Source organism: Nicotiana tabacum, chromosome 5 (genome assembly GCF_000715075.1).
Source record: "Nicotiana tabacum cultivar K326 chromosome 5, ASM71507v2, whole genome shotgun sequence".
Taxonomy (NCBI): Eukaryota; Viridiplantae; Streptophyta; class Magnoliopsida; order Solanales; family Solanaceae; genus Nicotiana; species Nicotiana tabacum.
Window position 1 is genome coordinate 56,029,983 of NC_134084.1, and position 72,089 is coordinate 56,102,071.

Genomic DNA, 72,089 nt, shown 5'->3' on the forward strand with positions numbered 1-72,089 from the left:
GTAAAACCTTGAATTTGAAGAACCAAGATAGGAGCTGAGTTTTCCAATAAATAAGGTGAGTTTATTTATTTCTTTCATCCATTTTTCTACTGTAAATTCATGGTAAGTCGTTCTATACTTGTAAAAACTCACTGGATGGTGATCGAAAGCTGTGAGTTCGAGTTATTCACTTGTAGCGGACTGTTTTGTAGACTGTTTTGTGTTGCTGTTGGGCTGCATTTTTTACTACTGTTTTGTGGAGTTTTCGAGTCATTTGACACTACTGCGGTGGCCGTTTTGTGTATGAAGAGATTGGGGTGTGTTGGGCTATTTTGTAGTATTTGATGGTGTATATAAGGCTGGAAAATAATGTATATATGTTGTTATTGTTGTGTTATTGTTTTGTTGGTATTATCTTGAATTTTTAGAAAGTAAGGATTATAGGGGAGATGTTGCCCGTTTTAATACAAAATAAGCTTGTCGTTCGTTGTGCGATAGTTGTACCTTTCGTAACTTAATGATAGTATTATTATCATTGTTGTAGATTAAGGTGCGAAGAGGCGAGTTCAACTAGGTGACTGGAAAGATTGTGATAAGGTATGTTAAGGCTAAACCTTTCTTTCATTTGGCATGATCCAGTAACTACATGTGTTTGACAACAAGACATAAAGAGAAGTTCATACTCCCGAATTTATATACGATATCTTAGTCTCATAAGTTACAGTATTCTCCCTTATCGAAACTTCATATTCAGTTTAGTTTTGTCTTATGTCAGCCAAGAGAGCAGAGAGTCTATATATATATATATATATATTACAGTATTTTTACCACCATCGAGCTATAATCGGTAGACAAGCCCCAATTGGGTAGTACTACAGTATTTTCACCACCATCGAGCTATAATCGGTAGGCAGGCCCCTATTGGGCAACCTATGATCAGATGGTAAGTTATATACTGAGTCTACTATGGCCGAGCGCCTATGAGCGAGCCAGAATGGTCGAGATTCAAAGCCTAGTATGACCGAACGCCTATGAGCGAGCCTACGACGGCAGATCAGTTACACATACCGAGCCTTATAGGGTCGGACAACTATTTTACATACTATATGGAGAGAGTTGAGTCAGTATCAGCAGGTAAGCATATATTCAGATTATATTTGACTCCTAGTTATATTCAGTTTTTATATTATCACTTCAGTTTCAGCTTTCAGTTATTCTGTTGCCTTACATACTAGGTATATTATTTCGTACTGACGTCCCTTTTGCTGGGGACGCTACATTTCATGCCTGCAGGTCCTTATTGACAGTTGGACAGACCCTCCCAGCAAACCAAGTCAAACTTCAACTTAGTTGGTAAGCTCCATTTCCTCGGAGTTGCCAGGTCTAGACCTTGGAGTTCATTATATATATACATGTTTGATGGGTAGGTCGAGGCCCTGTACCGACCATGGTACAATTCAGTTATCTCTAGAGACTTGTAGACAATCTTGTATAGTTTGTATATCAGTAGATGTTCATGGTGGCCTCGTCAGCCTCCACAGTTATATATATATATATATATATATATATATATATATATATATATATATATATATATATATATATATATATATATATATATATATGAGCTTTTGGGTATGTTTACCCCATATATGAGAGAGATGTTATTTTCAGATGATTCAGAATATGGCCTCATCGACCTAAGATGAGGGTTAACCCTCCAAAATCCATAGTTACAGAGTGGTACACTCAGGCCGAGTACGGCACCGGGTGCTGGCCACACCTCCCCAGGTTCGGGACGTGACATCGTGAAGAGTGCCCGAGTTTTATTTGTCGAACACCCCTAAGCATACGTTTAAGATATAAACATGAAATAAGTGTAGGTCATGCATAACATCTGCCCCTAAACTGCTGAATCATGTGAATAACATACGTGAGGAGACATACTCAAAAGACATATATACATATACATGCGGAATACAGTAGTGTGTGTGTGTGTGTGTGTGTGTGTATACGGAATACAATATGGCGAGCCGACAATGACACATACTATCTAACTATATATGACTGTCTACATACCTCTAATAGAGTGTACAACTGTATAAGGATGGGAGAGAGCACCATCATACCTATATATGTATACAAAAGTATTGTACCAAAACCCAATAGCAGCTCCGGATCAAATGGAACACACCAACTCTCGTCGAGTAAAGATCCTAAGAAGGGGGGCTGCCAACCTGTCTACTTGCACCTGCAGGCATAAAACGCAGGCCCCCATGCAATACGGGCGTCAATACAAATAATGTACCGAGTATTTAAGGCATAAAAATTAGTATAGAAAAGACATAAAAGAAACATGGAGTAAAGGAATCAACCTGTAAGTCTGAATAGTTCTGTGAATCATGAAACATTTATAATATTATGCATATGCATATAAATGTCATATCATGCATAAGTATATGCGTAGATAACATCATCAAGTCTCTGAGGGCATCCCATCATATCATCTCAGCCTCTGTGGGTGCAATCACAAATGTATACCAGCTAATTAGGTGGTGGTGCGTATATAACACCATAACCTTTCCCCATACCCCATATACATATACTATACGCATATATAACGACATCTGGTCATGGGTCAATATACATGTATAAATGAATGCAATGCATAATGAAGTAAATCAATAAGATCTCTCGGAATGTCATGAGACCCATGAATAGACGATATGATAGCAGGACATATGGCGAATCTAGAACATAGGCAACCCTAGTACTAATAGAATCATTTGTGAAAGTTGTGTGCTTGCTCGTTTAGTTGTATCATATGGATCATGCCAAATTGAAAGAAGGGATAGTCTTAACATACCTCAAGTTGTCAATGCAGGTCAACAACAAGATTATGACAACTAGAGCGCTAACCCAATAACAAAGAAATACATGTACAACTTAGATGGCGCTAGTATATCATGTATCTCAAACGATAACTCGATTCTAAAATAAAACGAGACCTTTAATACAACAAAAACCCCAAATATACCATAACACGCCCAATCAACAAGTTATCAATTAGCCTGAAACTGCAACGACGAGCGACCAACCTACTACCTACCACATGTGGCATTTCTCCATGCCTTTTTGCCCTTCCAAACTTCATAAATCAGCAGCACAATAGGCCAACACGTGTGGACTAAAAAGCAATCCACTAAAAGTGGAATAAATCGAACTCACAGCTTCTGATCACCGTCCCGTGAGTTCTAACTATTAGGAAACCAAATTATCAACCTTCCTTGATATATAAATACTTAACTACAAAAATTATATGTTTTCTTAACTATGAATGACCTTCCAAAACCCAAACTACAAAGAAAAAGCAAGGCGGTATAATGATACTTACGTCGTAGGGATCGTTCTAATGTTATCGCTTCTCGATTTCGTACCCGGGATTTTAATCTTCTTTGAAACCCTATTAGAGAGCTCAAGGGTAGGTTTTATGGGTGTTATCTGGTCATATTCTATGTAAAAATGAAGAGAGAGACGACTTAAGACCTATATATCAACTTTTGAAAAGTCAAAGAGGTGCTAGCTTGGCACCCTAGCATTGGCCCATCTTCTGATGCTTATATCATTTTATCCGGATGTCGTATGAATGAATGGTTAAGAGCGTTGGTAACTAAATTTCCAAGACCTTCAATTTGGTATAGAATATTTCCCAAAAAGACCCCATAAAGCATACGAAATTTATTGCTCAAAAGGCTTAGTTACGAGGCAAATCCTCAGTCGGTTTCCGCAACTTAAATCCGATTTTTTCCAAACTTTACATTTTCTATCCAAACATCATATATAGTCATATTATGACTTTAAACTCATTTAAATCATGATTAAAACATCTCATATTCATTATACGTTACTTTGGGTCGCACAAGGTGTAACAATCTTCCCCCCTTAGAAATATTCTTCCTCGAATGTTAAACTCCCAAAGACTATAGAAATTTTGGCAGAATCTCCTATGTAACGGTACCACTACCAACCTATCAGACAACAAACCCAACAACCACATAGGGCCACAATCATCAATAACACAATGGCCTCACACGACCAATAACAATAACTAACATAAGAATCAAGTACCATATACGTACCTAAAGGCGGTGATATCTCGGTATGATCCTCCTCCGAAAGCGGAAACAAGTGAGGATACCTAGACTTCATGTCTTCTTCAGCTTCCTAAGTCATCTCCTCCACATCCTTGTTCCACCAAAGTACTTCAACCGAAGATACGTATTTAGTTCTCAATCTTTAAACATGTCTATCTAGTATAGCAATGGGAGCTTCCATATATGATATTTGCTATATGACCTGAACATCGTCAACTGGAATGACTCTAAAAGGATCTGCTATACACTTACGGAGCATAGACACGTGAAAAACTAGATGTATTGACTCCAAGTTGGAAGGCAAGTCTAACTCATATGCTACTTGACCTACTCTGCATATGATCTTATAAGTTCCAGTGCCCCAGTTCTACCTGTCGAACACTCCTAAGCATACGTCTAAGATATAAACATGAAATAAGTGTAGGTCATGCATAACATCTAGCAATAAACTACTGATTCATATGAATAACATACGTGGGAAAACACACACACACACATACACACACACACACACACACACACATATATATATATATATATATATATATATATATATGTATGTATGTATATATATATATATATATGTGTGTGTGTGTATGTGTGTGTGTGTGTGTGTATGAATACGGTAGGGCGAGCCGACAAGGCCACATACTATCTAACTATACATGATTGTCTACAGACCTCTAATAGAGTGTACAACTATATAAAGGATGGGACTGGGCCCCGTCATACCCATATGTATACAAAAGTATTGTACTGAAACCCAATAGCAGCTCCGAATCAAATGGAGAATACTAACTCTCGTTGAGCAAGGATCCTAAGAAGGGGGACCACCAGCCTGTCTACTTGCACCTGCGGGCATGAAATGTAGGCCCTAATGTAAGAGGGGAGTCAATACGGATAATGTACTGAGTACGTAAGGCATAAATATTAGTATAGAAAAGACATGAAAGAAATATGAAGTAAAGGACTGAACATGTAAGTCTGAATAGCTCTGTGAATCATGAAACATTTGTAATGTCATGCTTATGCACATAAATGTCATATCATGCATAGGTATATGCGTACATAACATCATCAAGACTCCGAGGGCATATCATCATATCATCTTAGCCTCTATGGGCGCAATCATAAATGTATACCAGCTGATCGGGTGGTGGTGCGTATATAACGCCAAAACCTTTTCCCATATCCCATATACATATAATATATGCGTGTATAACGCCATCTGGTCATGGGTCAAATATATACATGTATAAATGGATGCAATTCATAATGAAGTAAGTCAATAAGATCTCCCAAAATGTCATAAGACCCATTAATAGATTATATGATAGTAGGACATATGAAGAATCCAGAACATAGGCAACCCTAGTACTAATAGAATCATTTATGAAAGTTGTGTGCTTGCTCGTTTCGTTGTATCATATGGATCATGCCAAATTGAAAGAAAGAATAGCCTAACATACCTCAAGTCATCAATGGAACTCAACAACAAGCTTATGACAACTAGCACGCCAACCCTATAACAACGAAATACATGTACAACTTAGATGTCGCTACTATATCACGTATCTCAAACGATAACATGATTACAAAACAAAACGGGTAGCATTTCCCTCTGCTCCCTCAAGCCTACTATAGGTGAGATACAAAAACAATACAATCAGCAACTCAAACCAACCTAATTACAATTCGGGACCTTCAATACAATAAAAACCCCAATTATACCATAACACAACCAACAAGTTATCAATTAGCCGGAAACTGTAATAACGAGCGACCAGCCTACTACCCTACCACATATGGCATTTCTCCACGCCATTTTATCCTTCCAAACTCCATAAATAAGTAGCACAATGGGCCAAAACGAGTGGACTACAAAACAGTCCACTAAAACTGAAATAAATCGAACTCACGACTTTTGATCACCGTCCCATGAGTTCTAACTATTAAGAAACCAATTTATCAATCTTCCTTGATATTTAAACACTTAAATACAGAAATTAGACATTTCTTAACTATGAAGTACCTTCCAAAACTTAAACTACAAAGAAAAAGATAGGTGGTATAATGATACTTGCGTCATAGGGATCGTTCTAATGTTATCGCTTCTCAATTTCGTACCCGGGATATTAATCTTCTTTAAAATCCTATTAGAGAGCTCAAGGATAGGTTTTATGGGTGTTCTCTGGTCGTGTTCTATTTAAAACTGAAGAGAGAGACGACTTAAGACCTATATATAAACTTTTGAAAAGATAAAGAGGTGCTAGCTTGGCACCCTATCATTTGCCAATCCTTCGACTTTTATATCTTTTTTTCTGGATGTCGTATGAATGAACAGTTAAAAGCGTTGGGAACAACATTCCAAGACCTTCATTTTGGTATATAATATGTCCAAAAAAGACCCCATATAGCACAGGAAAGTTGTTGCTCGAAATGCTCCATTACGAGGCTGTCACGAACCTAAATCCAGACCCGATCGTGTTGGCACCTCTCGTGAAGAAAAGGCCAGCCGACACACTCCCAATTCATTTCAAGTAGTTAAAATAATACAAATTAAGTCTTTAACATAATAATAATTCTAAATTAAGGTGAAATAGTATAATTGCGGAATAGACATAGCCCGACATCGGGGTGTCACCCGTCATGAGCATCTACAAACCAATTTAAAACAGGAAGGGATACATGGTCTATTACAGAACTAAAACAAGAGAAAATAAGATAGAGGGAGAAGCACTGGGCTGCGAACGCCGAGCAGCTACCTAGTGAATCTCCGAATCTGCTGGAAGTTTTCAACCCTCGCAAGCAAGACCTGAAGCACCTGAATCTGCACGCGGGGTGCAGGGAGTAAAGTGAGTACTCCAACTCAGTGAGTAATAATAATAACAGAATATTGATCGATGAGAAATCGCGTAAAGGCACATCAACATGCTATAAAGAAGCAGTATAAAGCCAGTAAAAACAATGAAATAGTGAAAACATATAAAGTCACCTTAGTTCAATTTAAGCTTCTTTAACATACCTTTTTAACAGTTAAGCAGGCAAATGACAGGCAGCTAGAAAAGATAAACACATAAAGAACCGCCCCTCGGGCACAATACCAACAGAATCAGCCCCTCGGATAACACATGGAACAACACCAGTCCCTCGGGCTATATCTCATATCATAATGGATACCCGCGCTCAGTGGGGGTGTGTAGACTCCGGGAGGGGCCCCTTACGGCCCAAGCGCAATATCAAGCCATCTCATGGCATAATCAATAGGCTCTCGGCCTCATATCAAACCACCTCGTGGCGTACAACTCAGGCCCTCGGTCTCATAATCATAAATCAATATATCACTGTTGCGGACCCTCGGCCTTACTCAGTCAGAATCTCATAACCCACTCGGGCAACAGTAAAACATGATGCTCAACCCAAATTATCATTTAAAATATCATTTAATGTATTAAAACAGAGTATACATGGCTGAGTTATGAAAACAGTAGAATATAGCATGACTGAGTATAAGTATAAGGTCAAAACAGTGAGAAAATATCAGTAAAGATCCCCTAAGGGTCCAAATAATTGGCACGAGGCCCAAATATGGCATTCCGCCCAAAACATGATGATAACAAATAGTTTTCAATCAAATACGCGGTAAAATAGTCATTTGGGACGAACTAAGTCACAATCCCCAACGGTACAGGACCTCACACTCGTCATCTAGCGTGTGCGTCACCTCAATATAGCATAACGATGTGTAATCTGGGGTTTCATACCCTCAGGACAACATTTAAAATCATTACTCACCTCAATCCGGTCCAACCTCTAGCCCGCAACGCCTTTGCCCCTCGAATCGGCCTCAACTCGCGTCGAATCTATCCAAAATCATAATCACGACGTCAAAATATGCTAAGGAAACGAAGCCCATGCAAAATAATCAATTTACAACATAAATCCCGAAATTAACCAAAACCCGACCCCCAGGCCCACGTCTCGAAATTCGATAAAATTTACATCGATAGATTCCTTATTTCCCCACGAGTTCATACATATCAAAAGTCCCAAAATCCGACCACAAATGGCCCCTCAAATCCTCAAGTCAAGGTCTCCAATACCAAGCCATAGTTTCCCAATTTTTAACCCTTGATTTCCATAATTACAGCTCTGTTCTGTGAAATAATACCATAGAAATGAGTTTTAGGTTCAACAATCTTAACTCAACGAAGCTCCCTTGAATTCCCTCTTCAAAATCTCCCAAAAAGCTCCAAAACCGACTTAGAAATGATGGAATAACCCAAAAATTTGCAAAGGAAATAATTTATACCTTCTGGCCCAGGCATTCCGCACCTGCAGTCCAGATACCGTTTCTACGGTCCAAGACGCCGCATCTGCGGTCCTCACTTAAGTGGCCAAAATCCGCATCTGCGATGCGTAATCCGCACCTGCGTTATCGCAGGTGTGGTTCCTCAACCGCTTCTGTGGTTCCTGCCTTCCTAGGCTCTTTCCACTTCTGCGACTCCAAACTCGCTTCTGCGAGACCGCACCTGTGGTCCCCTAGTTGCGGGTGTGGTTATGACAGCAATGGCACATCTTCAGCTGCCAAAACCAACTTCCAAACTTTCCGCCAACCATCCGAAATCACCCCAAGGCCCCCGGGACCCCAACCAAAAACACAAACACACCATTTACCACCATCCAAACTTATACCATTCTTCAAAACCCTCAAACAACATCGAATCAGCCAAAAAACCTCTGATTCAAGCCTAAGTTTCCAAAATCTTCCGAATTACGCTTTTGATCAGAAAATATACCAAACCACGTTCGAATAACTTGAAATTTTGCACACACATCCCCAATGACACAACGGAACTATTACAACTCCCAGAATTCCATTTCGACCCCTACATAAAAATCTCACATATCAATCAGAAAACGCCAAAATTTCAATTTCGCCAATTCAAGCCCAAATCTGCTCTGGACCTCCAAAACACGTTCTGATCATGCTCTTAAGTCCCAAATCACCTCCCGAAGCTATCCGAACCATCCGAACTCACATCCGAGCCCTTTAACTTATAAGTTGACATCCGGTTGACTTTTCCAACTTAAGTTTCCTCAAAAGAGACTAAGTATCTCAAACCTTACCAAAACCTTTCCGAACCCGAGCCAACCAACCTAATCACACATAGAACCGATAAACAAAGCAATAAGAAGTAAAAATGGGGGAAATGGAATGGTAACTCATGAGACGACTGACCGGATCATCACATCTTCCCCTCTTAAACAAATGTTCGTCCTCGAACGAGTCAAGAAATATACCTGAAGCCTCAAACAGGTGAGGATATCTACTTCGCATCTCCCGCTCAGTCTCCCAGGTAGCCTCATCCATGGGCTGACCTCTCCACTGCACTTTCACTGAAGCTATATCCTTTGATCTCAACTTTCGAACCTGATGCTCCAAAATAGCTACTAGCTCCACATCATAAGTCAAATCACCATCTAACTGCACCGTGCTGAAATCCAGAATATGAGACGGATCCCCAATATCCTTCTGGAGCATAGAAACATGAAATACTGGATGCACACTCGACAAGCTGGGTGGCAACGCAAGCTCATAAGCCACCTCCCCAATCCTCTAAAGCACCTCAAAAGGCCCAATGAACTGAGGACTCAATTTACCCATCTTCCCAAATCTCAAAACACCCTTCATAGGTGAAACCTTCAACAAAACCTTCTCACGAACCATGTAGGACACATCCCGAACTTTCCTGTCAGCATAACTCTTTTGTCTCGACTGCGCTGTACGGATCCCCTCCTAAATTACCTTCACCTTTTCTAAAGCATCCTGTACAAAGTCTGTCCCCAATAGCCTAGCCTCACCTAGCTCAAACCAACCAACTGGAGATCTACATCGCCTCCCATACAAAGCCTCATATGGAGCCATCTGAATACTTGACTGGTAGCTGTTGTTATAAGCAAACTCTGCAAGCAGTAGAAACTGATCCCATGACCCTTCGAAATCAATGACACAAGCACGCAACATGTCCTCCAATATCTGAATAGTGCGCTCGGACTGCCCGTCCATCAGAGGGTGAAAAGCTGTGCTCAACTCGACCTGAGTACCCAACTCTCGCTGCACAGACCTCCAAAACTGCGAAGTAAACTGACTGCCCCTTTTTGAAATGATGGAAACTGGGACACAATGCAAACGAACAATCTCTCGGATATAGATCACTGCCAACCGCTCTGAAGAATAGGTAGTACACACAGGAATGAAGTGCGCAGACTTGGTCAGCCGATTCACAATCACCCAAATAGCATCGAACCTCTTCAAAGTCCGTGGGAGTCCAACTACAAAATCCATAGTGATCCGCTCCCACTTCCACTCTGGACTAACCATCCGCTGAAGCAAGCCACCCGATCTCTGATGCTCATATTTCACCTACTGACAATTGAGACACCGAGCTACAAATCTCACAATGTCCTTCTTCATTCTCCTCCACCAATAATGTTGCCTCAGATCCTGATACATCTTCGCGGCACCCGGATGAATGGAATACCGTGAGCTGTGGGCCTTCTCTAGAATCATCTCCCGAAGCCCATGTACATTGGGCACACATATCCGGCCCTGCATCCTCAACACCCCATCATCACCAATAGTCACATCTCTGACATCATCATGCTGAACTTTGTCCTTAACAACAAGCAAATGTGTATCATCATACTAGAGCTTTCTGATGTGATCATATAAGGAAAATCGAGAAATCACACAAGGCAATACCCGACTAGGCTCCGAAATATCCAATCTCACAAACCGATTGGCCAAGGCCTGAACATCAACTGCAAGAGGTTGCTCCCCAATTAGAATATATGCCAAACTCCCCATACTTACCGCCTTTCGGCTCAAAGCATCGCCCACCACATTGGCCTTCCCCAGATGGTACAATATAGTGATATCATAATCCTTTAGCAACTCCAACCATCTCCGCTGCCTCAAATTGAGATCCTTCTGCTTGAACAAGTACTGGAGGCTACGATGATCTGTAAACACCTCATAAGACACATCATATAAATAATGCCTCCAAATCTTCAGCGCGTGAACAATGACAGCCAACTCCAAATCATGAATAGGGTAGTTTGTCTCATGGGGCTTCAACTGGTGAGAAGCGTAAGCAATAACTCTACCCTCCTGCATCAACACACGCCCAATACCAACTCTCGAAGAATCACAATATACGGTATATGAACCTGAAGCTGATGGCAAAACTAACACTGGAGCTATGGTCAAGGCTGTCTTAAGCTTCTGAAAGCTCTCCTCACAATCATACGACCATACAAATGAAGCACCCTTCTGAGTCAACTTGGTCAAGGGTGATGCGATAGATGAAAATTCCTGAACAAACCGGGCGAAAATAACCCGCCAAACCAAGAAAGTTGCGAATCTCTGTGGCTGAGGACGGTCTGGGATAACTCTGAACCACCTCTATCTTCTTTGGATCAACCTGAATACCCTCACTGGACACCACGTGCCCCAAGAAAGCCACTGAACTGAGCCAAAACTCACACTTGGAGAACTTTGCATAAAGCTTCTCCTCCCTCAATCTCTGCAACACAACTCTCAAATCTCCGCGTGCTCCTTCTGACTACGCGAATACACCAGAATATCATCAATGAAAACTATGACAAATGAGTCGAGATAAGGTCAGAACACGATGTTCATCAAATGCATGAATGCTGCTGGGGCATTAGTCAACCCAAAAGACATCACCAGGAACTTATAATGACCATATCGGGTCCTGAAAGTTGTTTTAAGAATATTTAAGTCCCTGATCTTCAACTGGTGATAACCTAAACGGAGATCAATATTGGAGAACTCTTGCTCCCTGAAGCTTGTCGAATAAATCATCAATGCGAGGCAAATGATACTTGTTCTTAGTTGTTACTTTATTCAACTGCCTATAATCAATGACGTCCTCATTGTGCCATCCTTATTCTTCACAAATAGAACCGACGCACCCCAAGGCGACACACTGGGCCGAATGAACCCCTTATCAAGGAGTTCCTGAAGCTGCTCCTTTAACTCCTTTAACTCCGCTGGTGCCATACGATACGGCGGAATAAAAATGGGTTGAGTGCCCGGCACCAGGTCAATACCAAAATCAATATCCCTGTCTGGTGGCATGCCCGGCAGGTCTACAGAAAACACATCGGGAAAATCCCTCACAACTAGAACAGAATCAATACTGGAAGTCTCTGTACTGACATCCCTCACAAAGGCTAAATATGAAAGACAACCCTTCCCAACCATACGTTGGGCCTTCAAGAATGAAATTAACCTATTGGGAACAGAATCAGTCAAACCTCCCACTCAATCTATGGCACACCCGGTACAGCCAATGTCACTATCTTAGCATGACAGTCCAGAATAGCACGACACGAAGATAGCCAATCCATGCCCAAAATAACATCGAAGTCTACCATACATAATAGAAACAGATCCACTCGGGTCTCCAGACCCCCAGTAGTCACCACACATGACCGATACAAACGGTTTACAACAACAGTATTACCCACCAGAGTATATACATGAACAGGTGAAACAAGGGACTCACGGGGCATATCCAAATAACGAGCAAAGTATGATGACACATCAGAAAATGTGGAACCGAGATCAAATAATACAGAAGCATCTCTGTGGCAGACTGAGACAATACCTGTAACAACAGCATCAGAAGTAATAACATCGAGTGTAGCTAGAAATGCATAGAAACGGGCATGACCGCTTCCTGATCGACCTCCCCCTATGGGACAGCCCCTAGCTGACTAACCTCCACCCTTAGCTGGGTGGTTGGGTGGTGGTGAAGTAACTAGTGCTGAAGCCGATGGCTGACTCCTCTACTGAGATGAACCCGCAAGACGATGAGGACGCTGCCTCTACATATGACCCATCTCTCCACATTCATAGCAACTCCCAGGTGGTGGAGATGGGGACTGAAGGGAACCCATAGCACCGGAATGACTAGCAGATGCACCTGGCATAGAAGAGCCATGAACTAATAGAGCATGGGATGAACTCTGAGCTGGAAGGGCACTAAATGATGACTAGCCCTGATGAGAACTGTGAGAACCATGACCCGATGATGCCCCACGATAACCTGGGCAAGCTGGCTGAGCATGCCTGAATGGACGACCTCTGTCGTGTTGAAACTGACCTCTCGAAGGAGCACCACCATAACTACCAGATTCTCGAGGCCTCTTGGCCTCCCTCTCATCTCGCTCCTAGCGACAAACTGACTCAATCTCACGAGCTATCTCTACAACCTCCTCAAAAGTAGCACCAGTCACCCTCTCTCTTGTCATGAGAATACAAAGCTGATAAGTAACCATCAACAAACCTCCTAATCCTCTCTCGATCTGTCGGAACCAACCAAATCGCATGACGAGCTAACTCGGAGAACCTCATCTCATACTACGTCACAGTCATCTCTCCCTGACGCAACCACTCAAACTGCCTGTGCAGCTCCTCTCTGCGAGACTGCGGCACATACTTCTCCAAAAAAAGAATGGAGAACTATTGCCAGATAAGGGGTGCTGCACCAACAAGCCTACACCTCTCAAAAGGCTCCCACCAAGTGAAAGCAGCTCCAGAAAACTAAAAAGTAGTGAAAGCGCCCTCGCTGGTCTCCAGAATACCCGTTGTACGCAGCATCCTCTGACACTTATCCAAGAAACCGTGGCCATCCTCGCCCTCTGCACCACTGAAGGTCGGAGGCTGAAATCTACCAAACCTTTCCAACCTATACTGCTCGTCCTCTAGCATGGCAGGAGCTACATAGTCCTGAGCAGCTGCAACCAGCTGGGCTAGATGTGCCCCCGATGTCTGAAGTCCCTGCACTACCTACTTAGGTGTGCGAGCGACGAGAGTCTGAGTGCCTCCCCCGACCTGAGAAGTAGTTGCGACTGTAGTAACTAAGACCGCCTGAGCTAGGCCAGTGCATACTGATAGAATCTGAGCCAAGGCCTTCTGAAGACCCAGAATCACAATGGGCACAGCTGGTGCCTGAGCCGGTGCTGCTGGAGCGTCCACAATTGGGAGCGTCCACAATTGGGACCTGATCTTGAACTGGGGTGGCTGGTGGATCTACAGGTGCTAGCAGCTAGGGCCATACCCCTGCCCCTACCGTGACCACGACTGCGTCCTCAACCTCTAGTGGGCACAGTTGGTGGTACTGGTGGTCGTCCATCCTGACCAGTAGCGCATGTCTCACCATCTGTGAGAAAATAGAATAACAAAAGTTTAGTACTCGGATCAACATATTCGCACGATAAGAATTTCAAGAATATGAAGTTTTTCCTAAAGGTTCTGCAGCCTCTCGAGGATAAATACAGGCGTCTCCGTACCAATCCGCGATACTCTACTAAACCTGCTCATGACTTGTGAGACCTATGTAACCTAGGCTCTGATACCAACTTGTCACGACCCTAAACTTAGACCCGGTCGTGATGGCGCCTCTCGTGAAGACAAGGCCAGCCAACACACTCCCAATTCATTTTAAGCAGTTAAAATAATACAAATTAAGTCTTTAACATAATAATAATTCCAAATTAAGGTGAAATAGTACAATTGTGGAATAGACATAGCCCGACATCGGGGTGTCACCCATCATGAGCATCTACAAACCGATTTAAAACAGGAAGAGTCTACATAGTCTATTACAGAACTAAAACAAGAGAAAATAAGATAGAGGGAGAAGCACTGGGCTGCGAACACCGAGCAGCTACCTAGTGAATCTCCGAATCTGCTGGAAACTCTCAACCCTCGCAAGCAGGACCTAAAGCGCCTGAATCTGCACGCAGGGTGAAGGGAGTAAAGTGAGTACTCTAACTCAGTGAGTAATAATAATAAATGAAGACTGAGCGATAAGAAATCACGTAAAGACACATCAACATGCTATAAAGAAGCAGTATAAAACCAGTAAAAACAATGAAACAGTGAAAACATATAAAGTCACCTTAGTTCAGTTTAAGCTTCCTAAACATACCTTTTTAACAGTTAAGCAGGCAATTGACAGGTAGCTAGAAAAGATAAACACATAAAAAACCGCCCCTCGGGCACAATACCAACAGAATCAGCCCCTCGGGAAACACATGGAACAACACCAACCCCTCGAGCTATATCTCATATCACAATGGGTACCCGCGCTCACTGGGGGTGTGTAGACTCTGGGAGGGGCCCCTTATATCCAAGATCAATATCAAGCCATCTCATGGCATAATCAATAGGCTTTCGTCCTCATATCAAGCCACCTCATGGCATACAACTCAGGCCCTCAGACTCATAATCATAAATCAGTGTATCCTCACAACACAGGCCCTCAGCCTTACTCAGTCAGAATCTCATAAGCCACTCGGCCAACAGTAAAACATGATACTCAGCCCAAATTATCATTTAAAATATTACTTAATGTATTAAAACAGAGTAAACATGGCTGAGTTATGAAAACAGTAGAATATAGCATGACTGAGTATAAGTATAAAGTCAAAATAGTGAGGAAATATCAGTAAAGATCCCCTAATGGTCCAAATAGTTGGCACGAGGCCCATATATGGCATTCCGCCCAAAAAATGATGATAGCAAATAGTTTTCAATCAAATACGTGGTAAAACAATCATTCGAGACGGACTAAGTCACAATCCCCAACGGTGCACGACCTCACGCTCATCATCTAGCATGTGCGTCACCTCAATATAGCACAACAATGTGTAATCCAGGGTTTCATACCCTCAAGACAACATTTAAAATCATTACTCACCTCAATCCGGTCCAAACTCTAGCCCGTGACGCCTTTGCCCCTCGAACCGGCCTCAACTCAAGTCGAATCTATCCAAAATCAGAATCACAATATCAAAATATGCTAAGGGAACGAAGCTCATGCGAAAATAATCAATTTAATACATAAGTCCCGAAATTAACCAAAACCCAACCCCCCACATCTCGGAATTCGATAAAATTTACATTGATAGATTCTTTATCTCCTCACGAGTTCATACATATCAAATGTCCCAAAATCCGACCACAAATGGCCCCTCAAATCCACAAGTCAAGGTCTATAATACCAAGCCCTAGTTTCCCAATTTTTAACCCTTAATTTCCATAATTACAGCTCTAATCCGTGAAATAATACCATAGAAATGAGTTTTAGGTTCAACAATCTTACCTCAACGAATCTCCCTTGAATTCCCTCTTTAAAATCTCCCAAAAATCTCCCAAACCGGCCTAGAAATGGTGGAATAACCCAAAAATTCGCGAAGGAAATAATTTATACCTTCTGGCCTAGGCATTCCGCACCTGCGGTCCAGATACCGCTTCTGCGGTCCAAGACGTCGCATTTGCGGTCCTTACTTAAGTGGCCAAAATCTGTATCTGTGATGCGTAATCCGCACCTGTGCCATTGCAGGTGCGACTCCTCAACCGCTTCTGCGATTCCTGCCTTCCTAGGCTCTTTCCGCTTCTGCGACACTGCACCTGCGGTCCCCTAGCCGCAGGTGCGGTTATGACAGCAATGGCACATCTTCAGCTACCAAAACCAACTTCTAAACTTTTCGCCAACCATCCGAAATTACTCTGAGACCCCAGGGATCCCAACAAAAAGCACAAACACACCATATACCACCATCAAAACTTATACCAATCTTCAAAACACCTCAAACAACATCGAATCCACCAAAAAACCTCGGATTCAAGCCTAAGTTTCCAAAATCTTTCGAATTATGCTTTTGATCAGAAAGTCTAGCAAACCACGTCTGAATGACCTGAAATTTTGCACACATATCCCAAATGACGCAATGAAACTACTGCAACTCCCGGAATTTCATTCTGACCCCTATATCAAAATCTCACCTATCAACCGGAAAATGTCAAAATTCCAATTTCGCTAATTCAAGCCTAAATCTACTCCGGACCTCCAAAACACATTCCGATCACGCTCCTAAGTCCCAAACACCTCCCAAAGCTATTCGAACCATCGAAACTCACATTCGAGTTATTTAACACATAGGTCAATATCCGGTTGACTTTTCCAACTTAAGCTTCCTCAAATGAGACTAAGTGTCTCAAACCTTACCAAAACCTTTCCGAACCGGAGCCAACCAACCCGATCACACATAGAACCGATAAAGAAAGCAATAAGAAGCAGAAATGGGAGAAACGGAGTGGTAACTCATGAGACGACTGGCCGGGTCATCACAGAGGCAAATCCTTAGTCTGTTTTTCCGCAACTTAAATCCGATTTCTCCCAAACATTATATTTTCTATCCAAACATCATATATATAGTCATATTATGACTTTGAACTCATTTAAATCATGATTAACAAGTCTCATATTCATTATATGTCACATTGGGACGCACATGGTGTAACATAGCTTATGACTCAGTTTCATCGTTTTCGGGAAGTGTGTTGTTGAGATTCTATTTCGGAAGGTTATGCGAGTTTATCGGTCTTGCTTTAGTTTTTCTGTTAATTATTTCTGTCAAGTTATTATTAAATATTAAGCTCACCTAGTCTTAGAAACTAGGTGCAATCACGACGTACTGTTAATACTTATATTTATCACTTGAATAGCTTTGTCACGATCATACTGTTAATACTTATAACAACAACAACCTAGTAAAATCCCACAAGTAGGGTCTGGGGAGGATAGTATGTACGCAGACCTTACCCCTACCCCAAAGGCGTAGAGAGGCTATTTTCGAAAAACCCCTAGCTCAAGATAATAAGAAAAACAAAAGGAGAGAATATTAGTTTCACCATAGAGATCATAGGAAAAATAGGAACATAAATTGCAGAAGAAAAATTTAAGGAAGAAATGATGGCTAGTAAATAGATCTTGCACCGAAAAGAGAAAGTATTAAGACATGGCAATGCTCCTAGTTATTTTAGACTAAAACCTCACTGGACTAGGCTCACAAAGGTACAAAGTAATGTGAGACTCAACTACCTCCTAGCCTACAACCGTAATACTCGATTTCCACAACTTCATATCAAGTGTCATGTCCTCGGAAATCTGAAGTTTCGCCATATCCTGCCTGATCCCTTCTCCCCAATACTTCTTAGGCCGCTCTCTAACTCTTTTTGTGCCCTCCACAACCAGCCGCTCACACCTCCTTACTAAAGCATCTAGGCTTCTCCTCATTACATGCCCGAACCATCTGAGCTGCGCTTCCCGCATCTTGTCATCAATGAGAGTCACGTGCACCTTCTCCCGAATATTATCATTTCTGATCTTGTTCATCCTAGTGTGTCCGCATATCTACCTCAACATCCTCATTTCTGCTACTTTCATCTTTTGGATATGTGAGTTCTTAACAGGCCAACACTCAGCCCCATACATCATAGCCGGTCTAACCACCGCTTTATAGAACTTGCCTTTGAGTATTGTCGGCACTCTCTTATCAAACAAAACTCTGGATGCTAACCTCCACTTCATCCATCCTACCCCGATACGGTGTGCGACATCTTCATCGATCTCCCCTCCCCCGTGGATAACCGATCCAAGGTACTTGAAGTTGTCTTTACTTGGGATAACCTGTGATTCAAGCCACACATCCACGCCCACTTCTCCCGAATCAGTGCTGAAAATACACTCCAAGTATTCTGTCTTAGTTTTGCTCATCTTGAAACCTTTAGACTCAAGTGTTTGTCTCCAAACTTCCAGTCTCTCGTTAACACCGGTTATATTTATCATAAATTTTATAGTTATATATTAATTAAAGAAAACAATTTAGCAAGGTAATATTAATTAATTTTAAACTTTTAAATATGATAATTTCCTTCATAGTTCAAGTGAGAGAAAAATCTAATAAATACAGTTTTATTAATTTAAAAGTTCTTACTATTAGGAAAATAAGTAACTGACCCTAATTATTCTTATTGTTTACTTAGGAAAATAAGTAAATGACCCCAGCTGTTCTTCATAATTTGTATTCTTAATTTTCATTTAATATGAAAGTAAGAAATAATTTAAAAATATTATATATATATATATATATATATATATATATATATATATATATATATATATATATATATATATATATGTAACTTTAACTACGATACTATCTTGGTTTAACTTTGTATAATCATTAAGAAATTAAGAATAATACATTATCTGTTTGCATTTAATAAATAAGACATTATGTTACTTAACTTAATCAAAATATAATAGAAAAAATAATTATCTTAAGAAAAACTATTCCTTACCACTGTAAAATATTGTTTACCTTTCTTTTACTTGTCACTAAATAAATTCTTTGAATTGAATTGAATTTTTAATTTATTCTAGTCCATAGATTTTTAATTGATACGACATTTAAGCAGAAGGGTCAAACTTTCTAGTATTTGGTAAGAGGACGTTTAAGTCAAAATCGTGTTTTGATATTTAGCTTAGAATTATTGTTTAAACTTTGGTGTTAGAAGTAATCTATATCTATATTATTATAAAAGCATTAATAAAATGTTGGATTACAAAAATAACCTTTTAATATTAAGTATAGTAACTCACAATAAAAGGACATAATCGAAATTCTAGACATTAACCTTGTAATCCTATTAGTTTTAGGTCATAATACTACACGTTAGGAATCCTACATGATTATCTTTTCTACTCAAATAATACTTTTTTATTATTAATTTTTCGTGTAATATAGAAAATATACCAAATTATTAAATAACAACTAAGAAAACTTTTAAGAATATAAATGTGTGAGAAAAGAAATAAAAAGGTTGGTAAGAGCCAATATCACTAATGATTTTGCAAACATAAAGATCTAAAATTGGAATATCATCGATCAACCGTTTATTTTTTGAAATAAAATTTTTGGTGGATAAAATTATATTCACGGTTAAATATTAAAACATGAGATGAACTAATATTAAGAATCTAAATCAACAAAAAAAAAATTATATTTTATGTTAAAATCAAATAATCAAATCTTTCAATTAATTATTTAGCAAGAGAATCCAATTAAATTATTTTTTAAATCATAATATGAGTAAAATTATTTTTCACATTAAAAAAAAATCTTAGGGTACATAAATTTATTTCAAAAAAAGAGTGGTAGAGATTAAAAAAATAGATCACAAAGTAAAAGAGATTAGTATAATATTAAGAAGGTCATACAAGTATTTGAGAAAGCACAATCAAAGTTAAATCCTGAACAAGAATAAGCTTTCAAGACTATATTATAAAAAATTGACTCTGGTATAGCGGGATTATCCTTTGTAGATGCCTCCATTGGAATCGAAATAATATTTCTATGTCATGCATTACTAGCAAATGTCAGATCAAGAGGGATGATATTGTTAGCAATAAGAACAAGTGGTATACAAACAATGATTTTAGTATGAGGTCGTACAACTCACTTCAGATTTGATATACCTCTTCAAATAACTGAAATAACAATCACAAATATATCAAATCAGAGCAATAGTGCTTGTCACGACCCTAACCCGGACCCGGTCGTGATGGCGCCTCTCGTGAAGACAAGGCCAGCCAACACTTCCCGTTTTCCAATTATTAATAGTTAAGCATTTAAGAGACAGTCTAAACATGATAAAATAAATCTGAAATAACAATGATAACATAAATACGCGGAAGAACACCCATACACAGCCTTAACCAGGATGTCACTAGTCACGAGCATCTAACAACATTGAATACTCAAATGTAACTACAGAGTTTAACACTGAACTAAGGACATAAGGAAAAGAGATAGGGAGGAGCTCCAGGTTGCGAACGCCAACAACTACCTAAAGACACCTCGAGATCCGCCTGAAGCTGGAATGAATCAGCACTCGTGAGCGGGGCCAGCAACGCATGAATCTGCACAAAGGGTGCAGGGAGTAAAGCGAGTACTCCAACTCAGTGAGTAACAAATGTAAATAACCACTGAAAGTAAGAAAACATGTAAGGCACAAGGCATTCTATAATAAAGCAGTAAAATCATTTAAAAGCAATAAACCAGCGAAAGTTAAGTAAAATACTTTTTCAACAAGAAAACAGGTAATTGACGAGCAGTTAAGGTAAAGTAAACAAATAGAAGTTTGCCCCTCGGGCACAATATCAATAAATCCGCCCCTCGGGCAATATCTCAGAACAGTACTAGCCCATCGGGCTCAATCTCACATCACAATGGGTACCTGCGCTCACTAGGGGTGTGCAGACTCTTGGAGGGGCCCCTTACGGCCCAAGCGTAATATCAAGCCACCTCGTGGCATCATCACTAGGCCTTCGGCCTCATATTAATCAAGCCACCTCGTGGCGTACATATCTCAGGCTCTCGGCCTCATAATCAGTATCAAATATTTTCTCACAACATAGGCCCTCGGCGTCACTCAGTCAAAAATCCTCACAAGCCACTCGGGCTATAGTAAAACAATGTTTCTCAGCCCAAACATCATTTAAGTATTAAAACTGAGTAAATATGGCTGAGTACGAAAACAGTGGAAAATAACATGACTGAATTCAAGTATATAGTCAAAATAGTAAGGAAAAACCAGTAAAAATCCTCGAAGGGTTCAAATAGTTGGCACAAGGCCCAAATATGGCATTCAACCCAAATAATGATGATAACAAATAGATTTCAGTCAAATATGTGATAAAATCATCAATCGGGGCGGACCAAGTCACAATCCCCAATAGTGCACGACCCCACGCTCGTCATCAAGCATGTGCTTCACCTCAATATAGCACTATGATATGCAATCTAGGGTTTCAAACCCTCAGAATATCATTTACAATCATTACTTATCTCGAACCGGCTAAATCTCTAGCCCGCGATGCCTTTTCCCCTTGAATTGGCCTCCACACGCGTCGAATCTATCCAAAATCAGAACGAGGGCGTAAAAATATGCTAAGGAAACGAAGCCCACGCAAAAACAATCAAAAAGGGCACAAATCCAGAAATTACCAAAACCCGACCCCCGGGACCATGCCTCGGAATTCAATAATTTTTACATCAATAGGTTCCTTACCTCCCCACGAGTTCATACATATCAAAAGTTCTGAAATCCAACCTCAAATGGTCCTTCAAATCCTCAATTAAAGGCCTAAATTCCCAAGCCCTAGTTTCCCCAATTTTAACATTTGATTTCCATAATTTCTAGCTTTAATACATGAAATAATAGCATAGGAACGAGTTTTAGGTCCAAATTCCTTACCTCAATGAAGTTCTCTTGAAATCCCTCTCTCAAATCGCCCAAAAAGCTCCCAAGCCGAAGTCAAAAATGGTGAAATAACTCAAATTCGCGAAATGAAATAACTTATATGTTCTGCCCAGTTGTTCCGCATCTACGGCATAATAGACGCTTATGCGGTATCGCATATGCGGTTTTTCCTCCGCTTCTGTGAAAATCACTTAATGGGCCAAATCCGCATCTACGGTCAACTCTAGTCGCATGTGTGGTCAAACTACAACATCTGCGGTTCCTGACACTTCCTCATAAATCCACTACTGCGGCTCCACTTTCGCACGTGTGGCACCGCACCTGTGGTCCCCAAACCGCAGGTACGAAAACACCAGAAGTAGTATTTTCAGCAGCTCCAATAACATCCCAACTTCTCCGTTAACCACCCGAAATCACCCCGAGGCCCCCAGGACCTCAACCAAAAGTACAAAAATATCCTAATGTCTTATTCAAACTTGTTCCAATCATCAAAACACCTCAATCAACATCAAATCACCCAAAACACATCAGATTCAAGTCAAACCTTCTAAAATCTTTCAAATTACGCTTTCGATCAAAAACCCAACCAAACCACGTCCGAATGACCTAAAATTTTGCAGACGCATCCCAAATGACACCACGGAACTATTGCAACTCTCAGAATTCCATTCCAACTCCTATATTAAAATCTCGCCTACCAACCGAAAATCGCCAAAATATCAACTTCGCCAATTCAAGCCTAAATCTACTACGGACCTCCAAAATTTATTCCGATTGTGCTCCTAAGACACAAATCACCTCCCGAAGCTAATCGAACCATCAAAACTCACATCCGAGCCCTCTAACATATGAGTCAACATCTAGTTGACTTTTCCAACTTAAACTTCCTTAAAAGAGACTAAGTGTCTCAAACCTTACCAAAATATTCCGGATTCGATCCGACCAACCCGATACCACAAAACACGAATAACAAGGCATAAAGAAGCAGAAATGAGGGAAACAGAGCGATAACTTATGAGACGACTAGCCGGGTCATCACATCCTCTCCAACTTAAACAAATGTTCGTCCGCGAACGAATCAAGAAACATACCTGAAGCCTCAAACAAGTGAGGATATCTGCCCCGCATCTCCCGCTTGGTCTCCCAGGTAGCCTCCTATACGGGCCGATCTCTCTACTGCACTTTCACTGAAGCTATATCCTTTGATCTCAACTTTCGAACCTGACGACCCAAAATAGCTACTGGCTCCACATCATAAGTCAAATCATTACCAAACTAAACCGTGTTGAAATCCAGAACATGAGACGGATCCCCAATATACTTCCGGAGCATAGAAACAAGAAATACCGGTGTGAGCATGTGTTTTTTGCCATACATGAAATACTCCTACAAAATCCAAGGAAATAGATTTTTTTCTTAATTATTTGTCATTTTTTAGGAATTTTTGTAGATTATTATTAATTGATTGCATTTTTCCTGCATGTTTAATTTTTTATTTTAAATCATGAAAATGCCAAAAAGAATATCATGCATTGCATTTAGGATTTATTTTTATATTTTTTAGAATTAATCAGTAATTATTTACTTTATAAAAAATTTGAAAATCACAAAAAATAGCTCATTTTTACATTTTTGGCTTTTAGTTTTAGTTTATTGATTTTTCTCTTTTAATTTAGATTTAAGTGATGTTTACAATTTTTATAATTAGTTAATTAGTTAATTTCACATTTTAGATAATTTAGGATTTTTTTAATTATTAGGTTTTTAATTAAAAAGAGAGAAGAAAAGAAAAGGAAATTTAGAAATAATGGAAGAATTGGAAAAGAATTGAATTGGGCCATCTTTAATTTAATTATCCCCAGCTCAAACATTTCCCTCTCTACAGCCCAAACCGGATCCAAACCCAACCAAATAAACTGACCTGCCTCGTTTCCCTCAGTATATAATCCCTCTTAAACATTTTCCCGAAATTCCCCAAACCCTAGAGAAATCAGAGAAACAGCGCTGGGGACTGTTCATCATCTTCCTCAGCCCTCAACAAGCCATAACTCACCCGAGTTCACTCAAAATGGTCCCCCTCCACGTTATTTGATTCCTAACATTTTTTGTCAGAAGGAATTCGAATATTCTCTGCTAAATCATACAAATTTCTGTACAAAAGGACAATTATTGGATGAATGGGAGTCGTGGATAGATATGAATCAATCCACGCCCTCCATTTGTCCCAAAATTGTTCAAAAACTTGTGCGATTTTCGGATTTTGGGGAGGTTTTTTGTAGATGTTTGAAGACTATATATACGAGGTAAGCTTTCTTTGTAAGGTGAAGAAAAATCGGAGAAAAATCTTCAGAACATAGTCGAGTAAAAATATAGGATTTTTAATTGTCACTTTTCTTCAAGCTATTTTTAGTCTGCTTCTTGTTTTTTCCAGAAAAGATAAAAAAATACAATGGCTTGAGGTCAACATTCATTCGAGTTCATTTCTTTTTTTTTAGAGAAAAAAATCAAAAAAAAATTACTAAAATAAATGTTCTTCTAGCCTTGTTTCTTTCTCTCGATTTCGGGTTCTAAAAAGGAAGTTTGGATTAAATTTCGAGTTAAAGTTTGTGGTTGGGTTCCGAACTTTTGGCATTTTGGGTTTTCTGTCCAATTTTCGGTTCAGATTTAGATTTGTTTGGCTGGTCTGTGGGGCTGCTGTTATTATCGCTGAATCTCTTCTCCCATCTCAAGAGTTTCGTTTGATATATTTTAGTTATTTTTGCTAATAGGTATGTTTCTGAAATTTCAAATTTTGAACTGGTTGTATGCAAAATAATAAATTAGAATTCAATTCTCCTTAATTTTGATTATGGTTGCCATGAGTTCTGCTTGTTTGAAATCGTTGGTTATTTGTTGTGGTTTGGTGCAGTTGGGTTCATGTTCTTAACCTTAATGTTCGGATCTTTGTGTTATGTGTGTATGAATGCTATAATTTGGTTCAGTTGGTATGCTGTAGCTGAGCACCACTTTGTATTTGTGAATGTCAATGTTGAAGTCTACTCATTCATGATTTATTACATGTGTTCTAAAAGCAAAGTTTTTATGTTATTTAATCCTAAGTTTACTGAGATATAACTTGTGTATTTGAGGTGATTGCTTGTCTTCTTATGCCTTGAACAAGAAATTTCAGTCAAGAGCCAACTTTGAGGTTCCTGTTCCGTTCGTAATCTGAGTATTAGTATAGATATTACAGTTGGATTTCTCCTTTGCTAGTTTGACTGTGATGTGTAAGTTGTTTTGAGACTTTAAAATTTGATCCGGAAGAGATATTTCAATTAAAAGGTCTGTTGCATATCTTTTAAAGTAAGCTTTTAGTCTTTTTTAAAAAAATATAATCAATATGATTGTTTCAAAGATTCCTTCATCCATTTTTCTTGATGTTTGCCTTGGTCTTAGATTCTTTCACTTACTCAATAGAAGCATGAAAATCATGAAAGTTGTATGAAGTGATTGTTAACACTGAATTGGGGCATATGGTTTGGTTCAGACCGGCCTAGTTTTTCTCTTCTGTGAAGTCGATTTATGCATATTTGCTTTGCGACACAATCTGCTTTTGTAAGATAAGCAAAAAGCACGAGAGAGTTTTGTATATTGAAGCCATATTGTCGTAATTAGTGGTATATCTTAATTCACTTTAATGACGGTTTAAGTATACTAATTAGTTTAATGGTGCGAATCGACATGTGGGCTGGCCTCTTAGTTCACTTTGCTTTATCTCAAATTATTATTGCTTTTTAAGAATGTTTGCAAAATGTTTAGTTGGTAACTGTGGCGTTCCAAATTTTGTTTCAAAATGTTGTTTATTGATTAGTTTTGTTTAGACTTTAAAGCTAAAGACCAAACGAGCAGCATTAGATTTTTCTCTTTGCTAATAGCTGCAGGCGATTTAATATTCCAACCAACAGTCAACTAATCGTAGTGTGCTTTAAGCGCGCAATTAAAATTATTACAAGTACGGGTACGACTCTCGTGGCGTGGTTGCAATAATTAGTTTTAAATTAGTTTAAAAATAAGAATACCTTTAGTTTGCCTTTTAAAATATATATAAACCTTTTTTTAGAATAACTTGAGTTGTGCCATGCTTTAGATCTATAACACTTGGCCCTCACAAATTTAGATCAAATAAATTGGGGTGTGCCATATACAAATAAAATCTTTTAATTTATGGCCCTCATATAAATACAAAATTAGTTTAGAAATGCTTTGAACCTTTCGTAGTTTGCTTTAGGCGCGTTAATTAAATAATTGTCGTAGTTGCGGGTACAGTTCCTGTGACGTAGTTGTGATGCCTAATTACTAAAATCCGGGGTTACATTTATGTGACCCGGCCATAATTTAATCTTTAAAATTAAACGTGTTGTAGATCGTGGGTACGACTCCCGTGACATGATTCGCAATATGTAACAATAATTGTTAAAAAGCGGCTATAAAGGTTAAAATTGAACCATGGGTTAAAACATGTATTAAAATCAGATAATAGGCTAATTATAATAGTTTAAGTGACCGTGATAGAATCACGGAACCCGGAAATGCCTAACACCTTCTCCCGGGTTAACAAAATTCCTTACTTAGAATTTCTGGTTCGCAGACTTTTAAATAAAGACGAAATTTCCTCGATTTGGGATTTTAAAATAAACCGGTAACTTGGGACACCAAATAAACTATTCCAAGTGGAGACTCTAATTAAATAAAATAATCTCATTTCGAATAATATTACTTTAATTGGAAAAACTCCTATATTACCCTCGGGCGGGTGTAAAAAGGAGGTGTGACAGCTCTGGCGACTCTGCTGGGGATCATAACCCAGAACTTTTGTTCAGGGTTTAAGAATTCGAGCTTAGAATAACTTTTATATTTTGGCTTTATTCATTATCTGATTTTTACATATTTGAGAATAATGTGCTCAATGCCGCTTTTTACCGCTTTGATATTATTTGAATTGTATATAAATTGTTATGAAACCCTTCTCTTCTCATCTTCGGGGATGTGCACGCCGGCGTGACTCCTCTTTCTATTAGTGTCATACCTTGAAATAAGAAATAGGCTCGGACAAGTTACAAAGCCAGATGGCCATTTGTTTCCCGTACGTAGCCCACCAACTCGAGTTGTCCGCTCGGGTACACAAGTCTAGAATAATATACCCAGGTTTTAAACTTAGAATAACTCAGCCTCATGCCGGATCCCTAGTAGGAACGTTTGTTTGCATCATGTGCATTTGACTTTGGGGACTCAATATAGGGGTTGGGTCCGTCTAGGACAGGTGGACACCAGAATCAAAGACCATCCTGATGCATATTTTATGTGCTACTTGTACAGTTATTTGCTTCGGTTTGCATGTTGACCAGTTGCAAGAATAGGAAAGGAATTGGGAAAATAAAATTGAGGTATGAGAGAATTGACTACCCGCCTTTGAAAAAGAAAAAACCTGGTATCCAAAATAAAACTGACCGAACTACGCAAGTTTGATTCTCACCGGATGTGGGATACGTAGGCAACCCCCATCGGGTCCAACTTTATTTTTACAAAAATAACCCAAAAAATTGAAATGTTGTTATTTTGTTTAAATAAAATTAGGTAGTGTTGTTCTTTTATAAATAGCCTAAAATGTCCCCAAAGGACGCCGGAATGCTGTTTTTGCAAGAATAACCACCTACTGCCTTTTTTCAAATTTTTGGCTACCTAGCAAGCACAACCCTAAAATCTTCCCTTTCGAAGTGCTGAAGGGCCGTATTTGCAAAAGTAGCCGCGTTATTTAAATGTTTGCAAAATTGACCTCTTTTGTAAAATTCGCTCTGTTTTAAACCAATCGCCTTAATTTAAATGTGCAGAATGAGCACGAGTCAAAACTTGCCAATGATGGTCATGACCAAGATTCCTTTGGAACTGTATATATGGTGGGAAGATCTGGGTAAATTAGGACAAGATGTGGTCAACCTCTACTTGGGGGGTCTCACTGGGTTATTGAAGATCAGGCCTAGAGGAGACATAATAAAGGCACTGGTTACGTTTTGGGATCTAGCTCACAACGTATTTCATTTCTCGGATTTTGAATTCACACCCACTTTGGAAGAGATAGCTGGGTATATCGGGAGCACTGAAGCCCTGAGACACAAGTATTTGGTCGCTCCAAGAGCTGTCACTCCACACAAGTTTATAGACTTGCTAAAGATAAGCAGGGGAGTCCAATACCCAGATTTGGCAGCTAGTTTTTCCACTCCACAGTTCATATACTAGCGATACGGACACATAGGGGGTTTCAACAATTCAGAAAGCAAAATTTGCAGCAAAGGGAATCAACTAAAATGGGAAGAACACAGGTGCTTCGCTTTCATGGTGGTATTTTTGGGTCTTCTAGTATTTCCCAGGAAAGATGGGAATATTGATGTACAGATAGATGGGGTCGTCAACACTTTGCTTACTCAGTCTAAAAGCACCCTTGCACCCATTATAGTGTCTGAAATCTTCCGAGCTCTCACAGCTTGTAAAGCCGGAGGAGACGTTTTTGAAGGGTGCAACTTGATGCTACAAATGTGGATGATTGAGCATCTATGTCATCGTCCTTAGTACATGAACTATGGGTCAACAGGGAAAAGCTGGATAGGGGAGTTTTATACAAGGGTCGATGGGTTTAACATGCCAGAAGGGGTTGCAGAATGGATATCTTGCCTCCGCTCCATCACTGCGAATCAAATAGAGTGGACATTCGATTGGCTTCTTGTTGATGAAATCATGTACATACCAGCTAACGGTCCTCACTTCCTCCTGATGGGTCTCAAAAGCATCCAGCCTTATGTCTCATGCCGGGTTTTGAGACAGCTAGGGAGATGTCAAATAGTGCCCAAGGATGAAGACCTTAGCCTTCATGTGGTCGAGATCCGTTCTGATGGCTAGTTTCACGAAACAGTAGTTCGCCAGATTGTGAATGACAATATCTGACAGCAAATACTCGAGTGCATGATCTATCCAAAGGTGAAGTCTCGCCCGGTTACCTCGCTTGGTACAAAAGGAAAGTTGAGTTTGGAAGGCCAGCTAAAAGACCCCACCTCCAAGAGTTTGTCGAAGCATCACAAGAACAGTGGGAGTGGTTGACAAAAGAAAATGAATATCGGGCCACCATAAGCAGGTTAGAAGGACAGATCAGAGACCTCAAGTTTGATATTTATGCGCAAACCACTACAGATGAGGGCGAGAAGAAAACATTATCCCAAGAAAATGAAATCCTCCAGGCCTAGATCCAAAGGATGAATATAGTTGTGAAGAATCCGGAAAGAAGCCGAGCAGATAAAAACTCATTAATGGCCTTAGGAATAAAATATGTGAGTACGGGAATGATCTAGAAAAATCCAAAGGCAGTTTGGCAAGAGCTAGAGCACAGTTGGCAAAGAACGCTGAGGGGCGGGCAGAGTTTGTTCGACAACTAAAAAGGAAATACGATGGAGAAGTCACAAATTTGAAGAAAAAGCTAACCACCATCGAGAATGAGATGGCCAAGCAAGCCAAGAGCTTCAAAGCCGAGAGAGAACACTGCTGCGCTTTGATGGCACAACTAGAGGGAGACCTACAGCATTTGCAAGAACAGAATCATACTGCCACTCAGGTCTTGGAGGCTAGATCTCAGTAGATTGGGCGGTTGTTGCAAGTAAAGGGCATTATCAGGGGAAGGGTTAGAAGAATCGCCGACTACATCGTGATGAAATGCAATGAGTGTGAGGACATGCCCAGATCCATGTTCTTCACCTTAGTAATGATCTTTGTCCGCCAAATAATGGACGATCTCTATCGCCTCCAGGATGACATGGCACGTAGGCCCGCAACAAGACCAGTTGGTGTTCCTAGGACAGGATTGAAGGCACTAATGTACTCCTGAATGTGTTTTCTTTTCCGAGTCTATATTTTCATTCCCTAAAGTCTATTTCGAGTCTATTGTAGTTTTCAATTCTCAAGTATGTAGGATCTAGTCTTTGTAATAGAGAAAATTAAAGGTTTTGTTTCAATGAAAATTTGAAAAGAAAAAAAAACCAAAAATGTTTTATTTTGTATTTATTTCTTGAACTACGTGATGACTTGATTCACGCGGCGCCGTGATACGTAGGCAATCCTCATCGGATCCGGTCATAATTTTATAAATAATTCAAATGAAAGAAAAACCAAAAAAAAAGAGAAAGAGAAAGCCAAAACCGAAAAGAAAAGAGAGAAAACAAGGAAAAGAGAATAAGAATAAGAGAGAAAATAAGAGCGCAAAAAGAGTAAGAGAGAAAATTGGGGAGATAAACAAAAGTCGGGATGAAACACGCAACCGTTGCAAAACATATAGAAAACACACTTAACTGTATAGGTGCATCACACCCCCAACGTGCGATTACCTATGTGTTAATTGTCTCACACTAATCGGTTTGTTGTGTTGGCTATCAAATAGGTTCTATATTAAAATGGTTGGTTTTGTGGTAATCTGGCTTCACATTCGTACTTCACAAGGTCAAAAGGAAGTATTGAAATGTCTTCGGAAAGTCATCTGTCGACAGTTCCTATTCCAGAGGATAGCCCGATCTCGGCCATCCCAACTTCAGAATCCGTAGCTGCTGAGGAAAATAGAATTCTGCGTCTCCGCATGATGGAAATGTGGGACACTTAGGCCAACGGTAGGGAACCATCGTGTGCGATACCTGGATTCCCTGAGTTATTTCCCAGGGCAAGTGGGACTTCCAACATCCCCATAAGTTATCCAAATACCCCACTGGGATATCCTACCATCTCAGCCCACTTTGTTGGAACACCTTTCGAGGCTCGCCCCCCAGGTGTTAACTTCAGGTGAAGCCTCAAACATATTCACTGCGCCACCTGTTCAGCTACGACACAACCCACTCTGCCTAGGCATAGCTTTGATCCATCAGCCTTTACCTTTCAAGCACCATCTTTCCCATTGGAACCAACCCAGTTCACTACCAATGCTTACCCTCAACCACCCCGGTACGAGTTTACCGCGGGGCAGGAGAAAACCACAAAAAATCCTGAACAAGAGGAGATTACCAGAAAGATGAAGAGCATGGAGCATAGTCTCAAAAATATACAGGGTCTGAGCGGGCAAAAGAGCGTATCATATGTTGACCTGTGTATGTTACCACACATGCACTTACCCTTGGGTTTCAAAACCCCAAAGTTTGAAAAGTATGAGGGGCATGGGTATCCCATAGCCCACGTCAAGAGGTACTGCAACTAATTGCGAGGAGCAGGTGGAAAAGAGGAGCTTCTCATGGCTTATTTTGGAGAGAGCCTGGTCGGCATTGCTTCTGAATGGTACATGGATCAGGATATATCTCGTTGGCATATCTGGGATGACCTGGTTCGGGACTTTGTCAGGCAGTTTCAGTATAACATTGACATAGCCCTAACAGGAACTCATTGCCAAATCTAAAGAAAAAGTCCTCGGAAATCTTCCGAGAGTATGCCGTCAAATGGCGCGAGCAAGCCGCCAGAGTCAAGCCTCCAATGGATGAAACAGAGATGGTTAGTGTTTTTCTTCAAGCCCAAGAGGCTGATTATTATCAGAACATGATGTTTGCGATAGGGAAACTGTTTGCCGAGGCTATTAAAATTGGTGAAATGATTGAGAATGGTTTAAAAATAGGGCACATCTTGAGTCAGTCTGCTATAAGGGATACCTCCCAAGCAATTCAAGGCGGGTCTGGAGGTGCATAAAACCGAAAGAAGAAGGAAGAAGCGGCAATGGCAACTTCAAGTGTAAGAAAACCCCGTCCGCCCAAACCTTACTTCCCTGCAAGAACCCCACAACATTACTATCCCCATCAGGATGTAGCCTATGATATGGTTCATCAGCTATACGCAGTGATGAATGCCCAGCCCTACGTTAGGACGCAACAACAATTCAACAAAATCGAGCTCCATTTCCCAGAAATCAGACTCCTCACCAAGCTTAGTATAATCCTCAACCTCCAACAGAACAACTTCCCCTACAATGCTCGTGCCTGGGAACCACCCAGGAGGGCAAACTTCACACCCATTGGTGAGTCATATTGGGGCCTATTCCCCAAACTTGTCCAGATGGGTCTGTTGCAGCCCGTACCCCAAACTAGGCAGAACCTAGCGTCGCCCTCCTACAGAATCGGTACTCGGTGTGCTTACCATTCGGGGGCGGAGGGCATGATACAAATGACTGTTGGATTGTGAAAAGGGCTATTGAAAATCTCATAGAACAAAAGCGGATAGTGCTAAAGGACGAAGATGTTCCTAATGTAACCAACAATCCATTACCGGTTCACAACAATGGGCCGGTTATTGGAATGATTTGTGAAGATAAAGAGTTTGACCCAGCTCTAAAAGCCATTATTGCCATAGACGATGTGGAAAAGAAGCCAAAGGCTGCTGTAAAACAAGACAAGGGGGAGAAGAAGAGTAAACCCACCCCTCAAAATACAGAAAAGAAAGTGGAAACCGAAACTGGGGCAGCGCCCTCAAAAGATGTCGTTCTCTATGTTCCCCAGGGCCACAAGAAGGAACAAATGTCATTGAGCCCTCCAAGAAGGTTTGAGCTAAACAAGGGATCTAAAATGTATGTGCCTAAAGGGACCTATGTGGTGCGGGGGCCGGTAATTTCACCAAGGCTGAATGAGCCTGTGGTTATTGGCCGTGCACCACAGAGGCCCATGACAGATCCCACTACCGTCCCATGTAATTACAACAAGGCAGTAGTGACCTATAAAGGAAAAGAGATCTCGGGAGAAGCAAATGAAATTAACCCACCAGAGAAGTACCTCAATTTGGAGGAAGTGAATAATGCCATGAAGAAGCATTTCCCACTCAAGAAGCCAGTTAGTGCTGAAGAAGCAGAAAAGTTCTTTCAAAAAATGAAAATGGCGGACTACGAGATAATTGACCAACTCCAGAAGTCTCCTGCTCAGGTCTCTTTGTTGTCTCTACTAATGAATTCAACTGAACATCAAAAAGTGTGGATCAAAACTCTCAATGAAGCATATGTTCCCATTGAAACCACTGTGGAACAGCTGGAAAGGATGGCGGAAATTTTTTTTGCAGTCAATCAAATTTCTTTCAGCAAGAATGATCTGTCCCAGGAAGGGGCTGCCCATAACAAAGCCCTTCATCTAACAGTTAAATGCGAGGGATATTATGTGAAAAGGTTCATGCTGGATGGTGGTTCCGGAGAAGATATTTGCCCTCTCAACTCTTCAAAGAATGGAGATCGGTACTGAGAGAATCAGGCCCAACAACGTCTGTGTGCATGCCTTTGATGGCATCAAGAGAGATACCATTGGTGAGATTGATTTGATTTTGACTATTAGTCTGGTGGATTTCGAGGTGACCTTTCAGGTCCTGGATATGGATACTTCCTATAATTTTCTCTTGGGAAGACCTTGAATTCACGCAGCAGGGGCTGTACCTTCTACTCTCCACCAAATGGTTAAATTCGAACATGAAGATCAAGAGATTGTAGTTCACGGAGAAGATGAGTAGTCGATTTACCGGGACCCGTCAGTCCCATGCCTTGAAGCTAAGGAAGGAAGTGAACACATAGTCTATCAAGATTTTGAGGTCGTGGTCGCAGACCAATGTCAAGAAGGAAAGCCTTGTCCTCAACCCCTTTTCTCGAATGCGTCAATTATGGTTTCCAAGGAAATGATCAGGCATGGTTACAAACCAGGGAAGGGGCTCGGGACGTCATTGCAAGGAATTACCGAACCTATCACTCTAGCTGCTAGCGAGAAGTTCTTTGGGGTAGGTTTCCAACCCATGCCAGCTGATGAAAAATGGGCAGATAAACGAAAAAATAATGGTTGGGTCTTGCCTCAGCTGATTTCGCAGCTTTATAGAACATTTGTCAGGCCTAAATACAATGAGGAAGAGGAATATATGGCCTTCACGGCCGAGAAAATTGAAGAAATTTGTGGGGCTATGAGGCATATGCTGTATGAAACACGCATGGTCCAACCGGGAGAAGGCTCGTTCACCACTGAGGTGTTGTATATGGGGTCCAATTCCAAATTGAAAAATTGGAAGGCTACTCCTTTCCCAATCAGGCGGGAATCCCGGTAGTCCAGTCCTGCCACCTTTTCTGCATCACGAGTTATCTCGGGGTGTAATTCGGATGTTTTCTTTTTAGGTTCCTATCTTTAATTTCCAATGTAAATCCTGTTATCTTCAAAATTCAAAGAAATAAAATCAATATTTCATCGTTCATCTCTCTTTATTCTTTTTGATTTTTTTTACTTTTTCTTATTTTTTCTTTCAGTTCTAGTGATGCGGCTTTAAATAACATGACATGCTTGCGAACTTCATGCCCAGATCCAAACACGCTATCTAATTGTGAAATAATGAACCAAGAACCAGAATATGATGAAGAAGAGGCTTTTAGGGAAATAAATCGAGAATTGGAACAATTAGAGAATAAACCTAAGCCGAACTTAAATAATACTGAGCCGGTTAATTTGGGTAGTTCTGAAGAAGTCAAAGAAACCAAGATAAGCATTCACATAGATGAAAAAACCTGGGACGCATTGATCCAACTTTTGTTTTAATTCAAAGATGTGTTTGCTTGGTCATATGATGACATGATAGGACTAAGTGTCCATTTGGTGGTTCACAAGTTGCCAACCTACCCCGATTATCCCCCTATCCAGCAAAAGCAAAGAAAGTTCAAAACTGATATCAGTGACAAGATTAAAGAAGAGGTCACAAAATAGTTTAAAGCGGCGGTGATCCGAGTGATTCAATACACCACATGGTTAGCCAATGTAGTTCCAGTACCAAAGAAAGATGGGAAAACTCGAGTGTGTGTGGACTATAGAGATCTAAACAAAGCAAGTCCCAAGGATAATTTTCCTTTGCCAAACATCCACATCCTTATTGATAACTGCGCCAAACATGAGATACAGTCCTTCGTGTATTGTTATGCGGGATATCACCAGGTGTTGATGGATGAAGAGGATGCGGAAAAGACAGCTTTCACCACACCCTAAGGCACCTACTATTACAAAGTCATGCCTTTTGGTATAAATAACGCCGGGGCAACCTATATGAGGGACATGAGTGCCATTTTTCATGACATGATGAACCAAGAAATCGAGGTGTATGTGGACGATGTGATCATCAAATTCAGGACCCAGGACGACCATGTTCGGGACTTGAGAAAATTCTTTGAGTGGCTACGTAAATATGATTTGAAGCTTAACCCAGCCAAATGTGCATTTGGGGTTCCGTCTGGCAAGCTCTTGGGATTCATAGTTAGTCGGAGGGGCATCGAGTTAGACCCAACAAAGATAAAGTCTATCCGAGATTTTCCTCCTCCAAGAACCAAGAAAGATGTTATGAACCTGCTGGGAAGGTTGAACTACACTAGCCGATTCATTGCTCAGTTGACTTCTACATGTGAACCCATTTTCAAGTTGTTAAAGAAAGATGCAACAATTAAATGGACAGACGAGTGCCAAGAAGCCTTTGACAAAATCAAAGAATATCTATCGAACCTACCAGTCCTGGTCCCACCTGAACCTGGGAGGCCTTTGTTTCTGTATTTGACAGTCTTGGAGAATTCTTTTAGATGTGTCCTCGTATAACATGATGTGACCGAGAAAAGAGAGCAGGCGATCTACTATTTGAGCAAGAAGTTTACCAGTTATGAAGCCAAATACACTTTGTTGGAATGAACTTGTTGCGCTCTAACTTGGTTTACCCAGAAGCTGAGGCATTACTTGCTAGCCTACACCATTTACCTCATCACCAGGTTGGATCCTTTAAAGTACATATTCCAGAAGTCGATTCCCACAGGGAGGTTAGCAAAATGGCAGATACTGCTCACTAAATTTGACATAGTCTATGTCACCCGCACGGTAATGAAGGCCCAGGCTCTAGCAGATCACCTAGCTGAAAACCCTGTTGATGATGAATACCAACCTTTGAGCACCTATTTCCCGGATGAAGAGGTAAATTCAATTGAGGTAATATCCGAAGACACCAATACTTGGAAAATGTTCTTCGATGGAGCTGTGAATGCAAAAGGTGTCGGGATTGGGGCAATTTTATCTCACCCACTGGTCAACACTATCCAGCCACATCCCGGCTTCGGTTTTTCTGCACAAACAACACTACCGAGTATGAAGACTACATTATGGGTATGAATAAGGCAATCGACCAAGATGCCAAAGAATTGTTAATCATGGGAGATTCGGATCTGATACGACAAGCTCAGGGAGAATGGGAAACTCGAGATGTCAAGCTCATTCCCTACAGGCAACATGTGGAAGATTTTAGCAGGTTGTTCAAGTCAATAGAGTTCAAGTACATTCCTCATTGTCATAATGAGTTAGCCGATGCGCTCGCTACTTTGTCCTTGATGCTGCCATACCCAGGCAATGCCCACATTGACCCTTTAGAAATCCAAATCCGAGAAAGGCACGACTACTGCAATACGGTTGAGGCAGAACTGAATGTTCAACCATGGTATCATGATATTAAGAGGCTTCTGAAAACTAAAGAATATCCCGATCAAGCCAGTGGAGACCAAAATAGAACTATTAGACAACTTGCAAGCGGTTTCTTCCTGAGCGGCGAGGTCTTGTACAAAAGGACTCCAGATCTCGACTTGTTAAGATGTGTTGACACCGAAGAGGCCGGAAGAATCATGTATGAAGTGACGCAGGAGTGTGTGGACCCCATATGAATGGGTATGTTTTGGCAAAGAAAATCCTTCGAGCAGGTTATTATTGGATGACTATGGAAAAATATTGCTTTAGTTTCATCTGGAAATGTCATCAATGTCAGGTGCACGGTGATTTGATTCATGCACCGCCTACAGAACTGCATCCTATGTCAGCACCTTGGCCGTTTATTTCCTGGGGTATGGACGTCATTGGGCCGATCGAGCCAAAAGCTTCAAATGGACATAGATTCATATTGGTCGCCATCAACTACTTCACGAAGTGGGTTGAAGCAATTACTCTCAAATCTGTCACTAAGAAAGCAGTGGTAGACTTCGTGCACTCCAATATCATCTGCCGTTTTGGTATTCCTGCAACTATTATTACGGATAACGCTGCAAACTTGAATAGTCACTTGATGAGGGAGATATGTGAGCAGTTTAAGATCACGCATCGAAATTCTACTCCTTATCGGCCCAAAGTCAATGGTGTTGTCGAAGCAGCAAACAAGAACATCAAGAAGATTCTGAGAAAAATGATCCAAAGTTCCAGGCAATGCCATGAAAGGTTGTCGTTTGCACTATTGGGATATCGCACTACTGTGTGCACATCACTCGGAGCAACCCCATATCTATTGGTTTACGGCACTGAAGCTGTAATACCCGCCGAAGTTGAAATCCCTTCTCTTCGGATCATTGTTGAAGTTGAAATTAAGGACAGTGAGTGGGTCAAAATCTGTCTAGAACAGTTAACCCTAATTGATGAAAAGCGAATGGCCGCAGTCTGCCACAGGCAGTTGTATCAACAAAGAATGACCCATGCCTACAACAAGAATGTACGGCCTAGAAACTTTGAAGTGGGGCAACTCGTTTTAAGGCGTATTCTCCCCCACCATCAGGAAGCAAAAGGAAAGTTCGCTCCTAATTAGAAGGGACCATACATTATCAGAAAATTGTTTCCAAAAAGGGCATTGTACCTGGGAGACATCGAAGGAAATAACCCTGAAACAGTTGTAAATGCAGATGCAGTCAAAAGGTATTATGTCTAGTCTTACTGCAGCAACAACATTATCCGATTAGGATGACAAACGCCTTCATTCTCGCTACCCCAAACACTCCAATCATTTGCTAACCTTTTGAGTCGGTTACTTTTCTTTCATTACCCTCTTTGGAACTTGAAAACATTTGTAAAAATAAAATCAATCAAAACAAAGAAAAAAAAGGGAAAAAAGAAAAAAAAGGGAAAAAAAGAAAAAATAAAAACAACAAAAACAACAAAACAAAAAGTTTCTTGAACTACGTTCGACTTGATTTCGAAAAGATATGTAGGCAGCCTCTCTCTAGGGTTCAGTCACACCAAAACAAAAATTTAATTTCCCCCAAAAGTGAAACTGGGGAAGATGTTATAATGGTTCGGCGATGATCCCGCGTGAATGGTTCCAAAGTTGTAATTTGATCCAAATTCTTTTTACCCAAACCTCGTTCAAGTCCTTCCGATCAATCGGTGAAAGGTGTTCAAAATCGGAAAATGCATTTGTTTGGATCTGATGCCATCAAGATGAGAGAAATAAAATGAGAGAGTCTTATTGGTGAAAACCCACGGGCACCATAAGTTGATGGTGAGCAGAGAAATTAAAAATGAGAGAGTCTTGTTAGTGAAAACTCGTAAAGAGCACTATAAGGCGATGGGGAGAAGAGAAATGAGAGAGGTCGATTGGTGAAAAACCGCAAAGGGCGTCGTTGATCGAAAAGAAGAAATCCCTCACCACCATTGGCACCGAAAGAGTCCTAGCAAGGCTTCTCGGTTTTAAAACACGGTTCGCAATGGGTTTATGAGATGTTGCATAGTTGTGCAGATCGGGTATCCGGTCCAAGAAGCATGTCATGTCTATTAAAGTCTGCATGCACTCCAGATAAGTTCTTCTTTCCTCCCGAAAGGGACACTTCTCCTTAAATTCACTTTCTTGTCCTTTGTTTACTTTTCTTTGAATCCCTTTCGGTCTAACTTTGTTCCGAAACTAATACAAAGAAAAGGTGGCAAGATTGGTTTTACAGGGTTCTTCTTAACAAAAGCCAAATCCAAAGAAAGTACCTAGCCTCAGTGGGTCCATCAAGTCGATCCCGACTGGCCGTGATGGCCGATGCTCTGAAGTCAAAATTATTGAAAATAAAAGAAATCCGAAGTCAAATGCCCATAGAGGCAGAATAGGATGAAAGTGTCAAAGCCCCAGATAGGTGAACCGTCATGTGACGTTTTGGAAAGTTGAGTTCCTCTGTTTTAGGAGAGAGATCAATCTTCAGAAAACCCAGCCAGTAGTAGAGGTTCTCACCAAAAGAGTTGGGCCGAGATCAAGTGATCAAAAACAATCAAGGCCATAAAACCAACCACCGTTTCACACTAAAATTTGTTCTTTGTTTGAAAACTTGAAACAGGTGCAATCCAACGCAACCATACAACAAGCAGGTGCAACTAAAAAGAAATGTGCAAGTTCTGGAAACAACTTTGCAGCAACAGTCCATAAAAAGGGAAGTCCCCTCCAAATTTTTCCTGCATTTACTCATTCTTTGAAATAAGTAAAAATAAAGAAAACAAAGCAAGATGAAAAAAAAAAGATAAGAAGAAAATTAAAAAAAAATGGTAGTTTAGGATCCTCAGTCTCAATCTTTTACGCTTTTCCAACATAGGGTCTCCATCCCCTAGTCATTTTTTGCCAACATAGGGTCTCCAATCCCTAGTTGAGATTACTTTTAAACATAGGGTCTCCACTCCCTAGTCGCCTTTGCCAACATAGTATCTCCAATCCCTTGTTGAGATTATTTTTAGACATAGGGTCTCCATCCCCTATTCTCCTTTTGCCAACATAGGGCCTCTAATCCCTAGTTGAGATTATTTTTAGACATAGGGTCTCCACTCTCTGTTGATACCCAATTTTTCCCTATATTTTTTATATGCAAAACACATTTAAAAATAGCATATATAAGTATATCCCAGGGTTACATTATTTTTTCTTAATTTTTCAAAGATTTTCAAATCAATTTACTGCCTTATTTTATCAAGAAAACCCAATAATTATCCCCAAATTATCATTTTGGTGATTTATTTATCGAATTCTCATGTTTATATTAAAACATAGCTAAAACATTTTTCACACATTTTTTTTACAAATTTATTTGTTTTTTTTAAGGATAAAATTGCATAATTGCAATATTAGCCATTTTTATGTTTAAATCCGTATCATGTTTATAAATGGGATTATGTATTTTTAAATTGATAATTATACGTTATAAATCATTTTAGTTCTTTTAATTTATTTTCAGAAATTTGTTTATTATTTTTTTTTATAAATTAAATGAGGAAAAATGGGCTATTTAACTTATAGCCATATTTGGCCTTTTAATTTGGCCTGATTAAACCCAATACCCAACCCAAAATTAAACCAACCCAAGACTAATCCTAAATCTATTCCCAACCCGGACTAAATCCTGGCCGTTGATCATTTTTTATCAACGGTTCAGATCCGCCCTTACCAAATTAAACCAAACGACCCCCCCAAGACCCCTCTCATTCTTCACTCAACAGACTCTCTCTCTATCTCTCTATCTCTGGTTCTCTCTAGAACCTTCCCCCTTCCCCTTATCTCCGATGAGTTCCATCCATCTTTCACGGCCACCTCCTGGCCTGAATCCATGGTGGTTCCACCACCCACCAGACTTCTATGGCCCCTCACGCTTGGTTACTGAAGTTTCATGACTTGACCATGAAGAGCTAGGTCCAGACTCTTGTTGATTCAAGTTTCACGGCCTTGCTCTGGCAAGCCATGTCTGTTTCGAGCCTGGCCTCGACTCCTCCTGCTTAGATCTAAGCCTTTCTCACCGTTTGGATTTCTCTGAAACCCTAGTTTTTGAGGTTTTTCTGATCTCTATAGATCTGTTCCAGATCCATGTTTTCCCTAAGCTTTTAAACGATTTTCTGATATTTCTTTCAAAAGTTATGCTTTCAAAGCCTTTATTTTCCGATCTAGGGTTTTTAGATGTTTCTCAAGTTTTTCTTTTTCTTTTGTGTGCTTCTTCTTCTGTGTTCTTTGTGTTTCTTATACTATGTTTCTTCTACAGCGTTATCGTTAAGTTTCTGCTGCCATATTCTTATCAGTTTCCTCTACTGTGTTTTTAAGTTTCTGCTACTGTGTTCTTAATCAGTTTCGTCTACTATGTTTCTCATTAGCTTCTTCTACTATGTTTCTTTTACTGTGTCTCGCATGTTGTTCTTTTACTATCCTTCTTATGAGTTTCTACTACTGAAAGAGCATGCTAAGGGTTTCAGTTCCTTTCTGAGACCTCTGAACCTGTTTCGATTAGTATCTTTTCCTTGATTGTTTGTCCTCTCACTTTTGCACTCGATTGATGGTAAAAACCCTAGAATTTGGGGGTTCATCTGAGTTTTGAGACCATTGGCTATGTGATTTGCTTGTGCTTCATCTCTGAACTTTCCTGATTTCAAAAACCCTAATCTTTTGGACCTATTTGAGTTCCTGGAGTTGTTTCATCTACTGCTTCATTAAGTTTCAAAATCATTGTTTCAATTTTGTTTCTTCATATGATTCTGACTTTTGCTAAACTCTATAAGACCTTTTACTTGACCCCTTTTCGCATGCATGATACTTGTGTGCTCTTTATATGTGCTGAACTTCCCTCTAAAAGGGCTTTTAATTGATTAATTTTAGACTTCCTTTTGTACAAGTTTGATTGATTTCTTTCCTTGTTTGCTGACTTTTCTATTACTCGACTTAAGTTAAAAAACTTTTCTTGGCTTTTCTGACTTGGTTCATTCATAGACCAGTGATTACAAAATTCTGATCCTTGATTTACTGGCTACTAATTGATTTTTCTTACCTTATTTATGCAACCGTGTATTTCAAAGCTCTGCCCCTAAAATAAACTTCTATGTATTTACCCCTAATTGTCTACTTTGCACAAGATGTTTATTTGATTTCTTTCCTTAAATAGTTTTACCTTTTGAGTACGAATTCCTTAATTAAAGAAAGTCTTGTATTGATTGATTCTTAATTGACATCCAATTCTTTAATTGTTTTCTTACCTTATTTCTGCCTGTTTTTCACACTATAAATACACGACTCTTTCATTAGCACACCTACCACTCATAGTCTTTCTGAACTTACACTTACACGCAATAGTATTCTCTCTTATTGTCTGCATTGTGGCCTGTTTACAAGACCTACTGCTTTCTCTATTTGTTTCTTTGAAGTTGGTATGTCCTGATTTAAGCTTTAGCACCACAAAAAAGTGTTTATTTACTGCTTTCGTATCTATGTCTACTCACTATTTCTGTATAGTTCAACACTTACTTTAGCATGCTGGTTTCTTTCTGCCTGTTCTATTTTGAATCCCAAACCCATGCCCCCTATGTGTTTGAGATATGGTTTAAGGCATGACAATATGCAAATTATTGTCCATGAATTAAATTTGATCCCTTGGGATCCTAGCCTCTAAATAGTGTGTTCTAACAGGCTTATGGGTATGCTGGCATTCTCCATTGCTGGGCATACCCACAGCCTGCCCTTGTATCTTTTAATTTCCCTATTCCCCCTGAACCTCTTATATGTACTTATCTGTAGCTCTTTCCCTCTCCTTTCCCCCTTTTAGAATTCTGTTTCTGCACTTGCACACTCTCTTAGTCTTTATGTTCTGCCCCTCTCTTGTGAGCCTTGCCTTGGGACCCTTTGAGCTCCCTCTGAACTTGGACACTTGAGGGCTGGCCCTTCCATACTGCACTTGTCCTAATCTGATAATACATTTGGGTGTGAACATTGCCTGGAGTCCTTTTTGAGGCTCTAAGGGAACTTTGACACACTCGAATGGGAGAAAGGCTTTGGATCTTGATCTTATGGAGTTGGTTTACCTCATATTTCAGACATGAAGTCTGAATCAGGCTCTCCTTTGGTTGTACTTTTATTTACATTTTTCTGATGTATTTTACTTTATTCTGGGCTGTAATAATTTGTAATAAACTCTTGGGTATGGCTAGTGAAAAGGACGGGTAACTATGTATGCAAAGGGTAGATACCATGCCTATAGGTCATTCTAAATTTTGCAACTCTCATATAGAAATCATGCCTATAAGTCATTCGGAATTCTGCATACGCATATAGAAAATATGCCTATATGTCCTCCTGAATCTTGTATATCCATTTTCATCTAGAAATCATGTTCATAGGTCTTAAAAAATCAACTGCATATAGATATCATGTTCATGTCTTAAAACAAATTTTGCCAGTTAGATACCATGTTTAGAGGTTAAAACCCGTCTTCAGCACCTATATATCATGCCTATAAGGTTTCTGCACTTTTACCATGTCTATAAGGCTTCTGACCAACTACGCGCAGAAAGCATGTCTATAGGAATTATTAATCGAATCTGAATCGCTTTATTCACGTCTAGAGCTAAACCAGTAATAACAAGGATCATCATTTGCAGAACTCATGACCTTCGTAAAAAAACTTGCTTTCTTTAATAATCTGACAACCTTTTTAACTAGTACGTATTCAGTTTATTATTATTTCTTTCTGAATTCAGTAGATACCATGCCTATAGGATCCTTGTCCAACACTTAGGCAAGTCTTAGGGCGAAGTTATAAACTGAATTTGTGCTATTAACTACAACCAGTAGGCAGGCCTGATTCGGGCTTCTTATCTGAATTATGTAATAAATCAGTCTGCCTCAACCTTTAAGTTCCTAATCAAACCATAAACAGTATGTTAAAGTCATGCTAATTATGTGCTTCCTTTGTTCAAGGAGGTATATCTGAGCCTTTTACTTATTATGTGCTTTCCCCTAACTTGCTATACATGTTTTTTTGTATGTCGCCTTAGAATTTTGCCTTTGAAACTACAAATAAGCCTAATATACCTCCCCCTTAGGTTAGTAGTCCTAAATGCTTTAGGGACAGATAGGATTGGGATGGGTAATAGCATGCAATAAGTAAACGAGACCATTCCGCGCTTTAATACCTTAACGGGGTGGGAAAGGGTAGATATGGATATGATGACCACGCGATAACGTCTCGTGTAACCCCTCACTGAGGAGTGATTACCGGATGTTGTGTGGGGTGATCCATATTATTAATAAACCGAGGACCCCCCCCCCCTTTTCCCTTTGTTTCTTTGTTTCTTCTAAAGATTTCAAACTATTTCTTTTAAGAAAATCAGCTTCCTTTTAATTCTTTCCAATTTTGTTTGTAATCATTATGCGAAAATCCCCTCTTATTTGAAGTTTTATTTGCCTACATGTTATTTGCACCTAAATTCACAACAATAGTCTTACCGGGAACCACACTAGTGGATCCTGAAGGGTGCCTAACACCTTCCCCTTGGGATAATTTTAAGCCCTTACCCAATCTCTGGTTACTCAAATCAGACCTTCTTGGTGTCCTAATGCACCTTAATTATTAGGTGGTGACTTTTCTATTCAAACCCAAATTCCCAAAAAGGGAACGAGTTGTCCTCCCAAATGTCATAAACCCGATTTCGCAAGAAAAAGGGGGCGTGACACTCCCTAGTCGCTTTTGCCGACATAGGGTCTCCAATCCCTAGTTGAGATTATTTTTAGACATATGATCTCCATTCCCTAGTCGCCTTTTACCAACATAGGGTCTCCATTCCCTAGTCGCCTTTTACCAATATAGGGTCTCCAATCCCTAGTTGAGATTATTTTTAGATATAGGGTCTTCACTCCCTAGTCATCTTTTGCCAACATAGGGTCTCCAATCCCTAGTTGAGATTATTTTTAGACATTTCTCCACTCCCTAGTCGCCTTTTGCCAACATAGGGTCTCCAATCCCTAGTTGAGATTATTTTAGACATAGGATCTCCATCCCCTAGTCGCCTTTTGCCAACATAGGGTCTCCAATCCCTAGTTGAGATTATTTTTAGACATAGGGTCTCCATTCCCTAGTTGTCTTTTGCCAACATAGGGTCTCCAATCCCTAGTTGAGATTATTTTTAGACATAGGGTCTCCACTCCCTAGTCGCCTTTTGCCGACATAAGGGTCTCAACTCCCTAGTTGAGATTAATTTAGACATAGGGTCTCCACTCTCTAGTTGATTTTTTAGTATGGATATAGGGCTCCACTCCCTAATCTCTTTCTCCTAAAGATACACGTTCCTTATTTTATTGCTTTTAATAGAGAAATAGTTTAGATTTTAGTTACAAATAACTTACAAAATTTTCCTAGTGAAAACTGTGGTAGAAAAATTTCGTTCATTTGTTTGTTTTGGTGTCTGAGTAGGTTTTACCTCGAGGTACAGGGTTCTAGACGACCAAAAGAATGAGTCTCAATCAGAATAAAGAAAAGAAGAAAAGAACAAAAAGAAGTGAACTCAAAGTGCTAAAGCGGAGAGAGATGCGGACTACTCAAAATATGATTGAAGTCACAAGCTTCGCGTGCCTCACCTTGATCCAAAGTTGAAGAATGAACCAGGGGCTACAGCTGATGAGCATCAAGATTCAGATCGGAGTCTGTACCAAGAACCAGCCAAGACTCAAGATCAAGCTTCAGAAGATTTATAGATAGGAATCTTGTAACTCGTAGTTGATAGGCTTAGTTAGTTTAGCTTTTTATTTTCCATTTTTGGTGTAATAAGGAGCTCAGCAAGCAGAAACAACAACAACAACAACAACAGTGAAATCATAGCTTCCTGGTAGTCCCAGCTACCAAAACTTTCAGAACTATACTGACCTGATTCCTTTATAGTAAAGGATATGTAGGCAACCTCTGAAGCAAGGTTCGGTCAGACTCTTTCAAAAATGCTTCTCATGGAGTTTCTAATGGGCAAAAATCCCTCGTAATTGCTCATTTTATCTTTGCCCGAAAACCCTTAGTGTCTCCGAGCAAAGAGGGGCAGCTGTGAGCACGTGATTTTTACCATACATGAAATACTCCTACAAAATCCAAGGAAATAGATTTTTTTTCTTAATTATTTGCTATTTTTTAGGAATTTTGTAGGTTTTTATTAATTGTTTGCATTTTTCCTACATGTTTAATTTTTCATTTTAAATCATGAAAATACCAAAAATAATATCATGCATTGCATTTAGGATTTGTTTTTTACATTTTTTAGAATAAATCAGTAATTATTTGCTTTATAAAAAAATTAAAAATCACAAAAAATAGCTCATTTTTACATTTTTGGCTTTTAATTTTAGTTTATTGATTTTTCTCTTTTAATTTAGATTTAAGTGATGTTTACAATCTTTATAATTAGTTAATTAGTTTACTTTCACATTTTAGATAATTTAGAATTTTTTACTTATTAGGTTTTTAATTAAAACAAGAGAAGAAAAGAAAAGGATATTTAGAAATACTGGAAGAATTGGAAAAGAATTGAATTGGGCCATCTTTAATTTAATTTCCCCCAGCCCAAACATTTCCCTCTCTACAGCCCAAACCGGATCCAAACCCAACCAAATAAACCGACCCACCCCATTTCCCTCAGTATATAATCCCTCTTAAACATTTCCCCCAAATTCCCCAAACCCTAGAGAAATCAGAGAAACGACGCTGGGGGTTGTTCATCGTTTTCCTCAGCCCTCAACTCGCCATAACACAGAGTTCACTCAAAACGGTCCCCCCCCATCCACGTCATTTGATTCCTAACGGTTTTTTTCAGAAGGAATTCGAATATTCTCTCCTAAATTATAGGAATTTCTGTACAAAAGGATAATTGTTGGATGAATGGGAGCCGTGGATAGATGTGAATCAATCCACCCCCCTTTTTGCCCCAAAATTGTTCAAAAACTTGAGGGATTTTCGGATTTTGGGGAGATTTTTTGAAGATTTTTGAAGACTATATATACGAGGTAAGCTTTCTTTGTAAGGTGAAGAAAAATCGGAGAAAAATCTTCAGAACATAGTCGAGTAAAAATTTCTAGGGTTTTTAGTTGTCACTTTTCTTCAAGCTATTTTCAATCTGCTTCTTGTTTTCCCAGAAAAGATTAAAAAAAACAATGACTTGAGGTCAGCATTCATTCGAGTTCATTTCTTTCTCTTTTTTTGAGAAAAAAATCAATTTTTTTTACTGAAATAGATGTTCTTCTAACCTTGTTTTTTTCTCTTGATTTGGGTTCTAAAAAGGAAGTTTGGATTAAATTTCGAGTTAAAGTTTGTGGTTGGGTTCCGAACTTTTGGCATTTTGAGTTTTCTGTCCAATTTTCGGTTGAGATTTGGATTTGTTTGGCTGGTCTGTAGAGCTGCTATTATTATCGCTGAATCTCTTCTCCCATCTCAAGAGCTTCGTTTGATATTTTTCAGTTATTTTTGCTAATAGGTATGTTTCTGAAATTTCAAATTTTGAACTGGTTGTATGCAAAATAATAAATTGGAATTCAGTTCTCCTTAATTTTTATTATGGTTGCCATGAGTTCTGGTTATTTGTTGTGATTTGGTGCAGTTGGATTTATGTTCTTAACCTTAATGTTCGGATCTTTGTGTTGTGTGTGTATGAATGTTATGATTTGGTTTAGTTGATATGTTGTAGCTGAGCACCACTCTGTATTTGTGAATGCCAATGTCAATGTTGAAGTCGACTCATTCATAATTTATTACATGTGTTTGAAAATCAAAGTTTTATGTTATTTAATCCTAAGTTTACTGAGATTTAACTTGTGTATTTGAGGTGACTGCTTGTCTTCTTATGCCTTGAATAAGAAATTTCAGCCAAGAGCCAACTTTGAGGTTCCTGTTCCGTTCGTAATCTGAGTATTAGTATAGATATTACAGTTGGATTTCTTCTTTGCTAGTTTGACCGTGATGTGTAAGTTATTTTGAGACTTTAAAATTTGATCCAGAAGAGATGTTTCAATTAAAAGGTCTGTTGCATATCTTTTAAAATAAGCTTTTAGTATTTCTTTTTTTAAAAAAAGATACAATCAATATGACTGTTTCAAAGATTCCTTCATCCATTTTTCTTGATGTTTGCCTTGGTCTTAACTTATTTCACTTACTCAACAGAAGCAGGAAAGTCATGAAAGTTGTCTTAACTTATGAAGTGCTAGAACCACGGAACCCGGGAATGCCTAACACCTTCTCCCGAGTTAACAGAATTCCTTACTTAGAATTTCTAGTTCGCAGACTTTTAAATAAAGTCAAAATTTCCTCGATTTGGGATTTTAAAATAAACTGGTAACTTCGGACACCAAATAAACTATTCCAAGTGGCGACTCTAATTAAATAAAATAATCTCATTTCGAATAATGTCACTTTAATTGGAAAAACTCCTATATTACCCTCGGGTGGGTGTAAAAAGGAGGTGTGACAACCGGATGCACACTCGATAAGCTAGGTGGCAAAGCAAGCTCATAAGCCACCTCCTCAATCCTCTAAATCACCTCAAAAGGCCCAATGAACCGAGGACTCAATTTACCTTTCTTTCCAAATCTCATAACACCCTTCATGGGCGAAACCTTCAACAGAACCTTTTCACCAACCATGTAGGACACATCTCGAACCTTCCTGTCAGCATAACTCTTTTGCCTCGACTGCACTGTACGAAGCCTCTCCTGAATCACTTTCACCTTCTCCAAAGCATCCTGCACCAAATCTGTCCCCAATATCCTAGCCTCACCGGGCTCGAACCAACCAACTGAAGATCAATACCGCCTCCCATACAAAGCCTCATATAGAGCCATCTGAATACTCGACTGGTAGTTGTTGTTATAAGCAAACTCCATAAGCAGTAGGAACTGATCACATGACCCTCCGAAATCAATAACACAAGTACGCAACATGTCCTCCAATATCTGAATAGTGCGCTCGGACTGCCCGTCCATCTGAGGGTGAAAAGTTGTGCTCAACTCAACCTGAGTATACATCTCTCGCTGCACAGACCTCCAAAACTGCGAAGTAAACTGAGTGCCCCTATCTGAAATAATGGAACCTGGGACACCATGCAAACGAACAATCTCCCAGATATAGATCTCTGCCAACCGCTCTGAAGAATAGGTAGTACACACAGGAATGAAGTGTGCGGATTTGGTCAGCCGATCCACAATCACCCAAATAGCATCGAACTTCCTCAAAGTCCGTGGAAGTCCAACTACAAAGTCCATAGTGATCCTCTCCCACTTCCACTCGAGAATATCCATCTGCTAAAGCAAGCCACCTGGTCTCTGATGCTCATATTTCACATGCTGACAATTGAGACACCGAGCTACAATTCCCACAATGTCTTTCTTCATTCTTCTCCACCAGTAGTGCTGCCTCAAATCATGATACATCTTCGCGGCACCCGGATGAATGGAATACCGCAAGCTATGGGAATCCTCCAGAATCAACTCCCGAAGCCCATCTACATTGGTCACACAAATTCGGCCCTGCATCCTGAACACCCCATCATCTCTAATGGTCACATCTCTAGAATCGTCATACTGAACTCTATCCTTATGGACAAACAAGTGCGGATCATCATACTGGCGCTCTCTGATGCGATCATATAAGGAAGACCGATAAACCACACAAGCTAATACCCGACTAGGCCCCGAAATATCTAGCCTCATGAACCAATTGGCCAAGGCCTGAACAACAACTGCAAGAGGTCTCTCCCCAACTGGAATATATGCCAAACTCCCCATACTCACTGCCTTTCGGCTCAAGGCATCGGCCACCACATTGGCCTTTCCCGGATGGTACAATATAGTGATATCATAATCCTTAAACAACTCCAACCATCTCCGCTGTCTCAAATTAATATCCTTTTGCTTGAACAAATACTGGAGACTATGATGATCAGTGAACACCTCACAAGATACGCCATATAAGTAATGCCTCCAAATCTTCAATGCGTGAACTATGGCAGCCAACTCCAAATCATGAACAAGGTAGTTCTTCTCATGGGACTTCAACTAATGAGAAGCATAAGCAATAACTCTATCCTCCTGCATCAATACACAACCAATCCAACTCTTGAAGCATCACAATACATGGTATATGAACCTGAAGCTGATGGCAATACCAACACTGAAGTTGTGGTCAAAGTTGTCTTGAGGTTCTGAAAGCTCTCCTCACACTCGTCCGACCATACAAATGAAGCACCCTTCTGAGTCAACTTGGTCAAGGGCGATGCGATAAATGAGAATCCCTGAACAAAACGGCGATAATAGCCTGCCAAACCAAGAAAGCTATGAATCTCCGTGGCTGAGGACGGTCTGGGAAAACTCTGAACCGCCTCTATCTTCTTCGTATCAACCTGAATACCCTCGTTGGACACCACGTGCCCCAAGAAATCCACTAAACTGAGCCAAAACTCACACTTGGAGAATTTCGCATAAAGCTTCTCCTCTCTCAATCTCTGCAACACAACTCTCAAATGCTCCGCGTGCTCCTCCTAACTACGTGAATATACCAGAGTGACATCAATGAAGACTATGACAAACGAGTCAAGATAAGGCCGAAACACATTGTTCATCAAATGCATGAACGATGTTGGGGCATTGGTCAGCCCAAAAGACATCATCAAGAACTCATAATGATTATATCGGGTCCTGAAAGCTATCTTAAGAATATCTGAGTCCCTGATATTCAACTGGTGATAACCTGAACAGAGATCAATCTTGGAGAACACTCTCGCTCCTTGAAGCTGGTCGAATAAATCATCAATGCGAGACAAAGGATACTTGTTCTTAATTGTTACCTTGTTCAATTACCTATAATCAATGCACATCCTCATTGTGTCATCCTTCTTCTTCACAAATAGAACTGGTGCACCCCAAGGTGACACACTAGGCCGAATGAACCCTTTATCAAGGAGTTCCTAAAGTTGCTTCTTTAATTACTTCAACTCTGTTGGTTCCACACGATACGGCGAAATAGAAATGGGTTGAGTGCCCGGCACCAGGTCAATACCGAAATCAATATCCCTGTCTGATGGCATGCCCTACAGGTCTATAGGAAACACATCGGAAAAATCCCTCACAACTAGAACAGAATCAATACTGGGAGTCTCAGCTCCGACATCCCTCACAAAAACTAGATACAAAAGACAACCCTTCCCAACCATACGCTGGGATTTCAAGAATGAGATCACTCTACTGGGAATATAATCAGTCACACCTCGCCACTCAATCCATGACATACCCGGTATAGCCAATGTGATTGTCTTAGCATGATAGTCTAGAATAGCAGGACATGGAGATAGCCAATCCATGCCTAAAATGACATCGAAATCCTCCATACACAACACTAAAAGATCCACACGGGTCTCCAGACCCCTAATAGTCACCACACACGATCAATGTACACAGTCTACAACAATGGTATCGCCCACTGGGGTAGATGCATGAATAGGTAAAGCAAGAAACTAATAGGGTGTACCTAAATAACGAGCAAAGTATGATGACACATAAGAAAAGGTGGAACCAGGATCAAATAATACAGAGGTATCTCTGTGGCACACTGAAACAATACCTGTAATAATAGCATCTGAAGCAATAGCATCGGGTATGTTTGGAAGTGCATAGAAACGGGCTTGACTGCCACCTGATCGACCTCCCCCTCTAGGGCGACCCATAGTTGACTGACCTCCACCCCTAGCTGGCTGGGCGGGTGGTGGTGAAGTAACTGGCGCTGAAGCTGATGTCTGACCCCTCTGCTGAGATGAACTCGCAAGACAACAAGGGCACTGCCTCCACATATGACCCATCTCACCACACTCATAACAATTGCCAGGTGCTGGAGAAGGGGACTGAAGGGAACCCCTCGCACCAGAGTGACTAGCAGATGCACTCGGTATAGAAGAGCCCTAAACTGATGGAGCACGGGATGAACTCTGAGCTGGAAGGCACTAAGTGATGACTAGCGCTGATGAGAACTGTGAGAACCATGACTCGATGATGCCCCATGATAACCTAGGCAAGCTGGCTGAGCATGCCTGAATGGATGGCCTCTGCCGTGCTGAAACTGACCCCTCGAAGGAGTACCACTATAACTACCAGATCCTTGAGTCCTCTTAGCCTCCCTCTCCTCTCGCTCCTGGCGATGAATAGACTCAATCTCATGGGCAATATCCATAACCTCCTCGAAATTAGCACCAATCACCCTCTCCTGGTCATGAGAATACGAAGCTGATAAGTGAGGCCATCCACAAACCTCCTAATCCTTTCTCTATCTGTCGGAACCATCCAAATAGCATGATGACCTAACTTGGAGAACCTCATCTCGTACTGTGTCATAGTCATCTCTCTCTGACGTAACCACTCAAACTCTCTACGCACCTCCTCTCTACGGGACTGCGGCATATACTTCTCCAGAAAGAGAATGGAGAACTTCTGACAGGTAAGGGGTGCTGCACCAACAGGCCCACACCTCTCAAAAGCCTCCCACCAAGTAAAGGTAGCTCCCAAAAACTGATAGGTAGTGAAAGCGACCCCGCTGGTCTCCAGAATACCTGCTGTACGAAGCATCCTCTGGCACTTATCTAAGAAACCCTAGGCATCCTCGCCCTTTGCACCACTGAAGGTCAGAGGCTGAAGCCTACCAAACCTCTCCAATCTACGCTGCTCATCCTCCAGCATAGAAGGAACTGCATAGTCCTGAGCAGTTGCAACCAGTTGGGCTAGATGTGCCCCCGGCGTCTGAAGTCCCTGCATGACCGTCTCAAGTGTGCGAGCGGCGGGAGTCTGATTGCCTCCCCCGGCCTGAGAAGTAGCTGCGGCTGTAGTGGCTGAAACCGCCTGAGCTAGGCCGATGCGAATTGATAAGATCTGAGTCAAGGCCTCCTGAAGACCCGGAATCACAATGGGCACAGCTGGTGCCTAAGCTGGTGCTGCAGGAGCATCCATAACTGGGACCTGATCCTGAACTGGGGAAGCTGGTGGATCTGCAGGTGCCGCCCTAGCTTTTCTGCCCCTACCACGACCACGGCCGCTTCCTCGGCCTCTGGTGGCCACAGCCAGTGGTACTGGGGGTTGTCCACCCTAACCAGTAGCGCGTGTCCTCACCATCTGTGAGTAAGTAGAACAAAAGAAGTTTAGTACTCAGGTCAATAAATTCGCACGATAAGAATTTCAAGAATATGAAGCTTTTCCTAAAGGTTCTGCAGCCTCTCAAGGATAAATACAGACGTCTCCGTACTGATCCGCGAGACTCTACTAAACCTGCTCATGACTCATGAGACCTATGTAACCTAGGCTCTGATACTAACTTGTCACAACCCTAACCCGGACCCGATCGTGATGGCGCTTCTCGTGAAGACAAGGGTAGCCGACACTTCTCGTTTTCCAATTATTAACAGTTAAGCATTTAAGAGATGGTCTAAACATGATAAAATAAATTTGAAATAACAATGACAACATAAATTCGCGGAAGAACACCCATACACAGCCCTAACCAGGGTGTCACTAGTCACGAGCATCTAACAACGCTGAATACTCAAATGTAACTACAGAGTTTAACACTGAACTAAGGACATAAGGAAAAGATATAGGGAGGAGCTCCGGGCTGCGAACGCCAACAGCTACCTAAAGACTCCTCGAGATCCGCCTGAAGCTAGAATGAATTAGCACTCATGAGCGGGACCAGCTACGCCTGAATCTACACACAAGGTGCAGGGAGTAAAGTGAGTACTCCAACTCAGTGAGTAACAAATGTAAATAACGACTGAAAGTAAGAAAACATGTAAGGCACAAGTCAATCTATAATGAAGCAGTAAAATCATTTAAAAGCAATAAACCAGTGAAAGTTAAGTAAAATCCTTTTTCAACAAGAAAATAGGTAATTGACGAGCAGTTAAGGTAATGTAAACAAATAGAAGTTCGCCCCGCGGTCACAGTATCAACAAATCCACCCCTCAGGCAACATCTCAAAACCATACTAGCCCTTCAGGCTCAATATCACATCAAAATGGGTACCCACGCTCACTGGGGGTGTGCAGACTCCTAGAGGGGACTCTAACGGCCCAAGCAAAATATCAAGCCACCCGTGGCATCATCACTAGGCCCTCGGCCTCATATCAATCAAGCCACCTCGTGGTGTACATATCTCAGGACCTCGGCCTCATAATCAGTATCAAATGTTTCCTCACAACATAGGCCCTCGGCCTCACTCAGTCAAAAATCCTCACAAGCCACTCGGGCTACAGTAAAACAATGTTTCTCAGCCCAAACATCATTTAAAAATATCATTTAAGTATTAAAACTGAGTAAACATGGCTGAGTACAAAAACAATGGAAAATAACATGACTGAGTTCAAGTATATAGTAAAAATAGTGAGGAAATACCAGTAAAAATCCCTGAAAGGTTCAAATAATTGGCACAAGACCCTAATATGGCATTCAGCCCAAATAATGATGATAACAAATAAATTTCAGTCAAATATGCGGTAAAATCATCAATCAGGACGGACCAAGTCACAATCCCCAATAGTGCTCGACCCCACGCTCGCCATCAAGCGTGTGCCTCACCTCAATATAGCACTACGATGTGCAATTCGGTGTTTCAAACCCTCAGAACATCATTTACAATCATTACTCACCTCGAACCGGCTAAATCTCTAGCTTGCGACGCCTTAGCCCCTCGAATCGGCCTCCACGCGCGTCGAATCTATCCAAAATCAGAACGAGGACATAAAAATATGCTAAAGGAACGAAGCCCACACGAAAATAATCAATAAAGGGCACACATCCCGAAATTACCAAAACCCAACCCCCGTGCCCACACCTTAGAATTTAATAATTTTTACATCAATAGGTTCCCTACCTCCCCACGAGTTCATACATATCAAAAGTTCTTAAATCCAACCTCAAATGGTCTTTCAAATCCTCAATTAAAGGCCTAAATTCTCAAGCCCTAGTTTCCCCAATTTTAACCTTTGATTTCCATAATTTCTAGCTCTAATCCATGAAATAATAGCATAGGAATGAGTTTTAGGTCCAAATTCCTTACCTCAATGAAGTTCTATTGCAATCCCTCTCTCAAATCGCCCAAAAAGCTCCCAAGCCGAAGTCAAAAATGGTGAAATAACTCAAATTCGCAAAATAAAATAACTTATATGTTCTGCCCAGTTGTTCTGCATCTGCAGCACAATAGCCGCTTCTGCGGTACCGCATATGCGGTTTTTCCTCTGCTTCTACGGAAATCACTTAATGGGCCAAATCCGCATCTACGATCAACTCTCCGCACATGCGACTCCGCAGGTACGGTCAAACTACCGCATCTACGATTCCTGACACTTCCTTCCAAATCCGCTTCTGCAGCTCCACTTCCGCACATGAGGCTCTGCACCTGCGGTCCCAAAACCGCAAGTGCGAAAACACTAGAAGCAGCATTTTCAGGAGCTGCAATAACATCTCAATTTCTCCGTTAACCACCCAGAATCACCCCGAGGCCCCCAGGACCTCAACCAAAAGCACAAACATATCCTAATGCCTTATTCAAACTTGTTCCAATTATAAAAACACCTCAAACAACATCAAATCACCCAAAACACATCGGATTCAAGCCAAACCTTCTAAAATCTTCCAAATTACGTTTTCGATCAAAAACCCAACCAAACCACGTCCGAATGACCTGAAATTTTGCACACATATCCCAAATGACACCACGGAACTACTACAACTCTTAGAATTCCATTCCTACCCCTATATCAAAATCTCGCCTACCAACCGAAAATTGTCAAAATATCAACTTCGCCAATTCAAGTCTAAATCTACTACGGACCTCCAAAATTCATTTCGATTGCGCTCCTAAGCCATAAGTCAATATCTGGTTGACTTTTCCAACTTAAACTTCCTTAAAAGAGACTAAGTGTCTCAAACCTTACCAATATCATTCTGGATTCGATCCGACAAACCCAATACCACAAGACACAGATAACAAGGCATAAAGAAGTAGAAATGGGGGAAACGAAGCAATAACTCATGAGACAACTGGTCGGGTCGTCACAGTGCTGAATTTATAAGGAAAAAAAAAGTGATAATATAGGATGAAGGGCTTTTGTCACAACCCATATTTTCCACCCTCGGGAGTCGTGATGGAGCCTACTAGTAAGAGGTAGGCAAGCCGATTATTTCAATTATTTAACCATTTTCCTTTTAAATCCCTTAACAATTGTAAATTAACATTTTATAGGAGCGAAAATTAAATAAGCGGAAGAATGAAATTCAACAATTAAGCCAATACCAATACGAATCTATAACATAAACCACCCAGAACTGGTGTCACAATCTCACGGACTATCTAAGAAAACTACAAATAAAGTCTAATCAAGAAAGTACATGTCTGTCTTTGGAATATAAAAGAACAGAAAAGAAACTAGATAGGGAGTGGACGCCAAGGCCTGCGGACGCTTGCAGGACTACCTCGGGTCTCCTAATGAACTGAAGGCAACAACCTCTCTCTACGGTCCAAATGCTCCAGCACCGGAATCTGCACACAGTGCAGAGTGTAATATCAGCACAACCGACCCCATGTACTGGTAAGTGTCGAGCCTAACCTCGGGGAAGTAGTGACAAGGCTAGGACACGACTACCAAATAAACCTGTGCAGCTAAAGCATATATGGCAAGAAATAATAACGAAAACTAGCAGTTAAAGATGGGAAGGGGAACATGTTGCGGGAGAATATCAAATACCAACAGTAACTTAGGAGAAAAGCATAAAGAATATTTTAAGGTTTGCATTAGTAAGAAAAAGGAAAACAGTAACAAATCACTATCCATTTTTATTATTTATTGTTGCGGCGCGCAACCTAACCCAAATCATATAACATTGTTGCGGTGTGCAACCCGATCCAATCATATATCATTGTTGCGGCGTGCAACCTGATCCAATCATATATCATTGTTGTGGCATGCAACCCGATCCAATCATATATCACTATTGTGGAGTGCAGCCCGGCCCTTCATGTCCTCCCTTATTACTCCATGTTGCGGCGTGCAACCCGATCCCATATAATATTATTGCGACGTGCAACCCGGTCCCAATATACAATTCAACACTAAACACAAATGAATCCCGACAAGGGAACAATAAGGAAATAATAATGTCCCTACAAGGGAGTCAACAATGAGAATAAGCACATCCCGGCAAGGGAACCAACAATAATAATTAAATATGTCCCAGCAAGGGAATCAACTATAACCAAACTTATACCAACATTTAACTTCACGAATGAAACCTCAATTGGAACCAATACTTAACAACAACAAAATACCATGAGAATAATCGTAATTCTTGCCCAATACAGAGAATCAACAACTTAGGCATTTGTAGTATTTATCAAGAATACAACGATTACAATTTAAGACTCACGGGTGTCACACCTCCTTTTTTACCCCGCAAAGGGGTATAGGGAGTTTTTTTCAATTTAAGTGATAATCGAAACAGGATTATTTATTAAATTTAGAGTCGCCACTTGGGATAATTTATGGTGTCCCAAGTCACCGGTTTAAAATCCCGAATCGAGGAAGATGACTCTATTTATGTTCTGCGAACACAGAAATCCGGGTAAGGAATTCTGTTAATTTGGGAGAAGGTGTTAGGCATTCCAGGGTTCCGTGGTTTTAGCACGGTCGCTTTGATCATACTTGGCTTATTAAATTGTCTAATTACTTATTTTAGAACCTATGTGCATTTACCTCTTTTAATTAAGAAATTATCCTAAAATAAGTCACACGTACGTGTACTCATTTCATTTGGCGCGTAAAAATCATGTCACACGTACGTGTCCACAATTAATCACACTTTATTATTATTAAGAAATTTTGGTCAAAGTTGCGCGAACACATACTCCGGGTTTGTATTTAGATAGATTAAGTCGCGCTTAAAGCATTTTCTACAATAATTCATTTTTTAAAAACGTACTCGTGTCACGCGAACGTGTATACAACTAATAACATTTTATTATTATTAAGATTATTTAGCCAAAGTCACGCGAACGTGTACCTTGATTTTGGTCACGTAACTTTTCATGTATCAATCACAAAGGAATGAAACCAAACATATAATCCCAAAGCCCTAAAATATGTTATACAAATTCAAAGCTACAAGCAGAAAGAAATGAAACATATCTATCGAAAACACATGTTTCAAATGCATTTTTTATATTGAATTAGCTAGAGACAGTAGTCAAAAAGCTTTTAACCAAATTTCATGTGCAATTGGATAGCACCAGTCCACCCACGTTCCTGAAGTTCCATTTTTTTTGCTTCAATGTTCAAAATTAACTCGTGAAATAATTTCTTTTATTCTTAGCTTGGTCTTTGCTTAACAATATAAACCACTCAAATTAACCCATATTACAACTAAATATAAGAGATCAACAACTAAACAATAGAAATATTTCCAGTAACTCCACATTAACGAACAAACGATAAACTCCGCATCCAAACCAAATTCATAAGAAAATCATGTTATTTTATTACAATTAGCAAAAGATCGAGTCAGAGAAAGAATGAAACTTTTGCAATAGCTGAAAATTCTTCAAAATTTGTCTAAAAGGGAAGTTGACTAGGGACCTTTATCGACAACGGAGCAGAAACCGCGACTAGCGATGCCGAACGGAACACCTATCGACCTCGAATCGGAAATGGACAGTCAAAATCAACTCCAAAATTCAAATCTCGAACTGTTTTTGTAGTGAGAAGAAATAGAATTTCTTTTGATAATTTTGATACATGAAAATTAAAACCGAAAATCAGAAGAGAAATCCTCTGATCTGTCCAAAACTCCTTTTGTCCGTTTTCACTCTACTTTTCTGATTGTCCCCTCTATTGTATCTACATCTATGGGTGGCCGGTGGTAAAGAGGAAGGTGAAGATAGGGTCTGGTTCGTCGATGGCTTTGGTGGTGAGCCGCTGTTCTAGGTTCGAAATGGAGAGGGTGGGATGGCTAGGTTTTCGGCGAGTCAGAGGCTAGCAGCGGCTGTGTGGGTCTCTCTAGGGTTCAGGCAATGTAAAACCCAAGAAGAAACAATGGCTGAAGGGTCTTGTGTCGTTGTTTGTTCTCTTCGGTCTAAAGAAGAGAAAGATGTTGAGGGTTGGTTTGTATTCTGGCGGAGATGGGGCGGGGCTATAGAGAAGTGGCATTGGTTGCGTTAGGTTGTTGAGTTCTTGGTGGAGATGGGGTCATTTGGTATAAGGTGGGGCGGTGAGAGGTTTTTTTTGCTGGGTGGTGTAGAGACGAAGAAGTTCAGGGGGAGGGGTCGTGTGTTTGGTTGAAGAAGAAGTAGAACGGTGGGGGAGGGGTCTAGGTCTTCTGCAGCTGATCTCCTTAGGTATCTCTAGGGTTTTTCTTTTAATGTGGAGATGAAGGGTCTTTAGGTTAGGGAGAGGTATGGGCTTATGGGTTGGAGAAGAAAGAAATTGGGCTTAGTTAAAGTGTTGGGCCAACTTTTGTCTAAGAATGGCCTTCTCTTGGACCTTCTTTTGATTTTAAAATCAAGACCATGTCCATCTTAAAATTAAATTGGTTTTTTTTTCTAAAGAACAAAATAAAATACAACTATTACTAATTCATGCTAGTTAAGTAAATAATTATAATGCAAAAATACTAAAATTACATATTGAGGTAACAAATAAAACTATTTTTTGGTATTTTTTTTAAAATTTTATGAAAGTTAAATAAGCTGAAAGTAACAAGATAAAATATCAATTACCTAAATAAGAGAAAATATTTTTGTAATTTTCATTTTTTTATGATAAAACAAAGTAAAATGGTCAAAACTAGTTAAAATATCGATATTAGGCCTAAACTAAATATTTACGCTAAAAATGTGTAAAATCTTGGGGAGGGTAAAAAATTACATGTCTACAGCTGCCCATCTTAGACTAGAAATACGAAGTATTTTTCAGACAAAAAATGACTAGAAAGGTTTTTTGACCCGACCCTTATTTAGAGAGACCAAAAACTAAAAGAAAGGAGAATGTGACCGAGCCATGGTATCTGAGCTGCCTACATATACTTGGCTATAAAGGAATCAGACCACGTGTAGTTCAAAAGTAGAAACAGTGATGGAGTATACTGAGGTGGAGAGTCGGTCGAGGTGCCGTTTTGTCGAGGTTCTGGTCCGCGGTCCTGTTATTACATCAAAATCAAAAATGAAAAAGATGAAAAAGACTAACTAAGCCTGTCAACTATGAGTTACAAGATTCCTATCTATAAGTCTTCTGAAGCTTGATCTTGAGTCTTGAATGGTTCTTCATGTAGGCTTTAGATTTGAACCTTGACGCTTGCTAGTTGCAGGTGCTAGTTCACTCTTCTTCGGATTAAGACTGGACATGCAATGCTCGTGATTTCAACCATGTCTTGAGCAGTTTACATCTTTCTCTACTTCTGCATTTTGGATTCACTCCTTTCTTTTTCTTTTTTTTATTGTGGATTGAGACTAACTTCTGTTGATCATCTCGGACTATTGACTCGCATTCTTGCCGCGAGCTTCTGCTACTTCTAACTTGAATTGAATTCTGAAATGACTTCCTTGTTCTCCAGGTGGGCGCCTGATTTCCGAAACTTGAATTGTATTCCCTTGTAGGTGCTTAATTGCCGAAACTTAAACTGTATTTCCTTGTTCTCCAGGTGGGCGCCTGATTGCCAAAACTTGAACTATATTCCCTTGTTCTCCAGGTGGGCGCATTATTGCCAAAACTTAAACTGTATTCCTTTGTTCTCCAGGTGGGCGCCTGATTGCCAAAAACTTGAACTATATTGCCTTGTTCTCTAGGTGGGCGCCTGATTGCCAATAACTTGAACTGTATTCCCTTGTTCTCTATGTGGGTGCCTAATTTCCAAAAACTTGAACTGTATTCCCTTGTTCTCCATGTGGGCGCCTGATTGCCAAAACTTAAACCGTATTCCTTTATTCTCCAGGTGGGCGCCTGATTGCCAAAACTTAAACTGTATTCCCTTGTTCTCCAGGTGGGCAAATGATTGCCAAAACATAAATTGTATTCCCTTGTTCTCCAGGTGGGCGCCTGATTGCCAAAACTTGGACTACATTCCCTTGATTTCAAGGTGAGCCCCTGATTGCCAAAACTTGAATTGTATTCCCTTGTTCTCCAGGTGGGCGCCTGATTGCCGAAACTTGAAATGTATTCCCTTATACTCCAGGTGGGCGCCTGATTGCCGAAACTTGAACAGTACTCCTTTTTTCTCTAGGTGGGCACCTGATTGCCACAACATAAACTGTTTTCCCTTGTTCTCCAGGTGGGCGCCAGATTGAGAAAACTTGAACTGTATTCCCTTGTTCTCCAGTTGGACGCCTGATTGCAAAAACTTAAATTGTATTCCCTTATTCTCCAGGTGGGCGCCTGATTGCCAAAACTTGAATTATATTCCCTTGTTCTCCATGTGGGATCCTGATTGCCAAAACTTGAACTGTATTCCCTTATTCTCCAGGTAGGCGCCTGATTGCCAAAAACTTGAAGTGTATTCCCTTGTTCTCCAGGTGGGCGCCTGATTGCCGAAACTCGAACGGTGTTCCCTTGTTCTCCAGGTGGGCGCCTGACTGCCAAAACTCGAACTGTATTCCCTTGTTCTCTAGGTGGGTTCCCTATTGCCAAAACTTAAACTGTATTCCCTTGTTCTCCAGATGGGCGCCTGATTGCAAAAACTTAAACTGTATTCCCTTGTTCTCTAGGTGGGCGCCTGATTGCCAAAAACTTGAACTGTATTGCCTTGTTCTCCAGGTGGGCGCCTGATTGCCAATAACTTGAACTGTATTCCCTTGTTCTCCAGGTGGGCGCCTGATTTCCAAAAACTTTAACTGTATTCCCTTATTCTCCAGGTGGACGTCTGATTGCCAAAACTTAAACCGTATTCCTTTGTTCTCCAGGTGGGTGCCTAATTGCCAAAACTTAAACCGTATTTCCTTGCTCCAGGTGGGCAAATGATTGCCAAAACATAAATTGTATTCCCTTGTTCTCCAGGTGGGCGCCTGATTGCCAAAACTTGAACTCTATTCCATTGTTTTCCAGGTGGGCCCCTGATTGCCAAAACTTGAACTGTACTCCCTTGTTCTCCAGGTGGGCGCCTGATATCCAAAACTTGAATTGCATTCCCTTGTTCTCCTGGTGGGCGCCTGATTGCCGAAACTTGAACTGTTCTCCCTTTTTCTCCAGGTGGGCGCCTGATTGCCAAAACTTGAACTGTATTCCCTTGTTCTCCAGGTGGGCGCCTTAATGAGAAAACTTGAATTGTATTCCCTTGTTCTCCATGTGGGCGCCTGATTGCCAAAACTTGAACTGTATTCTCTTGTTCTCCAGGTGGGCGCCTGATTGCCAAAACTTGAATTGTATTCCCTTATTCTTCAGGTAGGCGCCTGATTGCCAAAAACTTGAACTATTTTCCCTTGTTCTCCAGGTGGGCGCCTGATTGCCGAAACTCAAACGGTGTTCCCTTGTTCTGCAGGTGGGCGCCTGACTGCCAAAAATCGAACTGTATTCCCTTGTTCTCCAGGTGGGTACCCGATTGACAAAAATTAAACTGTATTCCCTTGTTCTCCAAATGGGCGCCTGATTGCCAAAACTTAAACTGTATTCCCTTGTTCTCCAGGTGGGCGCCTGATTGCCAAAAACTTGAACTGTATTGCCTTGTTCTCCAGGTGGGTGCCTGATTGCTAATAACTCGAACTGTATTCCCTTGTTCTCCAGGTGGGCGCCTGATTTCCAAAAACTTTAACTGTATTCCCTTGTTCTCCAGGTGGGCGCCTGATTGCCAAAACGTAAACCGTATTCCTTTGTTCTCCAGGTGGGCATCTGATTGCCAAAACTTAAACCATATTTCCTTGTTCTCCAGGTGGGCGCCTGATTTCAAAAACTTGAACTGTATTCCCTTGTTCTCCAGGTGGGCGCCTGATTGCCAAAACTTAAACTGTATTCCCTTATTCTCCAAGTGGGCGCCTGATTGCCAAAAACTTGAACTGTATTCCCTTGTTCTCCAGATGGGCGCCTGATTTCAACAAAACAGACAAAACAAAAGAAACTTTTCTGGCCCAGTTTGGTATCTGGGCACATCTGTGAGTGTTAATCAGATCATGTTACCCAAACTTCCAAGCTTTTATTTAGACACAATTTTCGTCCATGTTTCAAACAAAGAAAACTTGTGAGCTATAAATATAGTGGTTGGTTTGTGGCCTTGGCCTTGAGGTCTATTGCTCTTTCACTTGCCATGATAACTTTGATTTCCACTTGGACGACCTTGCTTGTTATTGGTTAACCACTTTCTCTGTCAACCTTATCATAAAAAATACCTTTGATCCATTCAAAACCAACACCCTCTATCTGTTGCATTGTTCATGAATTGACATATACCGAACCTTTGTATTTCACATGAATCCCAAAGCACATTGATTGTTACCAACTCAGTGCGTTTTCTATTCTTTCTTGACTTATGCCACTTTGATGTGCTAGCCAGATTCCGTTTTGGGCAATTGGAAAGCTGGTGGCAAATTTTGAAGTCATTCCTCACTTGTTCTGACCAAACAGGCTCAGGAAGAGGAAGTAAACAAGACAAAGGAACAGAGTAAAGGACAATGGAAAGAGATGATTCCTAACAAGACAACTACAAAGTAGAAACTTATCAGATATGGATACCAACTCTAATGACCATGACATGCACCTTTGGATTAAATGTCCTAATCTGTCAAGCAAGTCTAATGTTCAACTCTCGTTGTACCTCTGAGTCGTGAAACTGGGCTTTCATGCTCCGATTATCCTATCTGATTCACGATCCTTATTCGACTTGTAGTGCCCGAAGGGTTTTCACCATCAAGTCTCTCTCATTTTGTTCTTTCTCTCAACTCACCATCGCCTTATGGTGCTTGTGAAGGTTTTCACCAATAAGACTCTCTCATTTTGTTCTTTTCATCTTATTTCCTCTGATATTGCAGATGACAAGGCATTAACCATGGTAAAAACATCATATACTCTTGGCATGTCTAAACTCGGCACTCTCAAAGATTATCTGGGAGGTCTTTTTTGGACTGTAATGTGGCTTTTGGATAGGGTTAGAAAGAAAGGATATCATAAAAGCTTAAAATAACTAAGACAACGGGGTTAATTTATTTATAACTTTTGGAATCCATTCTAAAAACTTTTTCCCAATTTCTAAAACAATGGAATTTGATTCTCTTTTTTCTGTTTTTCTTTTTGATGGAGTTACTAAGAAAGACCGCCCCACTTTCGACTTCATGGGATTATAAAATATTTTATTTGGTATGACCAAACAATAAGACTGCCTACGTATCTTGTAGTGACAAGAATCAGGTCAAACGTAGTTCACAAGACTACTTTTTGTTATTACTTGCCTTTTTCTCTTTTTTTTCTTTTTTCTTTTTCATTATTCTTTTTTTTTCTTTTTTTCTTTTTTCCTTCTTTTTTCTTTATCTCTATTTTTCTCTTCTTCTTTTTTTGAATTTTCTTTTTGGAATAAACTTTCTAAAATAAACCTATGGAGTCATGAACTCCTTTTTTTTCGTACGACTCTAACTTGATTCCAAAATAGGGAGGTCAAAGAAATCAGTACAGGATCAAAAGGATATCGAATGGTATAAGTGTTTGGGTAGATGAAAGAGGGCCTCTCAATCTCTAAAAATGCCAAGTACAACACATGCAACTTGAGAATGAAAAAGGAAGATCATGCACAACATTTCTTTTGCAGCTTCGGCATTGCTATCACTAATAAGCTTTCCATTTTTTTTTAGTGTCTTGTCAAATACAGAACTCTCGTTGGGTGATTTCTTCTTCACAATGGATACCCTCCGTCTGTTCAAAACAAAATCTCTTGACTTTATCTTGTAAATTGAGGTGCACTTGAACTCAAAACTGCTCGCTTCAAATTGTTTGGGATGCACTCTCCTTTAACGAATCCTTATCATCATATTAACTTCCCAAATTATCTGCCCCAGTTTCACACAATTCGGGCTTCAAATGGTCTCAAAATGTCCTAATCTGTACTTATTTTCCTCAAATATCCCGATCATCTTCAAAATTACTTTATTGCTTCATGACTAAACTAACCTTTAAGACCGGACCTAGAATTATGCGTGCATGTCATATCACTAGAGCCAGCATGAAAAGAACTATAAAAAGAGAAGAGAACTAAACAAAAAATGACTAGAAATAACAAAAAACAGAAAGTTGCACTAGACAGACGGTGACAGGGTTTGAACAACAAAACAAGCAAAATAAACTGGGGTTACAATCCTGAAACAAACCTAGACAACGTTAAACGAGTTACAACGACTAAACGAACTAGGCAAAATAAAAGGATAGAAGGGTTTGAGACACAAGACAATATCCGGATTACAATCCTGAAATAACCCGGACAACAGAAATGACAACAAAATTAACCACCAGAACTCCTCCCCGGCTAACCAAGGAAAGAGCATCTTTCCAAATACCAAGCTCGGCATCTTAGCCACTATTTTCCACGCCAATATTATGGAGACCATTACCAACTTCAATATCATTAACTTCTCCAAGTGGCTCATTGACTCTTTTGACTAACCCGTCGTCATTTCAAACCATCCCACCAATTTGTGTGTTGTCATGTACCTATAGAGGATTATGTATGACACTTGGGGTATTACTGCCTTGGACCACAATTATTCTGTAATGACCCGATCGGTCGTTTTGAGCTCTAGCGTGTTGTTCAGCAGTTTGAGGCCGTGAGCAGCTTCATTTCAGGTATTATGACATGTACGCGTGGTCGGAATCGAATTCTGGGAAATTCGGAGTTGATTTGGAAAGAAATTCTCATTTCGGAGGCTTTAAGTTGAAAGAATTAACTAAGATTGGATTTTTGAGTAAACAAACTCGAAATTGGGATTCGAAGGTTCTAGCAGGTTCGTATGATGATTTTGGACTTAGGCGTATGTCCGGACTGGGTTGTGGAAGACCCGGGAACATTTCGACGCCTATTGTGGAAGTTAGCATTTTTGGAAAAATCTCATAAGTTTGGATTGAAGTTCATTTCATGGTTATCAATGTCCGTTTGAGATTCCGAGTCTAGGAATAGCTCTGTAAGGTGATTCTGGTGTTGGGAGCGTGATCGAAAGTAAATTCGGAGGTCCGTAGGTCATTTTGGAGTTATTTGGCTAAATAGAAATTTGAAGGTTTTTGAGAAGTTTGACCGGAAGTGGACTTTTTGATATCGGGAGCGGAATCCGATTTTGGAAGTTGGAATAGGTCTGTAATGTCAAATGTGACTTGTGCACAAAATTTGAGGTTAATCGGACGTGATTGGATATGTTTTGGCATCGAATGAAAAAGTTTGAAATTCTTAAGTTCACTAAGCTTGGATTGGAGGTCGATTCATGATTTTAGCGTTGTTTGATATGATTTGAGGCCTCGATCAAGTCCGTAATGTGTTTTGGGACTGGTTGGTGTGATTGGACGGGTCCCGAGGGCCTCGGGTAGATTTCGGGTGGTTAACGGATCAAATTGGAACTTGGAGGAAGAGCTGAAGTTGCTGCTATAACCGCACCTATAAGACTTGAGCCGCAGGTGCGGAGCCGCTGAAGCGTCCCTTGTGTCGCAGAAGCGGAAAATGGCTGGGCTTTGCTGGGGTCGCAGGTGCGACGAATCTTCCGCAGAAGCGGACTTGAGCGAGTTGGCTGAGACCGCACCTGCGATAGAAATTTCTGCAGGGGCGGCTGGTGCACCGCAGGTGCAAAAATACTAGAGGCAGTGAGTTTTTTTAAATCGGGGGTTGGGTTCATTTCAACCCCATTTCTTCCATTGGAGCCAATTTTGGATCAACTTTGAGGTGCCATTTTCAACACCAAGCATGAGGTAAGTGGATTCTACTAGTTTTGAGTTAATACTTGGATTATATACGGATTTGAGCATGAAAGTTGGGTTGAAATTGTGGGTTTTTGGTAGGAGACCTAGAAATTTATATTTTGGATTTTTACCACGATTTTGGGCATGGAACTAAGAGAAATCATATATTTGAGTTCGTGAGTTCATGGGTAAACTTTATCTTCGAAATATTTCGGAATTCGGGCACGTGGGCCCGAGGGCAATTTTGTCAACTATTCGATCGGGGTTAGGAATTGTTATAAATTGAATTATAATGATTAATTAAGCACAAATTAATGGGTTTGCATAATTATTGACTAGTTTTGGAGCATGGTGTATCGATTCGTGTCTTCGGAAGAGCGTGGAATGTCAGTTATGGATCTTCGGAGCGAGGTGAGTCTCCTTTCTAACCTTGTAAGAGGGAATTGTCCCCATAGGTGAAGTAATTAGTTATGTGCTTCTATTTGTGGGGTGACGTACGCACGAGATGATGAGAGTCCATGAATAGATACTATTATATATAAGTTCGGGTAGTCTAGGACTCAAAAGCATGTTATACTTGGAATATCTATAATCTTATTGACAGTTGAATTGCTTGAATCCTATCGAATTGGTAAATGAATTTATAAAAGGATTAAACTTCATTTTCTTAAATCGTTAAAAGAGTATTGGCTTTTATTTGGATAAACGTTCCCCGATAAATTCTTAATTGGTTGTTTGAATGTGTGTATCTATGTGTGCCTGCGTCGCATGTATGATTCGCGAGTAGGGTTTTTTTGTTTATTTATGTTGACCACGTCGCATGTATGATTTGCGAGTGGGGTAATAGATGCATCTATGGTTCGGGCGTTCGACCCTCGGCAGTGCTCATTTTACATTTATGTTGGATAGGGCCGTATAACCGCAACATGATATGCGCATGCTTGGATTGCTGCTTGAGATTTATAAATGTTGATAATTGCCCTTCCTGGCCAGTGATAAATTGAAAAAGATAATGCAAAGTAAATCCTTGGAAATCCTTTATTATTTGATAATTTGTTTACATGCTTTCCGGCATGAGTTAAATTTTGCTTTATGAAATCCATGAGTTCCTCACACTTTTACTATATTATCATTGGACCATTAGTAAGTGTCGAAGTCGACCTCTCGTCTCTACTTCTTCAAGATTAGACGGGATACTCATTGGGTACACGTTGTTTTCGTACTCATACTACACTTGCTGTGCATTTTTGTTGCACGGGTTCATATGTGGCTAGTGGCTTAGTGTCATAGCGGCATGGTTGATACGGAGACTTAGGTGAGCTACATTTGTCGAGATGACCCGCTGTCAGCAGAGTCCCTTTCAGAGTATTTTACTGTGTTTTTTTCATTTCTGTCCACTTTGTATTCTGGACAGTTACTTTATTTTATTCTATTCCCTAGTAAATGCTCATGCACTTGTGACACCGGGTTTTGGGATGATAATGGGGTATCTTGTATTAACTTCTTAATATTCATATTTGATTTGAAACGATTATCTTTTACTGGTAAAATTGAAGGAAAATCATAGTTTTCAAAACTATTAAAACGAAAATTTAATTAAGTATTTTGGTTGGCTTGCCTGATAGTGGTGTTCGGCGCCATCACGACCCTTAGTGGAATTTGGGTTGTGACAACATGGTACCAAAGCACTAGGTTCCCTTGCGTCTCACGAGTCATCAGCAAGTCTAGTAGAGTCTCGCGGATCGGTACGAAGACGTCTGTACTTATCTTCGGGAGGCTACAAGGCTGTTAGGAGTACTTCCCTTCTTAATTCCTCATCGTGCGGATTGATTCCTTTGAGGCTTATGCCCCTGTTTCCTTCCTACTCAATCTTATGCGACACGAAGCGCTTGTTATAAATTGAGAAATGAAGAATTTTTATGATACTACAGATGGGTGCGGGATGTTTCTCCCGGTATAGTTGGTTGGGCTATTGTCGTTGCCTTGCGGAAGGATATCTTGTCATTTCAGCTCGGTAGCAGTATTCTTGAGAGCTTTGAGGCTATGCACAGATTGTTATGATGCTCACGATTGGTTATCGCACAGTATTGACTTGATGGTAGGATACTTGCCTATGTGTTAGGGCAGTGAATGATCTGAAAGGAAGTCTACTCAGTGCACGATTCAGACATCTGATATTTCATTTCCGGCGGAGGAAAAGAAACTGGGCTAGGGATGTCCAGATTTAGAGTGATGGAGTAACAAGTCTTGGTGATTTCAAGTGTGATGGGATTTTCATCTGCGACGTGGTGTCACCTTCCGTGATTGAATATGTTAAGTTTGCCGGTGTTATGGTTTTCTTCAATCCGCCTTTGGGGTAGGGTATTGTGGAATAGTATTGGAGAAACGACTGTCGTAGATCGCGGGGTGCGGTGGTTCAGGATTGAATCGGTATTTCTAATGTTGACGGCTCGAGAAAAATGATCTTTGGAAAGGTTTAAAGTTAGTAGCAATTTGTGTGTTCAAGTGCTACGAAGATAGATTTTATTTAAAGCAACAGTTGAGCATCAAAGGATGAGGACGGATATGTGGGGAGTGTCAGGTGGTGGTTAAAATTTCTAGAAGGCCAGGAATAAGAAGCGAAGGTCGAGTAGTTGATTAAAGGGGTGAGTTCCGCCAAAGTGAAAGAGTGGCGGAGTTGCATGTGGGTTTTGTGGTAGGATGACTCTACACCTTAAGGAGAGTTTGGAATGATTTGGGAATTTTACTGATTGGTGATTGGGGTCTACGGATTTAATTTGAAGTATTGTCTATTACGTGGCAGGAGATTTGATATAACAAAAATGATCTGCTCGATATGAAGAGGGATACAACATAACTTTGAATTTGAAGGATGTTGTCGCACATTTAATTGATGTCCACGAGGGGTGAATGGACTTGTGTAGTTAGAGAGTGAGCTCGGACTCAGGATGGGTTATTGATGTCATAGTGATTGTACCCCGTGCAGCATCGTTGGAAGATGTCGGCACATAAATTCCACAGGTGGGTTATCTCCAGTGAGTAGATCGGCGGTCGCATGGTTGGCGAAGCTTCTGCGAAGAATTCCATTGGTTATATAGCAAAGAGATCGGACGTGTAAATGTGGTTAATGATTCAGAGTATAAAAAGGGGTTTACAGAAAGATTCCGAGAATTTTGGCGGTTGATTACGCAAGGTTATTTCAATAGGAGATAAAGAATCCTGGAGAATTCCAGAGTTGTGTAATAGTGGATTCAAGCTAAGTGGGAGAGTCCCACCGCCTATGATTGGGTTGCACGGTTAACTACTTGCGAGGATTCTGGTTATTGGCATATTGGTAAGTTATTTCAGCTTCGGAAAAAGAGCATAAGTGTTAATTTGAGCAAAGGAATTGTTAAAGGCGTGTTATGGTTGGCCTTATTGGCTCATGTTCAGACTTGGGTAAGGATGCATGATTTATGCCTTGTATAGATGCGGGTTTCAAGGGAAGTGATTATGCCGGGTGCTTCGTCGAGAGGGTATTCATATGCTAGAAGATTCATGGAGTTGATTATATTCGGGGCCAAGTCAGAGCGGGTGGCTCTCAATAACGGTCCTAGTGGATTCATAGGGGTAAAGTGTGGTGTCTAATGATTTCGAGCCGATAGGTATGGTTAAGAATTCAAGCTTTGTAGCAGCTTATGAGAAGAGGCCCAGAATGTTCTATGATGTTTGACTTGCAGTGTAGCATTTGGGAGGTATGAAATGGTTCGTGGGATTTGAGACAGCATGGTCTCGTGATTCAAGGTCACTCGGGATGAGTGCGGATGGAGCGTGTTATGTGTCGAATGGAGTTATCTCTAAGGCAATCAAGGATAAATTGGAAGAAGATAGATTGGTTAGCCATAGTTGAATTGGCATATTGGTGGTAGTGATCAGTTCCTTCAGTGTGATCAAGTTGTGCAAGTGATTTGTGACGATACGTGTGAGGCTTGTCGGCGGCCATAATCGATGTTATTCAGAAGTATTCTACTGTTATAGCATGTTATGTGTAGGTGGATCTCGGAAGGGCTATGGTGGCTTAGTCCACTACTTAGAAATTTGCATATTCTACGGTTATGAGAATTCACCTATGTGTTGCTATGGTTCTCCTTAAGTGAGTTAAGTGAAATGTTTTTATATGATGAAGTGTTAATCTATTAGTGGTTCCAGAGTTATGATAAAAATCGTGTTCTATCGTATATTGGCATGTTGGGTGCAGTGAGTGGTATGGAATTTGAAGTGAGGATCAAGGTTGCAGTTCGGTGTTGATAAGGATGTCACGAGCTCGGATGAGCAGGAAAGGAGTTGGGATTTTTAAAGTAAGTTGGCAATGTCTTCAGCGTCACCTGGGATTGGTGTTTTGTGAAAGAGGCTTTTCATCCTGGTTAATGATTCTTGATCGCTCTTCAGCGTTAGTATGGCCAGTGGTTTGGATGCACAGGCCTGTTATCTGTTATGGAATATTGTGGGAGCGTGCCCCACGGGAAGGTTGTATAAGTGTGGCATGTAGTCACTTGATTGATTGAAGAGTTAAACCAAGTATGAAGATTGTAGTGATGCCGTTAAATTGAGAATTGATGCCTAGAGGGCACTCGGTTTAATGGGTTGTGGACTGTTGAGGGTTATTCCTGTTATGATGGTTGTTCTTGTGTTTTATAAGAAAAAGGGGTGATTATGGATCTGTGAAAGGTTATTAGCCTAGTTCAGTGTGATCAGAATCAGCTTGAGGTCTGTGGATGGATTTAGATGTGAATATGGGCTCTATATTAGGCCAGATGTGTTCATTTCAGCAATGCGCTCCTTATGGAAGAGTAGTCGGGGTGTTATTTCGTCGTCAGCTATTTCATCTAATGATATATCGCGCCGTGTGAGTTGTGAGACAGCTTGGTGAATTTCTTATGTGTTAAGGTTCCGCGTAGTGATGATGTTATATGAGCAGGATGGCTCTTGAGATTCAGATTGTATATCGCACCTTAGTTGTGCTTGAGTTTGTAGCTTATAGCACTATATGTCTCCCTAGGGAATGGTATTATGCACCTAACGTGCTTGTGACCGATATTTGGTATTTTTGTTGTAATGAGCAATTTAGCTCGGTGTGTATCACCTTGTGTGAATTTTATATGTGGATTGGGTGGCACGCCGCCATGGGTATGTTGTTTGGATCGGGAGTGTGATGTTGAGTACAGTTTCCCATATTTGTTTTTATGTGTTTTGTTTCCTATTTTTCTGAGGAAAACT